The sequence below is a fragment of the Akebia trifoliata genome, chromosome 8 (assembly GCF_017979445.1).
Source record: "Akebia trifoliata isolate Shusen 1 chromosome 8, ASM1797944v1, whole genome shotgun sequence".
NCBI lineage: Eukaryota > Viridiplantae > Streptophyta > Magnoliopsida > Ranunculales > Lardizabalaceae > Akebia > Akebia trifoliata.
Genome location: NC_141382.1, coordinates 7,390,699 through 7,462,787, shown reverse-complemented (window position 1 = coordinate 7,462,787; position 72,089 = coordinate 7,390,699). Strand labels below are relative to the sequence as shown.

The following is a 72,089-nucleotide window of genomic DNA, read 5'->3' as shown; positions in this document are numbered from 1 at the left end:
CCTTTCTTCTAATTTCTTGTTTTGTTTTATGTTTGGTATTTAGGAGATATTTGAAGAACTGGTGTTGTGTAGAATTACAAATAATGGGCGAGCAAAGCGGTCTGAAGACGCAAACAACAAAACTTATTCGATTCCGGAACTAAATGAAGCTTTTAACTATATCGAGAATTGCAAATTGGATGATTGGATTGAATAGTATGAAATGGGAAGACATCCCTAATTTACAAAATTCCCCTCATTAGGTTTAGCGTGGCAAGTGACTTTTATGTGCTGTTAGGTGAAAAAAGTTAAAAAGTGGTTACATTTGAAAATATTAATATAACGAGGTGTTCTTAGCAAGTAAAGTCTTTTACAATGTTGAGTAATGTACTTTTTGAAATATTAATGGATTTTATTTTGAAGATAAATTTTTTCTTACTTTGCCAAATCATGAACCGGGTCGATGCGAACTGACTTGCACTTTGGTCTGCAATGGGTTCGTTATTTGCCCCAATTTTGTTCAATGGGTTTACTATATCCCACAAACCCAGCTGAATGAACCTTAATGCTCTAAACACTTTGTAGAAAAAGATAAGGACGAAAAATAATATAAAGGGGTAATTTAATTTTGGCTTCGATTTCTTAATCACCTAAGTGAATTATAAACCAATCAATTATTCATATCATATGTTCCTACTTGATGGGACAAAAACTATCTTTTGTTTTGAATATTTATGAGTCAAAAAGATCGTCATTAATTACATTTAATGTTGATGATTAGATAATTACTAGTCAACTAAATTCGAATAAAGATTTGATTTAATCGAAAAATCTAGAATTAAGATTCTCACTATTAGATTTTCTATAAAAATAATGAATTTATCAATTATTATTGTTAACCAAGTTCTACATCATAATTTACCATAGGAAATTCCAAGCATCTGATGTAATTGAAATACACATCAGATCAAGGAATTTTATAAGTAAATTACTTTGATCGAAAAATTTAATCAACAATAAAATAATAAATTCAAGAACATCAAAACACTAATTTATCAATAAAAAATCCATTTACAATTATGTGGGTGCCTTTCTCTCCTTAATAGTGATTTTAGTCGATCATTTTAAAATATAACTTCTTTCTATCGATTAAAACAAATAACAAAAATAAATGGAAAGTTGAAAGGATGTGAAAATAACTCAATTTCTTCTTTACTTTTAATTCCTCTTTAATTCTTTACTTACTCGTTCTTGATTGTTGAGTTCTTTGATAGATCCGAAAAAAATTGAAGAGATTTAGGAGAAATTGGTGAAAAACGAATTTTTGAATTATGGTCGTAGGAGATGGATATTAAGCAAGGGATTTTGAAGATGATAATCACGATTAGCCATTAAGATTTTTGAGGATAGGAGATTAAAGAGAAGATTAAAAAACATGGATGAGAGTGAAAGATTGAATGAGATTAGGAGATTAGAGGAACGATAGAAATTGACAATGATAAATTTGCCTTGGAAATTTAAAAGTTTTGTCTGGTTCAAAATTATTCGACCCAACCCGAATCAAATAATTCAGGTTGGTTGGATCCCGATTAAGTTAAAGCAAAATAATTTGGATATGGTTCTATCTAGTCGGCTAGGAAGGTGCATGCGGCTTGGCACATAGCTCAAGCTCTACCCAAGTCGGTGGGACTAGGGCTTGAGCAATTCAAGCCCAATAGATGTTTAGGGCTACAATAGATTTCAGTGTCTCTTTAGAGTGGGCTTCGGCCAAGCCCACGACAAGTTGGAGATCATGATTCTAATCTTAAGGAAAGCCAACAGTCTGACACGTCTTTAACTATGACAAGGAATATTCCACTCCCACAAAAATGCATTGTGGAACAAAGTTTTTATTATTTGGAAATACAATCAAGAACTTGAGTAACACTTGGTATATTTTGAATCATTGTTTTAAGATGGAGTTTGAGTTATATTTGTTGATGTCTTTCTATGAAAGTTCAAGATTTCCGAAAGTGAACTTTGAATGTATTCAGATCAATGTCTGCCAATCATGTGGGAAGCTGATGTTCTAAGTGCAACTTGGATTTGGGGATCCAATAAAGTAGTAATTTATTATCAATCAAACTTATCAGATATAAAAGATGGAGTTAGAGTTCTTAACTTTAATTTGAAGAGTGAAAAAAGAAAATAGTGATTTATGATCAATCAAACTTGTTCGGACATATAAATATATATATATATATATATATAAAAGATTGAGTTAGAGTTTGACATTTGGATTTGTGGGGAGGTGTTTTTCAAATGCAAAACTTTAATTTGGAGAGTGAAAAAAATAAAATAAAAAAGTAGAGGTTTATGATCAACCAAGCTTATTTGGACGTAAGATAGAGTTGGAGTTTGAAGTTTGGGTTTGTGGGGAGTTGCTTTTCAAGTGCAAAACTAGGATTTGGAGACTTAAAAATATCCTTCCCAAAAATGTAATGTAATAGTAAAATATTAAAGGGGGTATTTTAGTAATTTTGAAAAGTATTTTTTATTAGGTAAATTTTTTTGAAAATAACACTTTGCCTACTCTGTAGATATATTCATAATAGATTGACCTCCAAAGTAGCATATCAAAATTATTAGAAATCCAATAATTTTTATTTTTATTTTTATTATTGGAAATTTCTCTTTAAATTTGATATCTATGTATTTTTTTGATTTTGACTTTGGTATTTTAGAAGCAATTCCAAGAATGGGTGTTGTGTAGAATTAGAATGAGTGGGCATTCAAAATGTTCTGGAGATAATGAAGTGGTCAATCATTTTGAAAAACAAGATGGAAAACGACAAAGGCGATTCGATGAAGCAAATAAATTTGAGCAAACAACAACAACATCATACTGATGATCATGGATACATCGAATCAAGCCTGACCTCTAGATTATTTTGACGATGAAGAAGAACGTTTGAATCTGGAACTCATATCAATCTTGCAAAAAAATAATTAATATAACTTTTCATGGCAAAGCGAATCTATTACCCTAGACCACCTTATTGGGTCCATTCTAAATTTTTGATTCAATAAATATTTGTTTGCATGTTAGTTTGGTTTCGGTCAACATTTCTCACTTTGTAATTAATTAATTTTGGATTCAGTAATCATTAGATAGGGTTTAATTTGGGTAAATTTATTCTAAATAATTTCGTAAAAAATTTGGGAAAATTTTAAAAAATATACAAATGATGTTTTTTAAATTTCTTATCAAAATCCATCATCTTCAACCTCCTTAAAAAATTGTATCTTGTTCTTGAGATTTGAGTGTGAAAGAAAATAATTTTTTTGAGTGTGGGGGGATAAAAATGTAACCATATTTGATTATTCATAATTATTAATTGGGACAATAAATCTCTCTCCAGTCGTGTGTCGATGAATTGGAACAGAACCAAAATCTGATCCATTTGTGATCCAATAACTTGAGTCCATGACTCTAGTCAAGGATTTGGATTCCAATAAGGATCCAAACCGACTAGAATCCGTTAGGGACCCTATCCAATTTGGGTTCTGATTAGAACCTTGAAGTAAGCCAAGGGAACTGACTCTATTGAATTTGAAGTTGACTCTGTATGTATACCGGTAGGTGTGTAACTTGATCTGATTTAAACCGATAATCGAACCAAGGCAAACCGATAGCTTTGGGGTGCTTTGGTTTGGTTTGGAACAAGTTGCGGTTCGGTTCGGAGTTACAAACATGGAGAACTAATCAATTTGGTTTGGTTCTTGGATCAGGCTTGTATAGAACCGAACCAAACCGAGAATCGAATCCTTATGTAATAAATAAATATATAGCTATATAATAATTATTATGAATTATTTTAGGAGTTAGGACATAGATTAATGATCTTTTATGGATAAGCTAATGACTTTTTATGGATAGATTAGTGATTTATTGTAAGAAATTTTATGTTTGTTATTCGTTTGTTTGTTTCGTTCTTTAAAAATTGTTTCTTATAATTTATAGAATATTGCAACCCACATACCAAAAATCATAGTGTTTGATAATTTGTATCTACTAGATCTAAGCTCTTGAAAAAAAAAATTTAATCCAATAATTAAAAATCATTCTTAAGACAATACTATAATCAATGGATGCACATCACCAATCAAACTAATCTTTTGTGTGTAGATTCACCAAAGGAGGGACCACATATCCACAAGGTCAGTGGGTCACCAAAAATGCCACGTGACATAAAACGGGGTGCAAACTAATCTTGGTTAAGAATGGGACGCCATTCTGGATCCCTACTCTAAATCTAAATTGAAATCATTGTTCTTGATCCATAATTTAAGAACGGGACACTGTTCTTGTCTTGACCCATACTTTAAGATGGAGTTGGAAATTTGGATTCTAAGCTCGAGTTATGTTAGAAATTTGGGTTTGGTGGAGCATTGTAGTGGGTCCATTGGGTTACTACATGTGCCAGCCATTTCTAACTTGTTACATGTGGGTCCCATGCATTTGATATACACTCTCTAAAAGCAAAATGTGGAAAATAACTACGAATCATAAATGAGGTGGATTGATTGCTTGCGTCACAAGGAATCTTGAAGGGGGATGATGACAACTCTAGGGTTTTAAAATATCTTAAAAGAGATCTTGGGATAGAGTCAGAATTATAAAATATTTTAAAATGATTTCTCTCTGCTGTGGTGGTTGTTGTTCGGTGTTTGGAACTTTTTATCAATAAAAATACTATTGAAAATGAAGTAAGATTTTAGCCCTCTTGACTCCTAAAAGTTAATGCTTTATTGGCTACAGAATCAGCGGATGGCTTAGGGTCAAGCTGGCAATTGTACAAAACTAGTCCAACCCATTCCTACTCGATCCATGACTTATGGTGGCTATCAAATAATTCTGAGTTCATTTTGCCAGGTTTTTATTTAAAACTTCCCCTTTAATTAATTGGTGATCCCTAGATTTTGTTAATATAAATTTTACTAATCCTTAGAATTTCATCACTAATACTAATCCCTAGGATTTTGTTACTATTTCTTATGCTGTACTAATCCCTAGAAGTTTGGTACTGATTTTTAGAAATTCTGTTTTTTTTTTCCCTCTCATCTCAAGATCTCAACCTAGTAGAGTAATTCGTTGTCCCACTTTCTAGAAGAAACTTTGGGCCCAATATATACTTTTGACTTCCGAGTCCCGACTTTAATAACTTGTTAAGTCTACTTGGATTTTGAATCACTCAGTCCCTCAAACCAGATGAAACCATTTGACTAAGTCAACCCGGTAAAATGTATTGTAGATTATAACTTTAAGTTATCTAAAAAATTGAACATATGTAAATAATGTTAGATTTACATTAGTTGGTATATTTCAACACATTATCGGATTAGGTTATCTAATTGGTAGAAAATATAAATCTTTTGACACCTATTTTTATGATATTACACTTATACTGACTTTTAAAATCAACTCCTAATAATGACTCATGAAAAAAGCACATGATCCCAACCCTTTAAATGCAAAATCCGTCGTTGAAATTTTTCATCAAAATAAATATCTTCGAGATTTGTGTTATCAAGATACTCATAAATCTCAACTATAAAGTGTTTGAACGATTGGGATTATGCGTTTTTTTTTTTTTTCTTGAGTCATTCTTAGAAGTTAATGGATTCCCAACCCTTTATTAAATTGCCTAAAACGACTCTTAAAGCACCAGTGGTTCCTTTCCATAACTATGTCTTAAAACTGAGACCATGCCTTTGATCTCAGTCTTCTCTTATAGACAAATTAAAAATCATCATCACCATCACTATAATGATCATCATCTAACAGATTGAAGATGATTGATTTAGGGAAGAAAAATCAAGGTTTTCAGATCATTTTCCATATCTCTATAAGAGAAGGCCCAAGGTCAAGGGGCATGTCATCAATTTTAAAAAATAGGGGTATCTCAAATATTCATCAAAATATCTTTTAAGCTTTAAAAGGGTATATTAGGCATTTTACAAATTGTGTTTTAAAAGGTACAATGTTTTAATAAATGAGTCTCAAATAGTCTGAATTTTCTATAGGGACATATTTTGGTCATTATTTAAATAAATAAATAAATAATCTTTGAGAATTGAGACTACTTTTTTTTTTTTTTTTTTCTTTTCTACTTCCCCTTCTTTCAAGTTTTTATCAACCTTCAATGTATTTTAATGATTTTAGGATTTGAAAGCATGTAAGTAAAGATTACAGGACAATACTACTATGTTTCGAGAAAAATGGGTCCAGACCCAATCGATTAGTCAAAGAAAGAGGTTGGTGGAATACTAATGGTAATACTAAAGATATTCATGATGAAGAACAAAAGTTGATTGGACGCATGTTAGGGCTAGTGTTTTATCACTACAAAAATGACGATAAAACATCTAGAAATGGCATGAAAACCAAATGGATGATGCATGAGTACACTTTACCGCCAATTTTAGACCAATACAATAAGGTTGGTGCAATTTCCCTCTCTTTTTTTTTTTTTTAAAGATAACTTGGACATATTTTTTTTTATAAACATTTTGTATTTTGTATTTTAGGTGCAATTCTAAGAAAGGGCGGTGTGAAGAATTAGAAAAAGTGGGTGGGGATGACATTTCAATGAGAATAAAGACCCCTTAGTCACAATATGAAAAAGTCCAAATTTGAATTGGCATCAAATTTTTCATTGTCAATTTTTTTTTTTTGACGGGTCGAAACTGTCAAATTAATGAAGGATGGGAGAAATTCAACAGCTCTAAGCCATCAAATCTAGGAACATCAAGAATTTCGATTGTCCTAGACTATCAAAATTCAGTTTTTAAAATTCGTGGGCCTTGGCCCTGCAATTTTTTTTGTTTAATTTTCCAATTTTCACGTAGTGAGTCATCATCGATCTTAACGCATCAGTTGTGAGTTTAGAATTGGAGCAAAGAAAGAGAAAGCGACAAAAGCGATCGACAAAATCATCTTCTTCCAACCAACCATTTACCATGGAGAAATCCCAACAACAACAAAACCATTTGACTAATTATTAGAATATTACAATGTGATATATAGTAATAAGGTGTATTTTAATACATCGTATAACTATAAGTTATACATGAAATGAAATGGACTGTTTTTATGCATAGTTCCACCAAATCCCAATGGAGATATTGGTCCTATCACCTCCCGAAAATTTTTCTTGAGAGGACAATGACATGGGAACACTTTGCACAAGGGAACAAGGAAGAAAAATATTTATAAAAAAAAAAAAAAAAGAGGAAGGCAGGGTAAGGACACAAATAATTCATAATAAAAATCATGCTCTAGAGAATTGGCTGTAGCAATACCTCCCCCCATCCCAAAAATAAAAATCGATGTATTTCTTATATTTTGTTCTTTTGATGGTGTGAGATTAAATCATGATTATTTGAATAGGTCTAAAGGTCAAAATGATTGCTTAGATTTGTACTCTGATAATATAAATATATAAATAAATCCACCAAAACCCCTACAGAGTTAGTGGGTCCAATTGAGTGCTCCCACGAGGACTTATGAGTGAAGAGAGAACATCAAACATTTTACAATAAGAAAAGAGCAAAATTCAAATTTTATTGGATGTATAACCATGATGATTATCCTTTATTAGATTTTGGACTTTAGAGTCCAATCTTTGAACCATGGCTTTAAATGGAGTTAGATTAGAACTTTTTGATTGATGTCTCTTTCCAAAAGTGATGTTCGAATCAATCAATTGGTCCGTTTGACGAATATGAACTATGGTGCCACCAGTTTCATAAGACTTTGACCTTTGAAAATGATTCTATCAATTTGAGATTCAAGAAACCAAAGAGACTACAAGAGATAAGGAGATGTTATTTTTACCAGACTATCTATCCCAAATTATTGCCACCAACCTCTATTTGTTACATTCTTTGGTCTAGAGTCTCTGCTCAACGAAAAAAATTCTAGTAAGAAAGATGATGAGTGCACATAAATATCATAGATACTTCTTCATGAGTTACAAGTAAAAAGCATCTATGATTAATGAACCAGAAGCATATTAAATCAAGGATTTTATTTGATTTATTAACATGTGCCCTTAGGCCTTAGGACATGTGTTAAAATGCAATAAATGAACTTTTGAAATTGGACTTGTAACAAAAATGACCTTTAAAAAATTATTTTTTACAAAAATACCCTCAAATCCAATTTTTAAAGTGTATTTATTGCATTTTACTGTGTGCCCTTAGGGTACATGTTAATAATACCCTTAAATCAATTGAGATATAGAAGAAATTAAAAAAAAAAAAAAAAAAAAACAACAACAACATAACGAGGATTAAAGTTAACCATTTGTAGAGATGTTTTTTGGTTTTGAACTTTTGGTATTTATAGTGTTCCAAGACTCCCCAAGTTGTCAAAAGTAGGGGAGCAACTTGGTCCGATTCAACTCGAGAACTGAACCAAACCAATAGCATTGGGATGGTTTGGTTCGGTTGGGAAAAAAGTTGTGGTTCGGTTCTAGGGTTACAAAAATGGACAATTGATCAATTTGATTCAGTTCTCAGATCAAGTTTGTATAGAACCGAACCAAACCGAGAATCGAACCCTTATGCAATATATATATATATAATTGTTATGAATTATTTTAGTAGTTAGAACATAGTATAATGATCTTTTATGCATAAACTAATGATTTTCTATGAATAGATTAGTGATTTATTTTATATTTATTTTTTCATTAAAAAATATTACTTGAAATTTATAGAATATTGGCAACTCATAGAACCAAATAAAACCAAATCGACTTCAGTTCGATTTGGGTTGGTTTGGTTCCAATGGATCTGGTTCGGAACCCAGAACGGACAAAGTGGTGTTTTTAGAAACGCCATTTCAATTGGCATTTTCTTTATTATTTTTCAATTAAATACCGAGATTGCCCCTTCACCAAAACCGCTTATTTGAGTGGTGTTTTTTATGGTGTTTCTTTAAACAAAACAAAAAAAAAATCTATCATTTTTCTTATATTGTTAGTTTTGTGGTTCATTTAATATTTTTTTAGTTTTAAAAGTTGTTAAAAATATTATTTATTATAGATTTTGTTTAAAATTGTCCCCAAAGATAAATAATAAAATTTATAAAAATTAAAAAAAAAAAAAAAAAAAAAAAAAAAACAATAACAAACACAGTTTTGGGGAAGGGGGTAATCTTGGGATTTAATTTGAAAATAACCAAAACTGAATGGCGTTTTCCAAACAGCACTTGCCAGTTCTGAGTTCATTTTGACAGGTTTTTATTTAAAACTTCCCCTTTAATTAATTGGTGATCCCTAGATTTCTTTAATATAAATTTTGCTAATCCCTACAATTTCACTTACTAATACTAATCCCTAGGATTTTGTTACTATTTCTTATGCTGTACTAATCCCTAGAAGTTTGGTATTGATTTTTAGAAATTCTGTTTTTATTTTTTTTCGGTCCCTCTTCTCTCAAGATCTCAACCTAGTAGAGTAATTCGTTGTCCCACTTTCTTTGGGCCCAATATATAGTTTTGACTTCTGAGTTCAGACTTTATAAGTCGTTGAGTCTACTTGGATTTTAAGCACTCGGTCCCTCAAATTCGCTGAAATCATTTGACTAAGTCAACTTGATAAAATTTATTGTAGATTATAACTCTAAGTTATCTACCAAATTGAACATTTGTAAATAGGGAGCGGTTCTGCAGTCTTAAAATTTGTCAAGTTTTGTGCCAAACATTTTTTGTAAATCACTTTTGATGGGGTTAGAAGTTTTGGAATAGGCTGATTTTTTGTGAGGATGATCTCTACGGTGAAGAGATCATCCTCACAAAAAATCAGCTCATTTTGAAATTTCTAACCCTAGTTTACAAGTAGAAGAATCGTGGACCGTCCAATTTTTGTAAATCACTTTTAACGAGGTTAGCAATTTTGGAATAGGCTGATTTTTGATGAGGATGATCTCCTCATCATAGAGATCATCCTCACAAAAAATCAGCTCATTCCAAAGCTTCTAACTCATATTTTGAAAAATGTTTGGCACCAAACTAGGCAAACTTTAAGGCTGCTGAACCGTCTCCTTGTAAATAAGGTTAGATTTGCATTAGTTGGTATATTTCAACGGATTGGGTTATGGGATTGGAAGGATCCAAAATTGGTTCAATAAATTATTGAGAATGTTAGTCCCTTATAGAATCTAAGTCCGTGGTCCAGATCCATCAAACTCTAACTCTAACTCAATTTATGTATAATAAATATATATATAGGGTCAGGTTCAAACGACAACCATTTCAACACACATATAGACAACGTGTTTTGTCTTATATGGACAAAAATGCTTGGAATGGGCTGATTTTTTGTGAGGATGATCTCTGTGGTGAGGAGATCATCCTTACCAAAAATCAGCTCATTATGAAACTTCTAGACCATCCAATTTTTGTTGAAAAATTATAGACTGTCCAATTTTTGTAAATCAATTTTGATGGGGTTACAAGTTTTGGAATGGGATGATTTTTTTTTTTCAGGATGATCCCCTCATCACAGAGATCATCCTCACAAAAAATCAGCCCATTCCAAACATTTTGCCCATATAAGACAGACACGTTGTCTATATGTGTGTCGCAATGTATGTCGCAGGAACCCGACCTATATATATATATATATATATATGGGGACGGTTCAGCAGCCCTAAAGTTTGCCAAGTTTGGTGCCAAACATTTTTCAAAATATGGGTTAGAAGCTTTGGAATGAGCTGATTTTTTGTGAGGATGATCTCTATGATGAGGAGATCATCCTCACCAAAAGTCAGCCTATTCCAAAACTTCTAACCCCATCAAAAGTGATTAACAAAAATTGGACGGTCCACGATTTTTCAACTTGTAAACTAAGGTTAGAAGTTTCAAAATGAGCTGATTTTTTGTGAGGATGATCTCTTCACCGTAGAGATCATCCTCACAAAAAATTAGCTTATTCCAAAACTCCTAACTCCATCAAAAGTGATTTACAAAAAATGTTTGGCACAAAACTTGGCATACTTTAGGGCTGCCGAACTGCTCCCTATATATATATATATATGGGGGGCGTTCAATGGCCAACTTTTTGGCAAAACATTTTTCAAAACATGAGTTATAGGTTTTGGAATGGGCTGATTTTTGGTGAGGATGATCTCTACGGTGAGAAGATCATCCTCACCAAAAATCAGCCCATTCCAAAACTCTAACCCATCAAAAACAGTTTACAAAAAATGGACGGTCCACGATTTTTCAGCTTGTAAACATGGGTTAAAAGTTTTGGAATGGGCTGATTTTTGGTGAGGATGATCTCCTCACCGTAGAGATCATCCTCACAAAAAATCAGCCCATTCTAAAACCTCTAACCTATGTTTTGAAAAATGTTTTGCCAAAAAATTTGCTAAAAAGTTTGCCCTTGAACGCTACCCTATATATATATATATATATATATATATATATATATATATATATATATATATATATATATATATATATATAAAAGATTGAGTTAGAGTAGGGAGGTCCTTTTGAAGTGTAAGTTGGATTTGGAGTTTGAAAAAGTAAATCTTTGAAGTAGTATAAAAGGAGCTAAATTTGACTTGCTCTCAACTTATATCTCTTACCTTAATTGGCATTTGAGACAGAGAAGAAGAGTAGTAAGCTGTTAGTGTCCATCAATGTCAGACTACATATTTCCAAACAAAAATTACAAGTTCTCTCCTACGAATGCAGATTTATTGGCCAAACTTATAGCTAAGGTAAATCAAGATGAGGTTGGATCAAAACCTATTAAGGATTGCAACGTTTACAACTTTGAACCATGGAATCTGCCAAGTATGTGTGTGTTTATGTATGTATGTATGTAAGTAAGTATGGGGGGGGGGGGTAATTCAAGGGACATAAATTAAAAAATTAAAAACAATATAAGCATGGGGAGGGAGGGAGGGAGGGAGATTCAAAGGGGCATAAGTTAAAAACAATCATTTTTCAAAATATGGGTTAAAAGTTTCGGATTGAGCTGATTCTTTGCGAGGATGATCTCTATGGTGAGAAGATCATCCTCACAAAAAATCAGCCCAATCAGAAATTTCTAAATCCATCAAAAGTAGTTTACAAATTATTGATAAAAAATTGATGGTCCACATTCTTTAATAAACTAATTTTATGGTTTTTTTTTTTTTAGAGCTTGAGGTGACAGAAAAGATTAAAGAACGGTATTGCTACGTTCTAAGAAAACAGAAGACAGCAAACTCGGCCCATCGGACTGTGGCAGGAAGAGGTCGATGGATTACTCATGGTAATGTTAAGAAAATTTGTGATAAAGGTGAAGTGATTGGACACAGGCAAGCGCTAATATTCAAGCAGGACAACGGAGAGAACACTGAATGGATTATGCATGAGTATACTTTAGCCCCAATTTGTGACAAACAGAGCAAGGTTGGTGTTTTTTTATTCTTGTTATCTTGTAGTTTATAGAACTTGAAACATTTTTTTTTTGGGTTGTTGACATTTCTTTTTTTCTTCTATATTTTAGAAGCAATTTCAAGAAATGGTATTGTGTAGAATTATAAATAGTGGTCGTGCAAAGAATAAAGTGGTCGACCGTAATGGATCGGTTATGAGCTATGGTTCGGCAGAATCATCTTGTTCCAACCAAGTATTTCCTACGGAGCAGTTACAACTTCATACTGATCAAGAAACGATGGAATGGAGTTTTACAAACCAGACGAGGTATTTCAACAATGAATAAAGTAGTATCAGCTGGGGAACACCATGTCTCCTGAATTTTTACGAACGTCGACGGGGACAGGATGCGTTCACTATGATCTGTTGGAGGAAGATTTTTACCTGATTGTTAAGAATGAAGTATTTGTAGGGATCAAAAAGAATATAAATAAATAAAATCTTGCTTGCTTTATGATTTAGTTATGGTTTCTGTTGGTTATGTCTTCTATTCTTGTATGTGGAGGGTTGTCGTGGATTCAACCCGGATCTTTTGAGATCCGTTAACGACCCGCATGACCCGTTTAATTGGTAATGTGTGGGGTTTCCCATTTTAATTGGTAATGTGTGGTTTGGTTTTGGATCCGACCCGTTTTAACCTCTTTGTAACCCTAAGTATATAAAGGGTAAGAGATGAAACCCTAAAGGGTTTGTGAAAGATACGAGAGATAGAGAGAAACTGTAACCGCGTTCTTCTTTGATTGATATAGTTAAATCGCCGTTTTCGCCCGTGGACGTAGGTCGATTCTTTGACCGAACCACGTATATTTTGTGTCATGTGAGATTCTTGTGTTCTTGCTTGATTTATACTTCGGATCCTAGGGTTAAGTCTAACAAACTGGTATCAGAGCTATGGCTGCGAAGTATGATGTTGAGAAGTTCGATGGAAGGAACGATTTTAATTTATGGCGGGTTCGGATGAAAGCTTTACTCGTTTATCAAGGTTTATCGAAGGCGTTGTTGGGAAGCGATAATTTGCCTGAATCGTTGAAACCAGAATAGAAAGAGGAGATCATGGAGAAGGCACACAGTGCGATTCTGTTGTCTTTGGGGAATGAGGTCTTGCGAGAGGTTGGTGCAAATAAAAAAAGAAGAAAATTTTGAAAAAAAACTCAACTTTTGCAAAAATTTCGATTTCGATACAATGTTCATTTTAATTTCCAAAACATATTTTCCAGTGAGATCCCACGTAGTTATTCTAATTTAACGTGACGATCTCACTAACAAATTACCAGCGAGATTGCATGTAATTTTAAAGATAAATATCCTTAATTTGTTAACATCATGAGATTGAATAGAAGGTGTTTTAGTCATTTTATACTAGTCTTCCTACAAGACTAAAGTCAAGATTTGTTTTCTTCCCAACCGTAATGGACCGGTTGAATCTACAGCCAAGTCGAACCTAAAAATTGGTTCTTGAGATCATGTTTAAACTAAAGCTTCAAACCAAACACAAATTACAGATCAAGCAACAAATAAAACCCTAACCCTAATTCTTTGATTTTTTTTTTCTCATGGATTTCTTTAAATCGGTGTTCTCAGATAATCTAGAACCCTTAGATCAACACAAAAACCAGAGATACCCGAAATAAATGAAAAAGTAGAGCCAAATCCAAATCGAGAAGCTTCATTAGATAAACTGATCTAAACCCTAACCCTAATTATTCAGTCGGTAGTTCTTGGAGTTTCGAAGTTTTGTATGTTCCGATAGCATTGGCTTGCTTGGCCTTTACTACTGGCAAGGTGGGACAATCCTCAATGGAATGAGTGGAGCTCTCATAGAGCAAACATGACGAAGATGTTTCTGAAGCGACTTGCAAAACTGGGGTGGATTCTTGGAGATTGGTTTTTACACTGAAAGCGTCAAACTTTTTATTTAGACTTTGTATGCTAGTGACTAGGTTTGTCATGACATTCTTGAGATCGGGATCGAATTTGATCTCATACATGCCCGATTTCTTGGTTTCCAACTCTTTTATATCGAAATCTCTTAAGTTGGTGCTCCAATTTGGAGCATTCTCATTCAGTTCGACTTGGAACTCGTATGCCTGATTGGGAGTTTGATTCATGAACTTCCCTTGATGCATAGACTCTAGAAGGATACGTTGGACTGTCGGGAGAACACGATAAAAGAAGTTGATTAATTGGACTTTATCTATCCCATGATGCGGACATCTGACAAGAAGGTCGTTAAACCTTTCACAAATTTGGAAAAATTCTTCATCAGGTCTTCCCTTGAAGTTCCTAATGATATTTTTGAATTGTTCCATTTTTGTCATTGAAAAGAATTTTTCCATCAATTTTCTTGATAACTCATCTCACGTGATGATAGAGTTAGAGGCCAAAGAATTTAACCATGCTGTAGCATGATTTTCGAGAGAAATAAGGAACAACCTAAGTTTGACATTCTCTTCGTCAAGGTGTCCATTTTTGAATGTCTGATACAAGGTCAAGAATTGACTAAGATGATTGTAAGGTAGTTCACTCTCGAAACCTTGGAATTTGGGAAGCATGTTGATGGTAGCTGCTCTTATTTCAAATTGTGCCATATTCGTAACGGGTAAAGCTATACAAGAGGGAGGATTGGCTGTAATATGGGCGAACAACTCATTGAGAGTTTGTTGATCCTCATGAAGGTGATGAGGTGGATCCATTTCTAGGATTGGCAGGGTGGTTACGGTGTTGATTTCTCTTCTAATCCTAGGTAGTGGATGAGATATTGTGATTTTCGGATCAAATGATTCAATCGGATTTTTTTAAGATCTCCTACCTAACATACATTAAAAAATTACACATAAAAGAGGGAGGAATTCACACGTGATCATTGGGCTCCTACGACTAGACAGCTCCTAACTGGTTCAATGGAATAATTTAAGCCTTCCAACCCAAATCTCTGAAATCGAAAACAGTCAGTTTAATCCCCAGTTGAGAGGTGACGCATGATGCTGAGCAAAGACACTCTTAAATCACCTCTCGTCTAGAATAAACATTGTATATCCCCCAATACAGGTGGTACTACGGGGCAGGATTGTGCTTAGGTATTGTTTTCGATCAAGAAGTGCAGTTGGTGCAACTTGAATTAACTTTGCTTAATGAGCTCGATGAGACCTAAAGTCAAGTCTAACCAATTTTAAATAATTATGTGGTTATGAATTCAATTTTCTAAAAGAGTAAGATATCGATAATGAAATCCGATTCTTATCTTATGGTGCCATCCTCGTAAAGGTGCCCTTATTACTATGTGCAAATCGAGGTATACAAATTAATCATTCAAAGTCAACACAGAAACTCACTAAGAAGAGGTGCTTGAGTGGTACGAAAATTACCTCTCCGTCTAGACGGGGGATGATCAATCCGAGTCGACTCGGGCCACTGACACTAATTTTGGTATACGAACCCGAGGGGCTGAGATAGTTTCAACCCACTGTTGTCCTTCCCTAGAACTATTACAATCAAAGCCTTCTTGGATAATTAAAAAAAATTACAAGGAATCCTATATAAGAATTTCTAAAACAGAAAAATAAACCTAGCTAAAGATTAAAGGAAATTGAAATAAAAGAATATATATATCCTTACAAGGAGCATAAATGATAGTAAACAGATTCAAAAACTGATTCTGACTTATCAAAATCTTGCTGACTAAGCCACATTTGAAAGAAAATTTCGTTCTACCCTAAATCAATATACTATAATAGTTAATCAGAGATTGGAGTAGAAAGTTACAGGCAGTTTAAGTTATATTATCTTATTGGCAAAGAAGCTGATTCTGTTTCGAATTCCTCTCGGGTTCTTTTGAATTGAAAATGAATCGAACCGCTATCCCTAGCAATGGCGCCAATTTGATCGATGCTATGTAAATTATAGAAATGTAGGATTGATGAAATATTAAAATAAATTTTGGTAAGTAAGATTTGTTCCATAGGGACAAAAGTAATTCAACTTTTCCTTCGAATTGAAATCAAAATAGAATTTTGATAATAAATTCGAAAATTACAGCTAAATAGTAAATGAAATTGAAGTAAAAAATAGATATTGAAATAAGGTAAAAGTTAGATAAATCAATTCAACATTGGCAAGTCATCTTGGTAGTTTAACAATCCTAATTTAATCTCAATTCACACAACAAACCATTATTTATGGATTGGAAGATAATTTGATTAACACTCTTATAGATGAATTTAATAGTATAGGTGATTAGTGAATCAAAATGGTATTATCAGATTTATATCTCAAGTTGTCATTAAGCATGATCAAACTTGATCTTATCTAAGTATAGATCATCAAAATGAGGACAATTAATATAAATCAAATAATCCAATCTTAATAAACTTCTCACAAACATAATTAAAACAATTATGAAAGAATTGTTTAAATAAGAATAAGATAGACTCACTCCGGCATCATCGACCTCTTTATGGAGAATCTAATCGATCATTGTGAGGAACAAATTACAACAATAATAATAGAAAGAGAACATGATAGAGAAGAGGATAAGGTAAGTCTATGTTTCAATTTGATTCCCAACTTAATGATCTTTCAATGGAGTTACAAAAAGAAATTAAAGAACAAAGATGAAAGAAAAACACTCTTGAGATCTCACTTCTACAAGAACTCTTTCTCTTAAAGAAAAACTAGAAAATTATAGAGAATTAGCAAGAAGAAGAGAGACAAAAGGGGTCTTTCTCTATAGATTGAAGCTTTATTTATAGAGAAAAAAGTGTATAGAATAGTCCAAAAGTAGCATCTACTTTTCTTTGCATAAGAGGACAAAAGAGGAGAACATGAGTTAAAGATTAAAGCATTTCAAAGGATTAGGGCATTTCAAAGTAGGCCGAAATGCTTTTACCTTGAGATTTGGACTCCAAAATACTGATTTTTTGCATAAAAAACACACGTAATCAGATTTATGAAATTATTTATGTATAATTAATCCTAATTATCATCTAATAACATGCAACATGATGTTTCGAGGTTTATCATTATTATTACTTTAATACGGAGAAATAGGGACAAAAATTAAGATAAATATCCGGGAAGCGTGCGTATAATTCAGTGTTTTGAGACACTCATCACTAGTTTCCATCCAGTCTAACTCACACTCTAAGGGTACTATATGAAGGGGAAAAAAGACAATAGTTGATTATCTTACATACTAGTTAACTGGCAAAATAGCTCACAAAATAGCTACATATATATATTATTTTCATTTGAAAACAAAAGAGAAATTAACAATACAAGGTTGAGAATAGATATCCAGTTTCCTACCATGCAACTGTTGCCACCCGGCCTAAAATAAATAATAGAAAGGAAAAGTAAACAGCGCCTCGCGCTAACAGAATGTAAATAAACATGCAACCAATAACATTATCTCTGGATATTCGTTCACCAACCTACACACAACACAACAATATCAAATGCAGATATCACCCCTTAGTCGTATTTCCTACCCTCAATCGTATTTCCTACCCGCAACCACGTGTCAGCTAATGGAGCTTACCATGTGTAGCACTACTACCATACCGTTATCCTAGATGATCACGGGCCCAGTTTGGCACGTGCACGGGGTGTGACATCCCATCTTTTCGGATGTAAAATGCAGACATCACCCTTTGAGTGTGATTCTAACATTTTACCGTTTCATTCCATTTTTTTCTTTTTTCAATTTTCGTAATTTTCAATCTATTGAACAAAATATTCACTTTTTGATATTCATCAACTTAATATGAGTTCATTGAATATTAAATCATTTTTCCAACTATAAAATTCATTTTTATCAATAACATTGAAAAAGTATAAAATTAGATCAAAATAGGGTTCGAGCGATGCACGGGACCCAATTGACGGAAATAACCCAGTGAGATATCCTACCCACGTATATTTTGTTATAAAATATAGTAAAACATATCAAACATGCATGTTCTAACGTGAATTTGAAATAACAAAAATAATTCAATATTTTTGGAAACACATCACAAATTTTTAATAAAATCATAAATGCAATTTTCATAATTTACGATTACTAATAGAAATTGAGAGTTCCTTACAATCTCTATGCGAAAGAATTGAAACACCTACGCGGAAATCGAGGTGATCGGTGCAGAAATCAAGATGGTTCAAACTTCGAGACGGTTGATTTTTGAATCTAACCCAATGGTTTCGAAAATCTCGACGTCGTTGTCCTTTCTCCCTTCTACGACAGAGGATGGTTTAATATCGAAAAGGATAAAATCCGAGGTTGAAGTTATATATATATATATATATATATATATATATATATATATATATACAACTATTTTTTGACGATACAAGGTGAAAAAGAAAGTGATACAAAAAGAGGTTTGGGGGGGGGTTTGTAAAGAACGAGGCTGCGGACGTTTCTCCCTTCTGCGTTGGAAGTCGACGGCGAGTCATTCGCGATGAAATCGATGTTGAAAAAAAAATGATTTAAAAAAAAAAAAACGGTTGACTGGTTTTAGACAACTTTGGAAGATGAATAGCGAAAAAAAAAATTAAAAAATTTATTTATATAAAGTCTTGGGATGAAATCGATATTTTGCATATTGTTTCGATAGACGATAACTTAACCATCCAGACTCCAAAAATGACGAATGAATACTCTACTTCGTCTAATTTTTTATTCCGAATCTAATGGTGTGATCAATTTCTATAAATTTTATCTCTAACAAAAATTTACATTTTTTGCCTGATGTGACCCCTAAAATTGATGTCATTTTCGTTTTTTACGATAATTCGACTTGTTGGGCTCAAAAAATAATAAGTAAATAGTCTATGTTTAATAATTTTTCGTTACGAACCCAATGGTATAATCGAATCTTAACAGTTCTTATTCTAGCAAGAAGTCATTATTTTAGTTTGATCCGATTCGGTAATCGAGGATTTTACAACATTTCTATTCGGACTCCCATTTGAGCGTGTTTAAAGGTTAAAGTATGTTTTTCAATCATTTTGAATCTAATGGTGAGGTCAGATTCCATTAAAAATGATCAAAAACATCCTAAAATTTTACCCCTAAGTCCCACTTTCAAGATTTTCTCAAAATTTCATTATTTTTTCTCGAGATACGAATCGAAAACTCGAGTTTTTACAATAGTCAATTTTCTTCCACATGGTGTGTCCAAATGAATTTGTTTATCTGGGAGCCTGACTACCATAATTAAATTAGAGTTTAGCTTAAACAGAGTTGGTGGTTTACCCCTTAAGTAGAACACCTCAATGGGCACCCATAGTGGATGAAGTTTTTAAATTTATCATTGGACATATAATCAAGATGGATCAGATTTGGATCCAAATTGGTATTAATCCAATACGGTCTGTATTGTTCTGGATCCAATCTAAAGCATCATTATAATTCGATTTGATTTAAGAAATGCAAAATGTAAATTTACATTATTTATATATTTCAACACATTATTGGTTAAGATCACTATCGGATTGGAAGGATTCGAAATTGGTCCTGCAAGTTATCAGACTGGGTACTTCTTGGAACCTAACTCCTTGAAATGGGTCTAAGTCCATCATGGGCCTATAGTTAACTCTTATTATGGTTGGGACTTTGAACCATCATATTAAGATGGAGTTGGGGAAATAAATTTTCATGGAAGTGGAGTTTAGATGCATTCCTAGCAATTTCAGTAAATAAATTAAAGCTTAGATTTGGAGATGGAAAAGTACTATAAAAAGGAACCCAAGGTTCCTTCAAATAATCTCTCTTCCCATAAGTTTCTAATTGAGAGAGAGTGACTGATAGTAAGCTTTGTATTGGGTTATTGTTTGTGTTCCTTCAATGTCACACTACATATTCTCACCTATGGATACAACCTTATTGAGCTACCTCAAAGGAAAGATAAACAAAGAAATACTTGAATCAAACCCCATTAACGATTGCGAGGTCTACAACTTTGAACCATGGAATCTCTCAGGTATACATATATTCTTTTAATTATTTTCTTGAGAAACTAATGTTAAAGGCATATCTTGGAAAATATGAATCAAAAGTTCTCTTGATGTCACGTGCAGCCCGTCAAAGCATATATATATATATATATATGGGTCAGGTTCAAGGGCCGTCTGAGAAACCGTCTAAGAAAACTTTCGACGGTAAATAAAATTTTAAAATATGGGTTAGAAATTTTGGATTGAGCTGATTTTTTGTGAGGATGATCTCTATGATGGGAAGATCATCCAAAAAAAAAATCAGCTCAATCTGAAACTTCTAACCCTGTTAAAAGTGATTTAGAATGTGGACCGTCGATTTTTTACCACTTTTTATCACTAATTTGTAAATCACTTTTGATGGATTTACAAGTTTCTGATTGAGCTGATTTTTTGTGAGGATGATCTTCTCATCATAGTGACCATCCTTGCAAAAAATCAGCTCAATCCAAACCTCTAACCAATTATTTTGAAAAACGAAAGTTTTCTTAGACGGTTTCTCAGATGGCCCTTGAACCGCCCCCTATATATATATATATATAATATATATATATATATATATATATATATATATATATATGGGGTAAGGATCCGTAGACACATAAAGCGAGTCATAAAGCTACAAACATTTTTGTCTTATATGGGAAAAAAGGTTCGAAATGAGCTGATTTTTTGTGAGGATGATCTCTATGTTGAGGGGATCATCCTTCAAAAAAAAAAAAATCAGCCCATTCCAAAACTTCACAACAAAAATAGTGTCTTTTAGCGACCCAGTTTCAGCGGCGGCCAAAATAGGCGCCACTATAGAGCACAACCTCCGCGCCATAAACTGAAATTTCAAAAAAAAAAAACCTCTTTCTCCTGTATCAACAGATTTTGTGGAAATCACTCAATCTCTCTCTCTCTCTCTCTCTGTAACAAGTTCATCACAGCTCCTTTCGATTTCCATTCTAATAGGTCTCTCTCTCTCTCTCTCTCTCTCTCTCTCTCTCTCTCTCTATGAGGTTCTTCACATTTTCTGCAATTTTGAGAATCGAAATCACAGATTCCGTGGTTCTTTAAGGTTTTGAGAATCCAAATCACTGTCTCTTTCTCTGTATCAAGTTCCTCTTCATATTTTTTGGAGTTTTGAGAATTGAAATCTGCTCTTCACATCTCCTTTTCACATTCTCAGAAGTTTTGAGAATCGAAATCGCAGATTTCGTAGCTCTTTGAGGTTTAGAGAATCCAAATCGCAGAATGTGGTATGATTCTTATAATAAGATCTCTTCTATTTCTTTCTCCCGTCGAATTCGATAGATTTATGATCCAAATCGCAGAATGAGCAACATTTGCTGTAAGACATTTGGGGGAGATTTTCAATAGAGGTTGCTTGAATTTGAGCTAAGTTCCCTGGTTTTAGAGATCGAGATAAACAATATTACTCAATTAGTAGGTACAATCTTGAAACTTCTGATTCTATGTAATTGATTTGAGATGTGGTAGATTTGAGAGTTTTTTGTTTGTTTGATTAGTAGTTACTATGTCTTTGTTGTTGGCATCAATGCAATCATTTCCCATCAGTGCAGCTATTTAAAATCATGTTGCACGTATTATAGTTCCTTTTCTTATTCTTTATAGATTGCTCTAGTTTTTACCTCACCAAAATTGCGAGAAGTCTCTGTAGGATTAAGTTTTAGTTTATAATTAATCAAAATATGATGAATTCTTGATCCATTCATATTTCATTTTTGATGAAACATTTGAATGGCTGAAGCCAAGGATATGGTGAAGAACTTCACAAAATATAGATCTCTGCACCAATTGTGATTAATAGTACCATTTATGTATCCTCTTTTATGCTGTCATCCTTTTTCCATCTAATATCACTGCTTTCTTGAATGATGATTTACAAGAAACTTGGATTTTTCCACTTGAGGAGATGTTGGCATGCATGAATTATGTCTTAAAAGTGTTAATTACTAGATGAAATAGGACACATAATGGACCAAGCATGTACAGTTAAAATAGTGTGGTGTTTGACATGAGTTTGGCATCCCTTTTGAAGTTCTTTTTTCTTTTTCTTTTTTGATAGATATAAAATCTGTTAATCAGATTAAAGGAAATAAAGGAGGTTGTATGGATATGCCTCAAGAAAAGCAAAAGCACAGAACAATACAAAAGTGTTGAAAGAAGAGTTGCTTTATTAAGTGACTTGATCTTGGACTTCATTTATTTGGGATGTGTGAAGCTCTTCAAGTACCCATTCATAACCAGAACTGTGGTTATGGGGTTATTCTATCTAAAAGAAATTATGTTGTATATGTGTTTGCATTCTTAAAAGTTTTTTTTAAATGGGATTGCAATTAATCTTCATTGCTACCTACCCTGTCTTGCTTTATGGAATTTTGTAGACCCCATCTGTTCTAAGATGGGGAAAAACAAAAGAATCCGATTCAAATCTTCCTACATAGCATGTTAGACTAGTAAGGCTTCATATGCGGAGAATCGGGGCTTGAGAATCGTGGTATGATTGATCTAACGTAGGCATTGCTCCAAATAGTGTAAGAGAATCCTGCAAATCATCCTGCACAACTTGGTTCACTTACAGATTTGCAGTACTTGTAAGTATTGCTATATCCTACAAATGTTTGTGTGTTTTTACCTTCATTTTTAGAATTCATTGCATTTTTGTAGCAATTATTTGGACTCTATGTTTATGTTGATCTTTAAAAGTTCATATCCATTCCTTGTGCTGAAAGATATGGGAATCCTCCAAATTTAGGGTGAATAAATGTCGTATAAAAGTTCCTTTTACAAGATAGTTCTTCAATTATTTCGAAGGTGGGATGGTAAATAATATGAGAATTTGCGGGTAAGTGTATTTACTTATCTCTGCTTGCTTTTCCATGTTAATACATGCTTTTCCACAAGTACCGACTCCCCACTAAATTTTTGAAAGATTTGCACGCTTAAGTTTGTATCGATTACTTCTTAGATGAAGTGCTCCTTGTCAACAAAATTGACTTAATTTCTTTTCTATGGCTTTTGATGGGATTGAGCTAATAGCTTAATGGGGGACTGTTCATGGTGTCATAATAACTTGCATGTTATTTGGGTAATCAGAGACTTGGTCAAGGTGTCATCAAAATGGTATTTACAGATAAAACTGTAAAACAGATCCTTTAGAAAGGTCTGACCAAAATCATTCCAATTGTATATAGCTTGTAAAAAGGCATAAGAGTAAAACTCTTTCACTGTTAGTGCTGTTGTTAGAAAAATTATTTCAGTGGCAAATGGTTTTATTATTACAATATAAGTTGTCCCTTTATTACTTTTTATTAATTAGAAACAGCTTTTGTTCTCCAGATGCGTGAAAAAATTATCAATCTCCAGTTTGGTGTGGAAACAACAGAAACACATGATCTTATGGCAACGCTGATCATCTTCAGTCTGGAGAAGCATAACAAAACATAGACAGCAACAGTTCATCAGCAGCCTCTATCCCTCCCAAAACAACAATCCATTAAATTTCCATCGGTATCACTCAAGAACCAGGACTGCTACCGAAATCTCGTACATTTGTGAGCAACGTAATTTTAGGGTACAAGTCATACCGAAAAACTAGATAATATCGAGTTTGAAATAAGGTAATCTACCATGTAATTTTCATGCTTACCAATTTAAAAAACCAATTTATATTAGTTTAATATTCTGTTTTGAAGTATTATACCTATAACTGGTTTAACATTTTGTTAAACATGAACCTATCAAATATGTATTCTTCTAAACATGAGGGGCTACCACTTTCATTTTTTTTTTTTAGAAAAAAGAATTTCTCTTGTATGGGCTTGTAGAAATCATTATTGGTTGAATTGATTTTGTTTTTTAGAATTGGTTATATGCCAAAAGCAATTGTAATAGAAGCATTTTTTGAAGAATGTTTACCAACCAATCAAATATTAGGGAAAGAAGGGAAAGGTACCAAAGGTTCATGTATGTATGAGGCCAAAATTACTGGTCCCATTGTGTTGCTGCTATTGCATGTGTGTCATGTGTGAGTGTATGTTGTGTATGGTATGGGGCAGACTAAGACAATAAGACTTTTCCTTGTCAATTGTAAAACTTCTGTTTTTTTTTAAATAAATAAATAATCCCAAAGCACTGAAACAGAGATATAAGAAACTTAAGGAATCTAAAGAGGTGGTGTCGAAGATCCTAGATCGCATTGCTGCCAATAGTGATTGTGCCTTTTAGTGTTTTTGGTTTTTTCTTTTGTATGATTGTTCTGTTTTGTGTGTTATGATTTTTCTTTTTATGTTTTTAATTGCTCTCAATACTCTATAGAGCCCTTCCTATTACTAGTAGTATATAACTATAAATGGTTGTGAGTGTTTTTTAATTAATCTCTTTAAACTATAGGACTTGTTAATTTGTTTTCTTTCTTTATTATGATGTGTGCCGATACAGAGTTCAAGGGATGACCCATCTATCTTACTGATTAGATGTAGGCCCATGCTCATGTCATCTTCATGTTCATTTTGTTTATACACCCAACACCATCACATGTACTGATTTTTTGTTGTTATAAGGTAAGCTATCTGTTATGAAGCTCTAATGTTTATTTGTATCTTAACTATTTCTTTATTTTTACATTTTAATTCTCTTGTTTGCTTAGCGAAAATACCAGCAAACATTTTTTTTCCCGAAGATCCTTTTGTAGTGAATGACATTTTCTTGACAATCATAAACATTCTTATTTAGAAGAAAATTTTAAAAAGGAATATAGCAGTCCATTATTATTTCAAAAGATAGACAACAAATCAAAGGGAATTACATAATCATACAAATAGACCACAAACAAAGAAAAACTATCCAATCAAACTCACATAGATAAATTTAACTAAACTGAAAATCAAAACCAAAGAAACCAGATAACATAGGTAAAAGGCCTTCCAATATGGACTACTGGCATCATCAATGTATTCTAACCATATATAACTTGAACATTTGATGGGCTAGTGGTTGAAGGGGGAGGGGAGAGGAAAGGGATTGAAGGAATTGTGGTTGGGATGGTTGGAATTGTGGGGAATGTCGTTGGTATGGTGGGCAAAGGATTTGCGGGCAGTGGAGGCAATGTGACCTTTGGAATTGTGAGCATTGTAGGCAATGTAGGGAGTGGAGGTAATGCAGAGTTAGACAAAGAAGGCAATTGGGTGCTTGGCAATGGCAATGACAAAGTAACGAACAAGGTTAGTTCACCATCCCAATTAACAATGACAAGGTTGGTGAATTAGTCTTCATATGCAGTTGGTGCTAGCAAGAAAGGTCTTAAAAAGTTATGGGGTTTAGTTAGTTCACCATCCCAACAATATTCTTTCCCTAAATCGTCAAATAGTTGTATTTAGGTAACTAGTTGAGTAGCGTAAGTGGGTGAGCCGTATCTAAACACTAAGTTAGATAAGCTATTTTACCAAGCTATTCTTTCCCTAAATCGTCAAATAGTTGTATTTAGGTAACTAGTTGGATTGATTAAAATCCCATATATATCTCCCAAACCCTTTTTTTATATATAGATACAATCTCAATCTATAGAATTATTTTGTGGTAGTTGAGTCTCTCTTTCTCTTCTCTTGTGTCAAGTGTCCAATAGAGACTCCTTTATGACTGCATTTATGGTGGATTCTTATGAAAGCTCTTACTTTCTAATCGCCAACTTGTGTGTAGTTTGTTCTGATATCTGGTGCAATGGAAAAAATGTTAGCTAATTATTGTTAGACTCAGCATCATACTTGAAGCCTTATTTCAAAATTTTGGGTTGGCTGCAGAAATCTTTATACCCCATTTAATTATATCCAAAGCCAAATCTTCCATCAATTTTAGTGTGTTCTATCTGCTCTCACTACCATAAACCCATGTTCTCTCTCTCTCTCTCTCTCCCTTTTAGAATTTTCTATTTTTTTCCCTTTTTTTCACCAATTAGGATTATTCCTACATATTCCAAATGCGTTAATTTTCAATTTCGCAATTCCTAGGTTTTTTCCCCCCCACTCCTATATCTTGGTATCTTCATTTTTTGCTCCGCCAGTTATTGTTGTCTTCTACAAATTGCTAAATCTAATGTTGGGTTAGTAGTATTAGATTTAGAGCAATTTGTTTGGGTGAATTTAGGTGACAATGGAGACGATTCAATATCCCCACTAATAAGATATTTGATGTTCATTTTGTTATCAAATGTGGCTGAGGTGGACGCTTCTCCTGCGTCTAGTTTCAAGCACAACCTTCCTTCCACGTAATTTACTTGGAAGAACTTAGGTGCCACAACATCAGTTGTTTGGGGACTCATGGGCACAAATGCCAGAGATCAGTATCTGTCACTGATTTGCTCTACCTAAGACAAAGAGCTTAAAAGCCTACTACATCTGAATGTTTTAAACTGTCTGAACCATTGAATTCTTTGGGAGAAGAAAAACAATAGATTGCGTTGGTGTTCATTCAATAGCCCAAATCACTTAGTAATGTGCAAGTTTTGAATTAAAATGCAGTTTCCATTAGTCCCACTGAAGGGAAATTTTTTGATATTAAGCATATGGGATTATTCCAATGTTAAATGGATACCAATGGACTAATATAATAAGCAAACCCGCAACAGTCGGATCTGTCTTGTTGGCTTGCTTGTGCTGTGTGTGGATAGTTGATACAACTTTTGTCTATCTTTCCAATTGCAATTTCCAATATTTCCTATCTGAAATACTAACGATTGGCAACTTTGATCTAAATCTTCTTTTAGAGCAACAACAGATTGTGAGAGATGCTGAGGTGGAGAGACTCAAGGAATTGATCATTACTCTAATGAGAAAGGTAAATTCTCACCGATAATAGAATATGTTGTGTTTTAAAATATTTTATTAATAAATATTTATTTATTGATATGACTAATTTGATTAATGTATATGAATTGTAGGTTGATGAGCAGCACAATCAACCCGATAATGATTAGTGTCCACAACAACAACCATGATAGATAGTTTTTGTTTTTTGAGTGATAAACATGGATTTATAAGCGTTGACTCTTAATTCAATCGACTTATTATTTTGTTATACTTGTCTCTTAACTAATTTAATTTATTAAGTAATTGTGTTTAATTGACAGGTTGTATAAAAATAGGTATTTAATTACAAATAATTTTAAAATAAAAGAAATAAAAAAATAAAAATCTTATTAGCGGTGGTCATTACTACCACTATAAGCATTCAATATTGTATTTATAGCTATAGTAAAAAACTAATTAGCGACGGTTTTTAACCACTACCATAGATTTCACTTATAGTTATAGCGACGGTAATACACTATTAGAGGCGGTTTTTGACCGTCACTATAGGGCTCACTCATATTTATAACGACGGTAATACAATGAATAGCGGCGGTTTATGACCGTCACTATAGGGCTCATTCATATCTATAGCGACGGTAATACAATAGATTAGCGGCGGTTTTTGACCGCCACTATAGGGCTTCATATGGCCCACACCACCTATAGTGGCGCTACACGTGACCATCACTATTAATAATAGCAGCAGTTTTTTGGTATTTGCGGCGGTTTTTGACCCCTACTAAAAATCTAAAATTTTGTAGTGCTTCTAACCCCATCAAAAGTGGTTTACAAAAAATGGACCGTCCAAAATTCTTTAACTTGTAAATATAGGGTTAGAAGTTTGAGAATGGGCTGATTTTTGACAAGGTTGATATATATATATATATATGGGTCCCGTTCAGCAACAAACATTTTTCAAAACATGGGTTAGAGGTTTTGGAATGGGCTGATTTTTGGTGAGGATGATCTCTACGGTGAGGAGATCATCCTCACCAAAAATCAGCCCATTCCAAAACTTCTAGCCCCAGTTTACAAGTTGAAATATCGTGGACCGTCTATTTTTTGTAAATCATTTTTGATGGGGTTAGAAGTTTTGGAATGGGCTGATTTTTGGTGATAATAATCTCCTCACCGTAGAGATCATCCTCACCAAAAATCAGCCCATTCCAAAACCTCTAACCCATGTTTTGCCAAAATGTTTGTTGCTGAACATTTCCATATATATATATATATATATATATATATATATATATATATATATATATATATATATATATATATATATATATATATATATATATGTATATTGAATCATGAATCGGTATGAATTGAATTGTTTTGTTATTTAGTTTTCACTAGGTTTGGAGAAAATAGGAAACTCAGATGCCTCTTTTTGCTCAATATTTGTAAATACGTTTGTACAAGATTCGGTATATTCCACAAATTAACCTAACATGAATAGCACCAAGAGACATTTCTACATGTGCGAGGGTGAGATATTTCTAACGTGTGGGTCCTGTGCTTTTAATATAAAAGTTTGATACAATCCCTCGACGAACATGATGTTGCATATAACTATGAGTTATAAATGAAGTTGATTGTGGGCCATTCACCAGGAATGTTGAATGGAGGACAATTACACATGGAACCATTTGCACTAAATAAAATATGGAAAAGAAAAGAAATAAAGAAAAAGGCAAATGTCAAATTGTGAGGATTATGGGTTTGACCCATTGTTGTATATAACTATAAGTTATATTTGTACATTATATTATTGTTTAATCTATAATCTATTGATCAAAGGTGGAAGATCATACACGAACTAAAGTTAGAAAATAGAGAGATGTGACTCGACCTTGACATGAAAAAGATACGAGGGAAGTCAATTATCATTGAGATAATCAAATAAACATGATTCGATGGAGTACACTGATACAATTAGACAACAAAGTGCAACTACGGAGATTAAAAATAAATAAATATGAGCATGTTTTCAATTGTTTGGGGAGGAGGGGAATTGCCTCTGACAATTGGGACGTAGTCGATGATATTAACAATGAACCATGTCAAATATTTGATGTATACTCTCTATTTTATTTTTGATTGTGTGACATTAAATCATGACTATAGGATATTTGATTAAATCTCAAGGCATGAATGCTTTGATTTTAAACCTGATAATATAAATATATAAATAGATCAACCAAAATGCCTAAAAAAAAATTAGAGAGATTTTATTGCCACATCAACTTTAGCTAACACCATCCCAATTTGTATGTAAGAGGGAGTTAGATTGAGAATTTTTATTTGTTGATGTCTCGTTCATAATCTAATGATCTGGCTCTAAAAGCTTAGGGATACATTCAATGATTTTAATAACGAACCTTGTGAAAAATTCAATGTATTCCCGTTATTTTTTTCTCTTGATTTTCTTACGATGGTGTGAGATTAAATCATCATTCTCTAGATAAATGCTTAGTTTTTATTTATAATATTATAAATATATAATATAGATCTACCAAAATCCCTATAAGATTAGTGAGTCCAATTGAGTGCCCCACATCAAACTAATGTTTTAAAAATTGGACCAGTTCATTGACACATATGATTGATCCGGTCTATCCAAAGTGGTCTAGCCGTTGGGCCAAATCAATCTGACAAAAAAAAAAAAAAGAAATATTAAGTATTTATTTTTAATTTCTTCTCAAAATCAAAATCAAGTAACTTCAACTCTAAAATCAAGTAATTTCAGTAATTTATAATTATGATTAGATTCATATAAAATCCTAAACCCAAAACAGAAATCTAGCAATAAGTAAAAGTTGGAGTGCCAAAAGTAGACCATCCTTATAAAAATCAGTCATTATAGAACTTCTAAAAATGGTTTGCAAGTTATGATAAAATATACACTCCATGATTCTTTAATTTGTTAATAATTTTTTATGTGAATAGAAATTTCAGAATAGACTATTTTAAGGAGGACCATCTATTTACTATCCTTACAAAAAGGAAAAAAAAAAAAATCAACCCATTTTGGAACTTCTAACTCACATGGGACAGCAGTTGCAAAATTTTGGTTTGTTTCGTGCCCTTGACCCACACATACATCAAGGATTATTCATATATATATATATGGGGGCGGTTCAAGGGCCATCTGAGAAACCGTCTAAGAAAACTTTCGTTTTTCAAAATAAGGGTTAGAGGTTTTGGATTGAGCTGATTTTTTGCAAGGATGGTCACTATGATGAGAAGATCATCTTCACAAAAAATCAGCTCAATCAGAAACTTGTAAATCCATCAAAAGTGATTTACAAATTAGTGATAAAAAGTGGTAAAAAATCGACGGTCCACATTCTAAATCACTTTTAACGGGGTTAGAAGTTTCAGATTGAGCTGATTTTTTTTTTTTGGATGATCTTCCCATCATAGAGATCATCCTCACAAAAAATCAGCTCAATCCAAAATTTCTAACCCATATTTTAAAATTTTATTTACCGTCGAAAGTTTTCTTAGACGGTTTCTCAGACGGCCCTTGAACCTGACCCTATATATATATATATATATATATATATATATATATATATATATATATATATATATATATATATATATATATATATATATATTTGGTATTTGGGAAAAAAAATTATACCAGGTGGCAATATATGGCATGACCAATATGTAGTTTAATGCTTACCAATCCGAGTCGACTCAACTCGACAGGCTTGGCTAAGAGCCGTGCAACAGGGTGACACCGTGAGATCCCTGTTACTGATCTGGGAAAGCGCCACTTGAGAGGGGTACGTGGCGCCATGTGAATCCAGAAAGCGAGGAAAAAACCCCTCTGGATTTTAATTAATCTCATTGAATCAATCAGATTGATTGATCTCCCAGAACAGAGACACGTAAGAATTCTTGTAGAAGTGAAATCTCAAAAGTATTTTTCTTTCATCTTTGTTATTTAATTTCTCTTCGCAACTCTATTGTAAAATCATAAAGCTTGGAATCAAAGTGCAATATTACTTATCTCATCCTCTTCTCTATCATGTTCTCTTTATTTTGTTATTGTTGCAACTTGCTCCTCGAGATAATCAGCTAGACTCTCCTTAGAAAGGTCAATGACGCTGGAGCGAGTTCATCTTAATATTGTTGTTTTAATTCTATTTGATCTTGTTTTAATTGTATTCTTCTGAACCATCTTAAGATGAGATCATCTAATTTGTACCTCTAATTCTAACTTTGATGATTATTGTTTAGATGAGTTCAAGCTTAATCATGTTTTATGATGAATTTGAGATACAAATTGGATAATCTCCCCTAAGTTCAAGATTCACATTTATATTTTCTAGTTACTTTCAATTTCTAATCAATTTATCTTCCAATCCACGAACAATGATTTGTTACGTAGATTGAGTTACAATTAGAATTATTCAGTAATAGGATGACTTGCAAATGTTGATTTGATCTCTCTAAGCTCTTTACATTATTTTCAATCTCTATTCTTACTCTTATTTCAATTCTATTTCACTTCTTAGTTGCAATTTTCTAATCTGTTTTAAAAATCTATTTTTGGTTTCAATTCGAAAGAAAGTTGAATCACGATTGTCCCTGTAGAACGAATTTTGCTCACTAAAATTTTATTTTAATATTTGTTCAATCTTACATTTCTACAATCAACAAAAACTACCGATCACTGAGTATAGAGTTTTATTTCCAATTTTCACCAAAACTCAAGGGTTGTTAAAAATTACTTCAAGATTCGTTTTCTTCCCAATCGAAATGTGAAATTTAAGAAAGAGTTCCCTCTAATTCCTATGAAAAGTCTCAAATCTGCAAGGATTTCTCAATTAAATACCTTCTGATGATTAAGTTAGCAAGAATTCAAAAAGACTGAGTTTGAAAACAAGTCAAAATTTTTTTACCAATGTGTTGAATCTTATTATATATAGACCAAGTGTCTATCTTCTTTTGACAACATTTCTGGCAAAAATCTTGTTAATTCTCTTACATTCTTTATTTACTTCTCGAATCAAGAGCTTTCTAATCTCAATTCTTCCTTCTCTTGGTCTCTTTCCAATTTGGTCTAAGATTTTAACTTGAATTAGATGGATTTTATTTATTTATGTGATTTTCTCTTAATAATAGTCAATCGGTTGTACTCAATCGAGTGTTTTGACATTGCCAGGTGTCACTCGAGTTAAGTTTTTTAAAGGACTTAAACTAAATTGACATGTGGATATTTCAGTTAAAAATCACTTGTCCGTCGAGTTTCCTCTCAACTTAGATAGTACAACATGTATCTTATTGAACTCAGCATTTTCATATGTTAATGACCATTGGAAACTTTTCAACAGTCCATGTCATCAACCATAATTATAAACCCACAATTTATATACAATATTGAGTAGCATGGAGTTAATGGTTGCATGTGTGCTTCAAATAACCGCATCATATTGATTATAGAAAACACTTCCTCCACTGTTAAATCTTCTCAAGTAGATCATTTAGATTGGTAAATATGTTTATGAGAGTTTAAAGATGTATTTTATATATAACTCTGAAATGCTAATTAATCATCTCGAAAATCGTGAGTAATAATGAATAAATATTTCTTACAAATATTTATTTAAGTAGATTCTAACACTTTGACCATGAATTTCTCACTAAAGCAGTAAAACTTTCAAGAAATTGAAAATTTTCAATAATAGTAAAAATTTCAAATTTTACTAAAACTCTTCTACCACCCTTAAAATCCTTTGAAAAATAAAATTATTAAAAATAATAAGCTTTAAGTGAAACAAAAACAATCCTTTCTTAAGATGCGCATCAAAACCAATATTGTAGATTTCATTGTTAGCTTTATGATTTGCTATTGCAATAGTTGTTTTGATTTACGACGGCAGAGTTTTGAAAATTTTAAGATAAAATGCATGTGTCGACAACAAAATTCCTTGATCCGCCTCGAGATACATAAAATAAGTTTGCAAGTAGATTTTAGTCATTTTTTATTATTTGATTGTTAATCAAAGAAGAACACCCCATAGACGAATGTACTAAGACTTGTATCTCCATTTCATCGTATACAATGAATAAAATTTATTTACGATCTTATTTCACGCATCTCAAGATATATCTTGAAATTTTGTTGTAGGCACCATGTTTAGCCATCAATTCGATCCCATCTACTTTTGACCTTTTTCTTGAAATCTTGTTTTACATTAGTTCTCTCAACTTGAATAACTTGTTCTTGAATCTTTCATTCATTTCTTGCTCTAATTAACATCTAATGATTTTTGTTTGTCTGATCTAATTTGAAAAACATTATAAAACCTTCCCACACGATTCATATAAATTTTGTTCCTATATTTATATATGAGATTGGGTAGCATGGACTGAATGAAGGAAATAATTTGGTTGGTGCAAATAAAAAAAGAAGAAGAAAATTTTGAAAAAGAACTCAACTTTTGCAAAAATTTCGATTTCGATACAATGTTCATTTTAATTTCCAAAACATATTTTCCAATGAGATCCCGCGTAGTTATTCTAATTTAAAGTGTCGATCTCACTAATAAATTACCAACGAGATTGCATGTAATTTTAAAGACAAATATCCTTAATTTGTTAACATCATGAGATTGAATATAAGGGTGTTTTAGTCATTTTATACTAGTCTTCCTACAAGACTAAAGTCAAGATTTATTTTCTTCCCAACCGTAATGGACTGGTTGAATCTACAACCAAGTCGAACCTAAAAATCGGTTCTTCAGATCATGTTTAAACAGAAGCTTCAAACCAAACGCAAATTACAGATCAACCAACAAACAAATAACCCTAACCCTAATTCTTTGATTTTTTTTCTCATGGATTTCTTCAAATTGGTGTTCTCGGATGATCCAAAACCCTTAGATCAACACAAAAACCAAAGATCACCCGAAATAGATGAAGAAGAAGATCCAGATCCAGATCCAGATCGAGAAGCTCCATTAGATGAAACTGATCCAAACCCTAATCCTAATTCTTCAGTCGGTAGTTCTTGGAGTTTCGAAGTTTTATATGTTTTGATAGCATTGGCTTGCTCGGCCTTTACTACTAGCAAAGTGGGACAATCCTCAATGGAATGAGTGGAGCTCTCATAGAACAGACATAATGAAGATGTTTTTGAAGCGACTTGTAAAATTGGGGTGGATTCTTGGAGATTGGTTTTGACACTAAAAGCGTCAAACTTTTTATTCAGACTTTGCATGCTAGTGACTAGGCTTGTCATGACATTCTTGAGATCAGGATTGGATTTGATCTCATACATGCCCGATTTCTTGGTTTTCAACTCTTCTCTATCGAAATCTCCTAAGTTGGTGCTCCAATTTCGAGCATTCTCAACCAGTTTTACTAGGAACTCGTATGCCTGATTGGGAGTCTGATTCATGAACTTCTCTTGATGCATAGATTCTAGAAGGATACGTTGGACTGTCGGGAGACCACGATAAAAGAAGTTGACTAATTGGGTTTTATCTATCCCATGATGCGAACATTTGACAAGAAGGTCGTTAAACCTTTCCCAAGTTTGGAAAAATTCTTCATCAGGTATTTCCTTGAATTTCCTAATGATATTTTTGAATTGTTTCATTTTTGTCATCGAAAAGAATTTGACCATAAATTTTCTTGATAACTCATCCCACGTGATGATAGAGTTAGAGGCCAAGAAATTTAACTATGTCGCAATATGATTTTCTAGATAAAGAGGGAATAACCTAAGCTTGATAATCTCTTCGTTGAGGTGTCCATTTTTTAATGTCTGACACAAGGTCAAGAATTTATTGAGATGATTGTAAGGTTGTTCACTTTTGAAACCTTGGGGGAAACATGTTGATGGTAGCTACCCTTATTTCAAATTGTGCCACATTCGTGGCAGGTAAAACTATACAAGAAGGATGATTGACTGTAATAGGGGCGAACAACTCATTGAGAGTCCGTTGATCCTCATGAAGGTGATGAGGTGGAATTGGATGTGGATCCATTTCTAGGACTGGCAGGGTGGTTACGGTGTTGATTTTTCTTCTAATCCTAGGTAGTGGATGAGATCTTATGATTTTCGGATCAAACGATTTAATCGGATTTTTCTGAGATCTCCTACTTAACATACATTAAAGAATTACACACAAAAGAAGAAGGAATTCACACGTGATCACTAGGTTCCTACGACTAGATAGCTCTTAACTAGTTCAAATGAATAATCTAAGCCTTCCAACCCACATCTCTGAAATAAAAAACAGTCAGTTTAATCCCCAGTTGAGAGGTAACGCACGATGTTGAGCAAAGGCACTCTTAAATCACCTCACGTCTAGAATAGACGTTGTTTATCCCTTGAATACATGTGGTATTACGGGGCAGGATTGTGTTTAGGTATTATTTTTTATCAAAAAATGTTGTTGGTGTAATTTGGATTAACTTTGCTTAATGAGCCCGATGGGACCTAAAGTCAAGTTTAACTAATTTTAAACAATTATGTGACTGTGAATTTAATTTTCTAAAAGGACAAGATATCGGTGATGAAATCTGATTCTTATCTTATGGTGTCATCATCATAAGGGTGCTTTTATTATTATGTGCAAATCGAGGTGTACAGATTAATCATTCAAAGTCAACACAGAAACTCACTAACAAGGGGTGCCTTTCTCTAGAGATTGAAGCTTTATTTATAGAGAAAAAAATGTGTAGAAGAGTCCAAAAGTAACCTCAATTTTTCTTTGCACAAGAGGACAAAAAAAGAGAACATGAGTTAAAAATTAGGGCATTCCAAATGATTAGGACATTTCAAAGTGGGCTCAAATGCTTTTACCTTGATATTTGAACTCCAAAATACTGATTTTCTACACAAGGAACACATGTAATCAGATTTATAAAATTATTTATATATAATTAAGTCTAATTATCATCTAATAACATGCAACATGATGTTTCGAGGCTTATCATGATTATTATCTTAATACGGAGAAATATGGACAAAAATTAATATAAATGTCCAGGAAACGTGCGTATAATTCAGTGTTTCAAGACACTCATCACCAGTCGCCGCCTAGTCTAACTCATACTCTAAGGGTGCTATATGGAGGGAAAAACAGACAATAGTTGATTATCTCACATACTATTTAATTGGCAATAACTAGTTTCTTTCTACATGGTGTGTCCAAATGAATTTGCCTAACTAGAAGCTTGACTAACATAATTAAATTAGAGTTTAGCTTAAACAAAACTTGAAGCCCAATCAATTAGATTCTAGTGTCCAATTGAGTGCCCACAAGAAATTTACAGGTAAAGAGTTGGTGGTTTCCCCCTTAAGTAAAACACCTCAATGGGCACCCATAGTGGATCAAGTTTTTAAATTTGTTATTGGACATATAATCAAGATGGATCAGATTTGGATCCAAATTGGTATTAATCCGATAAGGTCTATATTGTTCTAGATCCAATCCAAAGCATCATTATAATTCGATTTGATTTAAGAAATGCAAAATGTAAATTTACATTATTTATATATTTCAACACATCACTACGTGAAAATCCCAAATTTGCATTAAAAAATTTGTTGGGCCTGGCCCGTCGAATTTGAAAATCCAAAATCCGCGGCCCGTGGACCACGTTTTAAAATCCAAACTATAATATGCGTCACTGTTTCTCTTCCTCTCTCACTGTTCCTCTGCCTCTCTCACAGTCTCTCATCGATCGATTGTCTCTCACGGTCTCTCTCTCTCTCTCAGTCTCTCATGGATCGACTCTCATCGATCGATCGCCTCTCATGGTCTCTCTCTCTCTCTCTCTCTCACAGTCTCTTATCGATCGATCGATCGTCTCTCTCTCTCACAGTCATCGATCGATCGATCGCCTCTTACGGTCTCTCTCTCTCACAGTCATCGATCGATCGATCGATCGTCTCTCACGGTCTCTCTATCACAGTCATCGATCGATCGATCGCCTCTCACGGTCTCTCGCTTTCTCACAGTGGCTCTCTCGATCGATTGACCTCGTTTTTTCATTCGCTCGATCGATCGACCACTCCATCGATCGATTGACCTCTCTATCTCTCTTTCACAGTCTCTTTCTCGATCGATCTCTCTTTCGATCTGTCTCCCTCGATAGATCTCATCTCCCATTCTATTTGATCGATCGATCTCTTAGATCAGAAACAGGTTTTGGTCCATTTGCAAGAAGTGAATAGGAAATTGGATCAACTGAATTTGATAGAAACAAGTGTTGGGAGTGGAAATGAGGATCAGAACGAATATCGGTGTGCAATTCCTGAGGAAAATAAGAGGACGCGATAGAGCGGAGAGAGCCAGGAGAGATCAAGGACATCACGACCATTTGCTTCTAACTGTGTTTTATTTCTAAACAATTATGTGACGTAATTTCATTTGTAACTGTCTAATTGCTTCAATTAGAGCTTGTTTAGTAATGAAATTTCAATATATAATATGAATTTTGAGTTGTTTAGTTTAATTTTGAGCTTGTTTTATAATTTTTGTCTTGTTTGTTATTTTTCTGATTTTTTATATTATTATTTCATTTATTGGGATTGGTGAATTAGAGACCGCCTTATTGTTTGTTAAATCTCCATATTCGACGGTCATATTGTATGGATTTTATTTTTTTTTGAAGCACATTCTACAAGAAAATATTTGATAGTCCAGGGCCGTCAAAAAAAAAAATTCTACAAGAGAATATTTGACGGGCATGTTTGACAGGAAGGTCCGTCAAATTTCTCAAAATTTGACGGGCTAAGACCGTTAAATATGGGCTTTTTTCACATAGTGCATTATTGGTTAAGATCACCATCTGAAATTGGTCCTGTAAGTTATCAGATTGGGTACTTCTTGGAACCCAACTCCTTGAAATGGGTCTAAGTCCTTCATGGGCCTATAGTTAACTCTTATTATGGTTGGGACTTTGAACCATCATATTAAGATGGAGTTGGGGAAATAAATTTTCATGGAAGTGGAGTTTGGATGCATTCCTAGCAATTTGCTTAGATTTGGAAATTGAAAAGTATTATAAAAAGGAAACCAAGGTTCCTTCAAATAATATCTCTTCTCATAAGTTTCCAATTGAGAGAGAGGGACTGGTTGTAAGCTTTGTATTGGGTTATTGTTTGTGTTCCTCCAATGTCACACTACATATTCTCACCTATGGATGCAACGTTATTGAGCTACCTCAAAGGAAAGATAAACAATGAAATACTTGAATCAAACCTCAGTACCGACTGCGATGTCTACAACTTTGAACTATGGAATCTCCCAGGTATACATATATTCTTTTAATTATTTTCTTGGGAAACTAATCTCAGAGACATATCTTTGAAAATATGAATCAAAAGTTCTCTTGATGTCATGTGCCGCTCACCAAATCAATATACATATATATATATATATATATATATATATATATATATATATATATAGGGTCAGGTTCAAGGGCCGTCTGAGAAACCGTCTAAGAAAACTTTCGACGGTAAATAAAATTTTAAAATATGGGTTAGAAATTTTGGATTGAGCTGATTTTTTGTGAGGATGATCTCTATGATGGGAAGATCATCCAAAAAAAAAATCAGCTCAATCTGAAACTTCTAACCCCGTTAAAAGTGATTTAGAATGTGGACCGTCGATTTTTTACCACTTTTTATCACTAATTTGTAAATCACTTTTGATGGATTTACAAGTTTCTGATTGAGCTGATTTTTTGTGAGGATGATCTTCTCATCATAGTGACCATCCTTGCAAAAAATCAGCTCAATCCAAAACCTCTAACCCTTATTTTGAAAAACGAAAGGTTTCTTAGACGGTTTCTCAGATGGCCCTTGAACCGCCCCCATATATATATATATATATATATATATATATATATATATATTGAATCATGAATCGGTATGAAATGAATTGTTTTGTTATTTAGTTTTCACTAGGTTTGGAGAAAATAGGAAACTCAGATGCCTCTTTTTGCTCAATATTTGTAAATATGTTTGTACAAGATTCGGTATATTCCACAAATTAACCTAACATGAATAGCACCAAGAGACATTTCTACATGCGCGAGAGTGAGACATTTCTGACGTGTGTGCTTTTAATATAAAAGTTGGATACAATCCCTTGACGAAGGTGATGTTGCATATAACTATGAGTTATAAATGAAGTTGATTGTGGGCCTCTCACCAGGAATGTTGAATGGAGGACAATTACACATGGAACCATTTGCACTAAATAAAATATGGAAAAGAAAAGAAACAAAGAAAAAGGCAAATCTCAAATTGTGAGGATTATGGGTTTGACCCATTGTTGTATATAACTATAAGTTATATTTGTACATTATATTATTGTTTAATCTATAATCGATTGATCAAAAGTGGAAGATCGTACACGAACTAAAGTTAGAAAACAGAGAGATGTGACCCGACCTTGACATGAAAAGGATACGAGGGAAGTCAATTATCATTGAGATTCGAGTATATGGGATAATCAAATAAACATGATTTGATGGAGTACAGTGATACAATTAGACAACAAAGTGCAACTACGGAGGTTAAAAATAAATAAATATGAGCATGTTTTCAATGTTTGGGGAGGAGGGGAATTGCCTCTGACAACCGGGACGTAGTCGATGAATCATGTCAAATATTTGATGTATACTCTCTATTTTATTTTTGATGGTGTGACATTAAATCATGACTATTGGATATTTGATTAAATCTCAAGGCATGAATGCTTTGATTTTAAACCTAATAATATGTATATATAAATAGATCTACCAAAATGCCTAAAAAAAATTAAAGAGATTTTATTGCCACATCAACGTTAGCTAACGCCATCCCAATTCGTATATAAGATGGAGTTAGATTGAGAATTTTTATTTGTTGATGTCTCGTTCATAATCTAATGATCTGGCTCTAAAAGCTTAGGGATACATTCAATGATTTTAATAACGAAATTTGTGAAAAATTCAATGTATTCCCGTTATTTTTTTCTCTTGATTTTCTTACGATGGTGTGAGATTAAATCATCATTCTCTAGATAAATGCTTAGTTTTTATTTATAATATTATAAATATATAATATAGATCTACCAAAATCCCTATAGGATTAGTGAGTCCAATTGAGTGCCCCACATCAAACTAATGTTTTAAAAATTGGACCAGTTCATTGACACATATGATTGATCCGGTCTATCCAAAGTGGTCTAGCCCTTGGGCCAAATCAATCTGACAAAAAAAAAAAAATGAAATATTAAGTATTTATTTTTAATTTCTTCTCAAAATCAAAATCAAGTAACTTCAACTCTAAAATCAAGTAATTTCAGTAATTTATAATTATGATTAGATTCATATAAAATCCTAAACCCAAAACAGAAATCTAGCAATAAGTAAAAGTTGGAGTGCCAAAAGTAGACCATCCTTACAAAAATCAGTCATTATAGAACTTCTAAAAATGGTTTGCAAGTTATGATAAAAATATACACTCCATGATTCTTTAATTTGTTAATAATTTTTTATGTGAATAGAAATTTCAGAATAGACTATTTTTAAGGAGGACCATCTATTTACTATCCTTACAAAAAGAAAAAAAAAAAAATCAACCCATTTTGGAACTTCTAACTCACATGGGACAGCAGTTGCAAAATTTTGGTTTGTTTCGTGCCCTTGACCCACACATACATCAAGGATTATTCATATATATATATATATATATATATATATATATATATATATATTTTTGGTATTTGGGAAAAAAAATTATACCAGGTAATATGTAGTTTACTGCTTACCAATCCGAGCCGACTCAACTCGACAGGCTTGGCTAAGAGCCGTGCAACAGGGTGACACCGTGAGATCCCTGTTACTGATCTGGGAAAGCGCCACTTGAGAGGGGTACGTGGCGCCATGTGAATCCAGAAAGCGAGGAAAAAACCCCTCTGGATTTTAATTAATCTCATTGAATCAATCAGATTGATTGATCTCCCAGAACAGAGACACGTTGCTTCTCATAAACAAAGGACGGCGCCAAATCCCATTGACTTCGTTTTCTTTCTTACCCTTGTTAGTGTAGACTAAATATGACTCCAAGTTAGTGTTAGATTGGAAATTGCCGTTGCTGACGTGACATGATGAGAACATTTTTCTTGAGCTATTTAAAGGAGCCTTGATTCTGAAGATTCATTCATTCTTATTCCCTTAGTCTCCATTTGAGAGAGAGAGAGAGAAAGAGAATGATGCCCTACAGATTCTCACCAACCAATATCGAGTTATTGGAGCTTCTCAGCCGTAAGGTAAATGGGGAAAGACTTGAATCATACCCCATTAAAGACTGCCACGTCTACGAGTTGAACCATGGATGCTCCCAGGTACGTATGTATTTTATGTGCCTACGTATGTATATGTGAATACATATATTTCTGTTTTATTAATATTTTTCTTCTTTTTCTGTCTTACAAACTTTCAATGCCCTTTTGAATGGGCTGATTTGTACGATGGAAGACCGAACCAAACCGAAAACCGAACCAAATCGAAAACCGAAATAATATTTATTTAAAATAAAATTTATATTTATATTTATATTTCCTTTTAACAAAACCTATCTCGCCTGTCGCCTCTCTCTTCTCTCTGTCGTCTTTTCTTTCTCTCTCGCGTCTGTCGCCTCTCTCTCTAGCCTGTCGCCTCTCTCGTGTCTGCACCTGCTGCCATCGGCTACCAGCGGCTACCACCGATGATCTCTCTCTCTCTCTCTCTCTCTCTCTCTCTCTGCGACTTGCTGCCATGGACAGCCACCGAAGATCTCTCTCTCTCTCTCTCTCTCTGCGAGCTGAGAACGATCCTCTACAAATATGGTCCAAGATTTGAATCAGTGGACCATTTAGCCGTTAATCACACTCTGATCGCACGATCATGATTCATCCACCAGACTTAGATTCTTGTCTCCTTAGAACTCCAGGATACAGAGGTACGAGCCTATAGAACAGATCCTGTTCAAGTAAGGTCTTTGAAGCCTAGAAGCTATCGAATGATTGTCTGAAGCAGTGATATCTCCTCGATATTTCCAACTTCAAAAATCCAAATAATCCCAGAATGGATTCAGAAGAAATCTGGGTTCTTCTTGTTGTCTCTAGTTTATTCTTTTGAGGACCCAAGAAATCTCTCTCTCTCTCTCTCTCTCTGCGGCTGTGACCTGTGTTTGCGGCTGCAAGTTACTACCAAACCCTAAATCTCTGGGCAGAAATGAGGGAACTCTTCGCAACCCATGGAACCGAACCGAACCGAGTCAAACCGTAATAAGGTGGGTTTGGATTGGTTCGGTTCTAGAACAATTTGATTCGGTTCTGATTCTCATATGCTGGAATCGATCTTGATCGGTTCGATTATAATTTTGTTTTAACCCGAACCAACCCGAATCAAGTTGCACCCCTACTTTAACCCCGATCCTATCACCTTTCAATTAAATAATTAAATCTATACGGTTCGATTATAATTTTATTCTAATCCGAACCAAGTTGCACCCCTACTTTAACCCCGATCCTATCACCTTTCAATTAAATAATGAAATTTATAATGACTTACTTTTATGATTTTTTCAGGACTTGAGTATGTGGGAGACGAAAAAAGCGAAGTATATTACTTTGCTCATAGAGAAAGGCGTACACCAGGTTCTCCTTATCCCAGACGAAGTATAACAGGAAAATTTGGTTTTTGGAGAACTAATGGTAGAAATAAGGAAATTTTGTATGGAGAAAAAGGTGTATTGGAAACAAGCAAGGACTAGTATTCATGAGAGACAAGGATAATAAAACCCCATGGATCATGCACGAGTACACTTTACACCACGACAATAAGGTTGTTTTAATTTTTTTTATAATTTAAATTAAAATAGGGGTCATTAATTTACTCCGGTTAAATCAAAGAGGTTTAAAAGTAAATTTAACATTTTTTCTATACAAATTAGAGTCATTTTTATCAACAACTTATACCTGATTTACAATATTGTCCATTGACATTTGTGAAATTCCTGTTCTAGCACACTATTCATTTTAATTCAAAATAAATATTTTTACGTAGTATGTAGACCTATTCATAGTAATTTCAAACAACATTCCCTATTTGATAAAAGAGATTCTGAAACTATGTAGACCTATTCATAATAAATTGATCCCAAAAAGGGTATCCATTCAAATTATTAGATAGACGAAGAATTACACCCTTTTTTCTAATTTTTTTGTTTTGTTTTGTTTTATGTTTGGTATTTAGGAGATATTTGAAGAACTGGTGTTGTGTAGAATTACAAAAACTGGATGGGCAAAGAGGTCTGAAGACGCAAACAACAAATCTGATTCGATTTTGGAACTAGATGAAGCTTTTGACTATATCGGGAATTGCAAATTTGATGTCTTGGATTGAATCGAGTATGACATGGGAAGACATCCCTAATTTACAAAATTCCCCTCATTAGGTTTAACGTGGCAAGTGACTTTCATGTGCTGTTTGGTGAAAAAAGTTAAAAAGTGGTTACATTTGAAAATATTAATATAATGAGGTGTTCTTAGCAAGTAAAGTCTTTTACAATGTTGAGGAGTAATGTACTTTTTGAAATATTAATGGATTTTATTTTGAAGATAAATTTTTTCTTACTTTGCCAAATCATGAACCGGGTGGAAGCGAACTGACTTGCACTTTGGTCTGCAATGGATTTGTTATTTGCCCCAATTTTGTTCAATGGTTTTACTATATCCCACAAACCCAGCTAAATGAACCTTAATGCTCTAAACACTATGTAGAAAAAGATAAGGACGAAAAATAACATAAAGGGGTAATTTAATTTTGGCTTCGGTTTCTTAATCACCTAAGTGAATTATAAGCCAATCAATTATTCATATCATATGTTCCTACTTGATGGGACAAAAACTATCTTTTGTTTTGAATATTTATGAGTCAAAAAGATCGTCATTAATTACATTTAATGTTGATGATTAGATAATTACTAGTCAACTAAATTTGAATAAAGATTTGATTTAATCGAAAAATCTAGAATTGAGATTCTCACTATTAGATTGTCTATAAAAATAATGAATTTATCAATTATTGTTGTTAATCAAGTTCTACATCTTAATTTACTATAGGAAATTCCAAGCATCTGATGTAATCGGATTACACATCAAATCAAAGAATTTTATAAGTAAATTACTTTGATCGAAAAATTTAATCAACAATAAAATAATAAATTCAAGAACGTCAAAACACTAATTTATCAATAAAAAATCCATTTACAATTATGTGGCTGCCTTTCTCTCCTTAATAGTGATTTTAGTCGATCATTTTAAAATTTAACTTCTTTCTATCGATTAAAACAAACAACAAAAATAAATAGAAAGTTGAAAGAATGCGAAAATAACTCAATTTCTCCTTTACTTTTAATTCCTCTTTAATTCTTTACTTTTTCGTTCTTGATTGTTGAGTTATTTGATAGATCCAAAAAAAATTGAAGAGATTTAGGAGAAATTGGTGAAAAACGAATTTTTGAATTATGGTCGTAGGAGATGGATATTAAGCAAGGGATTTGAAGATGATAATCACGATTAGCCATTAAGATTTTTGAGGATAGGAGATTAAATAGAAGATTAAAAAATATGGATGAGAGTGAAAGATTGAATGAGATTAGGAGATTAGAGGAAAGATAGAGATTGGCAATGATAAATTTGCTTTGGAAATTATATTTTTAGGTTTTTCAAAATATCTTTTTCAACTACTTTAATACAATATGAATTCTCATAAAATAAAAAGATTATAATGGTAAAATACAATAGTACTATAGCAATTAGCAAAGAAGAATATCAAACAAACTATTGCTTGGTTTGAAATTATTCAACCCAACCTGAATTAAATAATTCAGGATTGTTAGACCCCGATTAAGTGAAAGCAAAATGATTCAGCTATGGTTCTATCTAGTAGGATCCAAGGCGAATTTGGACATAGATAAAAAATTTGGATCTGAATATGGAAATACTCAGATCTAAGTGCAACTTGGATTTGGAGATCCAATAAAGTAGTAATTTATTATCAATCAAACTTATCAAATATAAAAGATGGAGCTAGAGTTCTTCACTTTAATTTGAAGAGTGAGAAAAGAAAGTAGTGGTTTACGATTAATCAAACTTATTTGGACATATATCTAAGATTGAATTAGAGTTTGACATTTGGGTTTGTGGGGAGATGCTTTTCAAGTGCAAAACTTTAATTTGGAGAGTGAAAAAAGAAAGTAGTGTTTTATGATCAACCGAACTTATTGGACATGCATATAAGATGGAGTTGGAGTTTGAAATTTGGGTTTGTTGGGAGATGTTTTTCAAGTGCAAAACTCTAATTTGGAGGGTGAATAAAAAAAAAAAAAGTAGTGATTTATGATCAACCAAGCTTATTGGACATAAGATAGAGTTGGAGTTTGAAGTTTGGGTTTGTGGGGAGTTGCTTTTCAAGTGCAAAACTTGGATTTGGAGACTTAAAAAGTAATAGTTTAGACCAAACAAACTTATTTGGAGGCTTTTAGCACTCTATTCATTATAATTGAAATTAATTTTTTTTACCAACTAGGAAAAAAACTAAGTTAAATTTAAAAATATCCTTCCCCAAAATGTAATGTAATAGTAAAATATTAAAAGGGGGTATTTTAGTAATTCTGAAAAGTATTTTCTTTTTGGTAAAAAAATTTGAAAATGACACTTTGCCTGCTCTGTAGATATATTCACAATAGATTGACCCCCAAAGTTGCATATCAAAATTATTAGAAATCTAATGATTTTTATTTTTATTTTTATTTTTTATTATTGGTAATTTCTCTTTAAATTTGATATCTATGTATCTTTTTGTTTTGACTTTCCTTTATGTTTGGTATTTTAGAAGCAATTCCAAGAATGAGTGTTGTGTAGAATTAGAACGAGTGGGCATTCAAAATGTTCTAAAGAGAATGAAGTTGTCAATCATTTGGAAGAAAGAGATGGAAAACGATAGAGGCGATTCGATGAAGCAAACAAATTTAAGCAACCTAAAGGACAACAACAACATCATACTAATTATCAAGGATACATCGAATCAAGCCTGACCTCTGGATTATTTTGACGATGAAGAAGAACCTTTGAATCCGGAACTCATATCAATCTTGCAAGACAGTAATTATTATAACTTTTCGGAGTAGGCAAATCTATTACCCTAGACCAAATTTTTGGGTCCATTCTAAATTTTTGATCCAACAAATATTTGTTTGCATGTTATTTTGGTTTTGGTCAACATTTCTCACTTTGTAATTAATCAATTTTGGATTCAGTAATCATTAGGTAGGGTTTAATTTGGGTAAATATATTCCAGATAATTTCGTAAAAAATTTGGGAAAATTTTAAAAAAATATACAAATGATGTTTTTAAAATTTTTATCAAAATCCATCATCTTCAACCTCCTTAAAAAATCGTAAAGAAAATGAATTTTTAAAGTGTGGGGGATAAAAATGTAACCATATTTGATTATTCATAATTATTAATTGGGACTATAAATCTCTCTCCAGTTGTGTTGATGAATGGATCATAACCAAAATCTGATCCATTTGCAATCCAATAACTTGAGTCCATGACTCTAGTCAAGGATTTGGATTCCAATAAGGATCCAAACCGACTAGAATCTGCTAGGGACCCCATCCAATATGGGTTCTGATTAGAGCCTTGAAGTAAGCCAAGGGGATTGACTCTATTGAATTTTAAGTTGACTCTGTATGTATACCAGTAGGTGTGTAATTTGGTTTGGTTTAAACCGATAGCTTTGGGGTGCTTTGGTTTGATTTGGAACAAGTTGCGGTTCAGTTCGGGGTTATAAAAATGGAGAACTGATCAATTTGGTTTGATTATCGTATCAAGCTTGTATAGAACCGAACCAAACCGAGAACCGAATCCTTATATATATATATATATGGAAAATGTTCAGCACCCTAAGTTTTACCACACACTTTAACAAACGTTTTTTGTCCTACATGGGTTAGAAGTTTTGGAATGGGCTGATTTTTGGTGAGGATGATCTCTATGATTAGAAGATCATCCTTCCCAAAAATCAGCCCATTCCGAAATGTTTAGCCCCATGTTTACACGTTGAAAAATCGTGGACCATCCATTTTTTGTAAATCATTTTTTATGGGATTAGAAGTTTTGGAATGAGCTGATTTTTGGTGAGGTTGATCTCCTCACCATAGAGATCATCCTCACCAAAAATCATCCCATTCCAAAACTTCTAACCCATGTAAGACAAAACACGTTTGTTAAAGTGTGTGGTAAAGCTTAGGGTGCTGAACGAGATCCTATATATATAATAATTATTATTATGAATTATTTTAGGAGTTGGGACATAGATTAATGATCTTTTATAGATAAACTAATGACTTTTTATAGATAGAATAGTGATTTATTGTATGAAATTTTATGTTTATTATATGTTTGTTTTGTTCATGAAAAAATGTTTCTTACAATTTATAGAATATTGCAACCCACGTATCAAAAATCATAGTGTTTGATAACTTGTATCCATTAGATCTAAGCTCTTGAAAAGAAAAATTAAATCCGACGATTAGAAATCATTCTTAAGACAATACTATAACCAATGGATGCAGATCCCCAATCGAACTAATCTTTTGTGTGTAGATTCACCAAGGGATGGACCACAAATCTAGAAGGTCAGTGGGTCACCAAAAATGCCATGTGGCATAGGGGTGCAAACTAACCTTGGCTAGGAATGGGACGCGGTTGTGGATCCCTACTCTAAATCTAAATCTAAGTCATTGCTCTTGACCCATAATTTTAGAACGGGACACTGTTCTTGACCCGTAATTTAAGATGGAGTTATAAATTTGGGTTCTAAGATGGAGTTATCAGTTATGTTGGAAATATGGGTTTGGTGGAGCATTGTACTGGGTCCATTGGGTTACTACATGTGCCAGCCATTTCTAACTTGTTACATGTGGGTCCCATGCATTTGATATACACCCCTCTAAAAGCAACATGTGGAAAATAACTACGAGTCATAAATGAAGTTGATTGATTGCTTGCGTCACAAAGAATCTTGAAGAGGGGATGATGACAACTCTAAAATTTTAAAGTATCTTAAAAGAGACCTTTGGGTAGAGTCATAATTATAAAATATTTTAAAATGGTTTATCTCTATTTTTGGAGAGAAAGAAAACTCACATTTTCTCTTCCTCTACCCTATCTAATTCTTTTCTCTTCTCTGACCACTTAACAATTCAAACAAGAGAAATGGAGAGAAACTCATTATTTTCTCTCCTCTTCTTTCTTTTTCTCTCAATTCAAATGCAGTGTAAAAGTCTTGCTTACCAAAAAACATTAAAGCATGAAGTTTGTGGATATGGATTCTTGATTTTAATGATTATTATGAATATTCAAAAATCCAATATGGGCATGTTCTTAAATAATAAAAAAAAAGAGACTTACCAAGTTCTGTTTCATCAAATCCTTAAAGTAGTTTAAATTGGCGCCGTTGAATAAAAAGATCATCCAATAATCATATAATAATATCATAATCAGATAAAACGAAAAGAAAAGCCTTATTTATTATAGTCTCGGCAAGAAGGAATCTAAGAGGAGATTATCCTGTACCCAATTGTTTGAGTTGTTATGTTAGTGCAGTCATTAAGGCGATAAGGAAAGTTGTTCCATTTGGGGCTTGAGCTCAATTACATCGACCTTTCGCTACACTAGATTGAAAGTGCTGAAAAGGAGTCCACAAGCATTCTTCCTTGAATCCATAATAAGGAGTTGCCTCTACTTCATATCCTCAGGGTGCTAAAGCCGTTCTGGTTGGTCCCCTCTACAAAGAATGTCCCTTCCTTACATTTGACTTAAACAACCTTTGGCACACGAAATTAACCCACACCGGGTCTTGGCCCGGAAAACTAAGGCTTTCATCTAAGATAATTAGTTTCTTGGAGAGTGGTGTACCACCAAAAATGTTAATAACATCCTCTAGAATTATACTTTGATGACATGAAAGGTAAATAAAGCAAAACATAACTGAACTAAATAATCTGAATGCATATAAGTATAAGAAAAAGAAAACTTTTATCTTTGTAAATCTAATCAAAGGAAAAAGGTCCTTGTCGTGAGTTGATCCGGTAATAGCAACTAAATGAACAGATCTAGTTTCTTTTGAAACAAGGGATCCCGAAGGAGCTCAATTAAATAGACTCTCAACCCCTAAGGTGTTGATCACTCGACCCTGACCGGTCAATCTCCTGTCATTGCTATCTCGTGCGCGAAGGGTTGCCCATGCTCCTAATTAAGTCCATCCGGGTCTTCCATTTTTCAATTCAGGTTCCAACTCAATTGGTTGTCCTCTCCGATTGGCGAACATCGAAGGAGAAGAAGGTGGAAGGGACAGGCCGTGAGGGCCTTAGGGGAGGTCCCGATTGTTCATAATAGAGTGCGATTCACGTTACCTGGCTTTCATTTTTGTACCAGATAAGGGGGGGGGGGGGAGGGGGGTAATATAATTTGTAACGAAAATCATAATCTAATGAACTGGCTCTAAAAGCTTAAGGATACAATCGATGATTTGAACGACGAAACTTGTGAAAAATTCAATGTATTCCCGTTATTTTTTTCTCCCCAAAATCAATTAACTTCAATAGTTTACAATTATGATTAGGTTCATATAAAATCCTAAACCTAAAACATAAATCTAGCAAATATATATATATATATGGGTTAGGATCAAGGGACATGTGAAAAAACATATGTAAAAACAATGTAACATTAAATTTTTTTAAAACATAGGTTAGAAGTTTCGGATTGAGCTGATTTTTTGTGAGGATGATCTTTATGATGGGAAGATCATCCGAAACAAAAATCAGTCTAATCTGAAACTTCTAACCCCATTAAAAGTGATTTAGAATGTGAGCCGTTGATTTTTTGTCAATTTTTTTCAATAATTTGTAAATCACTTTTGATGGATTTAGAAATTTCAGATTGAGCTGATTGTTTGTGAGGATGATCTTTTCATCATAGTGACCATCCTCGCAAAAAATCAGTTCAATCCAAAACCTCAGGGGGGGGGGTAATATAATTTGTAACGAAAATCATAATCTAATGAAACTGGTTCTAAAAGCTTAAGCATACAGTCGATGATTTGAACGATGAAACTTGTAAAAAATTCAATGTATTCCCGTTATTTTTTTATCCCCAAAATCAAGTAACTTCAGTAGTTTACAATTATGATTAGGTTCATATAAAATCCTAAACCTAAAACATAAATCTAGCAAATATATATATATATATATATATATATATATATATATATATATATATATATATATATATATATATATATATAGGGTCAGGTTCAAGGGCCATGTGAGAAAACTTTCGTTTTTCAAAATAAGGGTTAGAGGTTTTGGATTGAGCTGGTTTTTTTTTGCAAGGATGGTCACTATGACGAGAAGATCATCCTCACAAAAAATCAGCTCAATCAGAAACTTCTAAATCCATCAAAAGTGATTTACAAATTAGTGATAAAAATTGATAAAAAATCGACGGTCCACATTCTAAATCACTTTTAATGGGGTTAGAAGTTTCAGATTGGGCTGATTTTTTTTTTTTGGATGATCTTCACATCATAGAGATCATCCTCACAAAAAATCAGCTCAATCCAAAATTTCTAACCCATATTCCCATATTTTAAAATTTTATTTACCGTCGAAAGTTTTCTCACATGTTTTCTCACATGGCCCTTGAACCTGACCCATATATATATATGTATGTGTGTGTGTGTGTGTGTGTGTGTGTGGGGGTCAGGATCAAGGGACGTGAAAAACCATATGTAAAAACAATGTAACAGTAATAAAATTTTAAAATATAGGTTAGAAGTTTCAGATTAAGCCGATTTTTTGTGAGGATGATCTCTATGATGGGAAGATCATCCGAAAAAAAAAATTAGCCCAATCTGAAACTTCTAACCCCATTAAAAGTGATTTAGAATGTGGACCGTCGATCTTTTGTCAATTTTTTCAATAATTTGTAAATCACTTTTGATGGATTTAGAAATTTCAGATTGAGCTGATTTTTTGTGAGGATAATCTTCTCATCATAGTGACCATCCTCGCAAAAAAATTAGTTCAATCCAAAACCTCTAACCCATATTTTGAAAAACCATTGTTTTTTCATGTGTTTTTACATATGTCCCTTGAACTGCCCCATATATATATATAGGGAAGGGTTCAACACCCTAAGCTTTACCCTACACTTTAACAAACGTGTTTTGTCCTACATGGGTTAGAAGTTTTGGAATGGGCTGATTTTTTGTGAGGATGATCTCTATGATTAGAAGATCATCCTCACCAAAAATCAGCCCATTCCGAAATTTTTAGCCCCATGTTTACAAGTTGAAAAATCGTGGACCGTCCATTTTTTGCAAATCATTTTTGATGGGGTTAGAAGTTTTGGAATGAGCTGATTTTTGGTGAGGATGATCTCCTCACCATAGAGATCATCCTCACCAAAAATCAGCCTATTCCAAAACTTCTAACCCATGTAGGACAAAACACGTTTGTTAAAGTGTAGGATAAAGCTTAAGGTGGGGAGCGGGACGCATATATATATAGGGTAGCGTTCAATGACAAACATTTTGGCAAACACATTTTTCAAAACATGGGTTAGAGGTTTTGGAATGGGCTAATTTTTGGTGAGGATGATCTCTACGGTGAGGAGATCATCACCACCAAAAATCATCCCATTCCAAAACTTCTAACCCCATCAAAAATGGTTTACAAAAAATGGACGGTCCACGATTTTTCAACTTGTAAACTGGGGCTATAAGTTTTGGAATGGGCTGATTTTTGCTGAGGATGATCTCCTCACCGCAGAGATCATCCTCACCAAAAATCAGCCCATTCCAAAACCTCTAACCCATGTTTTGAAAAATGTTTTACCAAAATGTTTGCCATTGAACGGGACCCATATATATAGTTTTGACTTCCGAGACCTGACTTTAATAACTCGTTGGGTCTACTTGGATTTTGAATGACTCAGTCCCTCAAACCGAATGAAACCATTTGACTAAGTCAACCCGATAAAATGTATTGTAGATTACAACTTTAAGTTATCTAAAAAATTGAACATTTGTAAATAATGTTAGATTTACATTAGTTGGTATATTTCAACACATTACTGGATTGGGTTATTTGATTGGTAGAAAATATAAATCTTTTGAGATCCAACCCTTTAAATGCAAAATTCGTCGTTGAGATTTATCCTCAGGATAAATATCTTCAAGATTTGTGTTATCAAGATACTCATAAATCTCAACCATAAAGTGTTTGAAGGATTGGGATTGTGTTTTTTTTTTCATGAGTCATTCTTAGGAGTTAACGGATCCCAACCTTTTATTAAATTGCCTAAAACGACTCTTAAAGCACCAGTGATTCCTTTTCATAACTTGTGGCCCCACCATGTTTTGGTGGATAATATAACTATGTCTTAAAACTGAGACCATGCCCTTGATCTCAGTCTTCTCTTATAGACAAATTAAAAATCATCATCATCACTATCACTATCATGATCATCATCTAACAGATTGAAGATGATTAGTTTAGGAAAGGAAAATCAAGGTTTTTAGATCATTTTCCATATCTCTATAAGAGAAGGCCAAGGTCAAGGGGCATGTCATCAATTTTAAAATATTAGGGGTATCTCAAATATTCATCAAAATGTCTTTAAAGCTTTAAAAGGGTATATTAGGCATTTTACAAATTGTGTTTTAAAAGGTACAATGTTTTAAAAAATGAGTCTCAAATGGTCTGAACTTTCTATAGGGACAAATTTTGGTCATTATTTAAATAAATAAATAAATAATCTTTGAGAATTGAGACCACTTTTCCTTTTTTTTTTTTTTTTTCTTCTTCCCCTTCTTTCAAGTTTTTATCAACTTTCAATGTATTTTAATGATTTTAGAATTTGAAAGCATGGAAGTATAATACTACTACGTTTCGAGAAGAATGGGTCCAGACTCAAAGAAAGAGGTTGGTGGAATACTAATGGTAATACTATAGTCACAATATGAAAAAATCTAAATTTGATAGACCAAGGGGTCGAATTGGCATCAAATTTTTCATTGTCAATTTTTCTTTTGACGGGTCGAAACTGTCAAATTAATGAAGGATGGGAGAAATTCAACAGCTCTAAGCCATTAAATCTGGGAACATCAAGAATTTTGACTGTCCTAGACCATCAAAATTCAGTTTCTAAAATTCGTGGGTCTTGGCTCGTCAATTTTTTCTGTCGAATTTTTCAATTTTCACATAGTGAGTCGTCATCGATCTTAACATATCAGTTGTGAGTTTAGAATTGGAGCAAAGAAAGAGAAAACAACAAAAGCGATCAACAAAATCATCTTCTTCCAACCAACCATTTACCATAGAGAAATCCCAACAACAACAAAATCATTTGACTAATTATTAGAGTATTACAATGTGATTTATAATAAAAAGGTGTACTTTAATACATCGTATAACTATAAGTTATACATGAAATGAAATGGACTATTTTTATGCATAGTTCCACCAAATCCCAATAGAGATATTGGTCCCATCACCTCCCGAAATTTTTTCTTGAGAGGACAATGACATGGGAACACTTTACACAAGGGAACAAGGAATAAATATAATTAGAAAAAAAAAAAAAAGAGAAAGACAGGGTAAGGACACAAATAATTCATAATAAAAATCATGCTCTAGAGAATTGGCTATAGCAATACCTCCCCCCATCCCCAAAAAAAAAATTGATGTATTTCTTATATTTTGTTCTTTTGATGGTGTGAGATTAAATCATGATTATTTGAATAGGTCTAAAGGTCAGAATGATTGCTTAGATTTATACTCTGATAATATAAATATATAAATAAATCCACCAAAACCCCTACAGAGTTAGTGGGTCCAATTGAGTGCTCCCACGAGGACTTATGAGTGAAGAGAGAACATCAAACATTTTACAATAAGAAAAGAGCAAAATTCAAATTTTATTGGATGTATAACCATGATGATTATCCTTTATTAGATTTTGGACTTTAGAGTCCAATCTTTGAACCATGGCTTTAAATGGAGTTAGATGAGAACTTTTTGATTGATGTCTCTTTCCAAAAGTGATGTTTGAATCGATCAATTGGTCCGTTTGACGAATTTGAACCATGGTACCACCAGTTTCACAAGACTTTGACCTTGATGATTCTATCAATTTGAAATTCAAGAAACCAAAGAGACCGGAAGAGATAAGGAGATGTTATTTTGACCAGACTTTCTATCCCAAAATATTGCCACCAACCTCTATTTGTTACATTCTTCAGTCTAGAGTCTTTGCCCAAAGGAAAAAAATTCTAGTGAGAAAGAGGATGAGTACAAACAATTTCATATTGACGAAGATGGTGATAAAAATCTTTGGTACATTTAGACAATGTTTTCCTCAAATCAATTGTCAAGACTTCGGAAAATAGGACGAGGGTCCGATTATAATGGAGGTTGCTTATATCTTATGTTTGGTGATACAATGATGTGGTGGCGCGCACATAACCGTAGATACTTTTTCATGAGTTACAAAGTAAAAAAGCATCTATGGTTATGTGTGCACTATCACTCTTTTGCTTCACCCATGCGCCCTTGTTTGTGTCTCTCTAGCATTTGAGGGGAAAAAAAGACAAGATAAAGAAAAGAAGGCAAATCTCACATTGTGAGTTTATCTTATATTTGAAATTTGGGATTGTTGTACATAAATATAAGTCATATGTTTGTGCATTATATTATTGTTTATGTTATCTAGACCAGTTCGTTGACACATATGATTGATCCGATCTACCCATAGTGGTCTAGCCGTTGGGTGACCAGAAGAAATGAAATATTTTAAATTATTTTTAAATATCTATCCAAAGTGGAAAATTTTCTAGAGAGGACAATGACATGGGAACACTTTGCTCAAGGGAACAAAGAAGAAAAGTATTTAAAATAAAAAATAAAAAATAAAAAATAAATGAAAGAGGAAGGCGGAGTGAGGACACAAATAATCCATAAACAATAATATGGATAATTTGAGACTTTTTACCAAAAAAAAAAAAAAAAAAAAATGCTACAATAACTTGTTGTATGTTGCAAAGTGTAAATTTATAAGTTATGGCATGTAACAAGAGTCGACTTTGACTTGGTTGTATTTCAAAATTTTGGAGAAATCTATCTTTTTACATGACAAGTGTCCCTTTTATATTTAAAAAAATATTGACATGACCCTCTAAATTTATTTGAGATTACACCTTAATTTTTCAAAGAGTCATGATAATATGATGCTCTTCTCTGACAGACACCCCCCTATCACAGAACCGTTGGCGTTACTTTGGCAAATTTTAATTGACACAAAATTGCTATGCCCAAGTTCAAAGCCTAAAATACAGTCATCTTCAATCTTCTTATTCTTCCTTACCTGAGTGAGAGAGCATCAACAAAATAGCTAAGCGCAATCGAACACCTCCTTGGTTTCCAATTACTTCCTTTCGCATCCCAATAATGTGAATTCGTTAAGATCAGATTCCAAGATGTAGTTTCAAAATCTGGCAAAATAAACAAAATAAAGATTAATGAACTAGAAGCATATTAAATCAAGGATTTTATTTGATTTATTTACGTGTGCCCTTAGGCCTTAGGGCATGTGTTAAAATGCAAGAAATAAACTTTGGAAATTGGACTTGTAACAAAAATGACCTTAAAAAAATTATTTTTTACAAAAATACCTTCAGATTCCAATTTTCAAAGTGTATTTATTGCATTTTACTGTATGCCCTTGGGGTACATGTTAACAAGACCCTTAAATCAATTGAGATATAGAAGAAATTAAAAAAATAAAAACAACATAATGAGGATTAAAGTTAACCAATTCTAGAGATGTTTCTTGGCTTTGAACTTTTTGTATTTATAGTGGTCCAAGACTCCCAAGTTGTCAAAAGTAGGGGAGCAACTTTGTCTGATTCAAATCGAGAACCAAACCAATAGCTTTGGGATGGTTTGGTTGGGAAAAAGTTGCAGTTCGATTCTAGAGATACAAAAATGGAGAACTGATCAATTTGGTTCAGTTCTCGGATCAAGCTTGTATAGAACCGAACCCTTATGCAATATATAGGAGCGGTTCAGCAGCCCTAAAGTTTGCCAAGTTTTGTGCCAAACATTTTTTGTAAATCACTTTTGATGGGGTTAGAAGTTTTGGAATAGGCTGATTTTTGGTGAGGATGATCTCCTCATCATAGAGATCATCCTCACAAAAAATCAGCTCATTCCAAAGCTTCTAACCCTTATTTTGAAAAATGTTTGGCACCAAACTTGGCAAACTTTAGGGCTGCTGAACTGTCCCCATATATATATATATATATATATAGGGTCCCGTTCCGCACCCTAAGCTTTACCCTACACTTTAACAAACATGTTTTGTCCTACATGGGTTAGAGGTTTTGAAATGGGCTGATTTTTGGTGAGGATGATCTCTATGGTGAGGAGATCATCCTCACCAAAAATCAGCTCATTCCAAAACTTCTAACCCCATAAAAAATGGTTTACTAAAAACAGACGGTCCACGATTTTTCAACTTGTAAAAATGGGGCTAAATATTTCGGAATGGGCTGATTTTTGGTGAGGATGATCTTCTAATCATAAAGATCATCCTCACCAAAAATCAGCCCATTCCAAAGAGATCATCCTCACCAAAAATCAGCCCATTCCGAAACTTCTAACCCATGTAGGACAAAACACATTTGTTAAAGTGTAGGGTAAAGCTTAGGGTGTTGAACATTTCCCATATATATTTAGGGTCAGGTTCAAGGGACATATGAGAAAACATACGTAAAAACAATGTAACATTAATAAATTTTCAAAATATAGGTTAGAAGTTTTGGATTGAGCTGATTTTTTGTGAGGATGATCTTTATGATGGGAAGATCATCTGGAAAAAAAAAATCAGTCAAATCTGAAACTTCTAACCCCATTAAAAGTGATTTAGAATGTGGACCATCGATGTTTTGCCAATTTTTGTCAATAACTTGTAGATCACTTTTGATGGATTTAGAAGTTTCTATTTGAGCTGATTTTTTGTGAGGATGATCTTCTCATCATAGTGACCATCCTCACAAAAAATCAACTCAATCCAAAGCCTCTAACCCATATTTTGAAAAGCCATTGTTTTTTCATATGTTTTTACATATGGCCCTTGAACCGCCCCTATATATGTATATGGGGACGGTTCAACAGCCCTAAAGTTTGCCAAGTTTGGTGCCAAAGATTTTTCAAAATATGAGTTAGAAGCTTTGGAATAAGCTGATTTTTTGTGAGGATGATCTCTATGATGAGGAGATCATCCTCACCAAAAATCAGCCTATTCCAAAACTTATAACCCCATCAAAAGTGATTTACAAAAATTGGACGGTCCACGATTCTTCAACTTGTAAACTAGGGTTAGAAGTTTCAAAATGAGCTGATTTTTTGTGAGGATGATCTATTCACCGTAGAGATTATCCTCACAAAAAATCAGCCTATTCCAAAACTTGTAACCCCATCAAAAGTGATTTACAAAAAATGTTTGGCAACAAACTTGGCAAACTTTAGGGTTGCCGAACCGCTCCCTATATATATATAAATGTTATGAATTATTTTAGTAGTTAAAACATAGTTTAATGATCTTTTATGGATAAACTAATGATTTTCTATGAATAGATTAGTGATTTATTTTATGTTTAATTTTTCATTAAAAAATGTCACTTAAACTTTATAGAATATTGGCAACTCGTAGAACCGAATAGAACAAAATCGACTTCAGTTTGATTTGGGTTGGTATGGTTCCAATGGATCTGGTTCGGAACCCAGAACAGACAAAGTGCCGTTTTCAGAAATGCCATTTCAATTGGCATTTTCTTTATTATTTTTCAATTAAATACCGAGATTGCCCCTTCACCAAAACCGCTTATTTGAGTGGTGTTTTTTATGGCGTTTCTTTAAATTAAAAAAAAAAAAAAAATCTATCATTTTTCTTATATTGTTAGTTTTATGGTTCATTTAATATTTTTTTAGTTTTAAAAGTTGTTAAAAATATTACTTATTGTAGATTTTTATTTAAAATTGTCCCCTAAGATAAATAATAAAATTAAAAAAAAAAAAAAAACAATAACAAACGCGGTTTTGGTGAAGGGGGTAATCTTGGGATTTAATTTGAAAAAAACCGAATGGCGTTTTCCAAACAGCACTTACCAGTTCTGAGTTCATTTTGACAGGTTTTTATTTAAAACGTCCCCTTTAATTAATTCGTGATCCCTAGATTTCTTTAATATAAATTTTGCTAATCCCAAGAATTTCATTACTAATACTAATCCCTAGGTTTCGTTACTATTTCTTATGCTGTACTAATCCCTAGAAGTTTGTACTGATTTTTAGAAATTTTTTATTTTTTTTCGTTCCCTCTTATTAAGATCTCAACCTAGTAGAGTAATTCGTTGTCCCACTTTCTATGGGCCCAATATATAGTTTTGACTTCTGAGTTCAGATTTTAATAACTCGTTGAGTCTACTTGGATTTTGAACACTCAGTCCCTCAAATTCGATGAAACCATTTGACTAAGTCAACTTCGTAAAATGTATTGTAGATTATAACTTATCTACCAAATTGAACATTTGTAAATAAGAATAGATTTGCATTAGTTTGTATATTTCAACACATTATCAGATTGGGTTATGGGATTGGAAGGATCCAAAATTGGTTCAATAAGTTATTGAGAATATTGGGCCCTTATTAGAATCTTAGTCCGTGATCCAGATCATCAAACTCTAACACTAACTCTAACTCAATCTTCTATATATATATATATATATATATATATATATATATATATATATATATATATATATATATATATATATGGGAAATGTTCAGCACCCATCTATATATAAAAGATTGAGTTAGAGTAGAGAGTTCCTTTTGAAGTGTAAGTTGGATTTGGAGTTTGAAAAACACTAAATCTATGAAGTAGTATAAAAGGAGCTAAATTAACTCATCTCTCAACTTATATCTCTTACCTTAATAGGCATTTGAGACAGAGAAATAGAGTGGTAAGCTGTTAGTGTCCATTAATGTCAGACTGCATATTTCCAAACAAAGACTACAAGTTCTCACCTACAGATGCAGATTTATTGGGCAAACTTAAAGCTAAGGTAAATCAAGATGAGGTTGGATCAAAACCCATTAAGGATTGCAACGTTTACGACTTTGAACCATGTAATCTCCCAGGTATGTGTGTGTTTATGTATGTATGAATGAATATAAGTATGGGGGGATTCAGGGGACATAAATAAAAAACAATCATTTTTCCAAATATGGGTTAGAAGTTTCAGATTGAGCTGATTTTTTGTGAGGATGATCTCTATGATGAGAAGATCATCCTCACAAAAAATCAGCCCAATCTGAAATTTCTAAATCCATCAAAAGTAGTTTACAAATTATTGATAAAAAATTGACGGTCCACATTCTTTAATAAACTAATTTTATGGTTTTTTTTTTATTTTTTTAGAGCTTGAAGTGACAGAAAAGATTAAAGAACGGTATTGCTACGTTCTAAGAAAACAGAAGACAGCAATCTCAGCCCATCGAACTGTGGCAGGAAGAGGTCGATGGATTACTCATGGTAATGTTAAGAAAATTTGTGATAAAGGTGAGGTGATTGGACACAGGCAAGCACTAATATTCAAGCAGGACAATGGAGAGAACACTGAATGGATTATGCACGAGAATACTTTACCCCCAATTTGTGATAAACAGAACAAGGTTGGTGTTTTTTTTACTTTTTTTATTCTTGTTATCTTGTAGTTTATAGAACTTGAAACATTCTTTTTTGGGTTGTTGACATCTCTTTTTTTCTTCTATATTTTAGAAGCAATTTCAAGAAACGGTATTGTGTAGAATTATAAATAGTGGTCGTGCAAAGAATAAAGTGTTCGACCGTAATGGATCGGATATGAGTTATGGTTCGACAGAATCATCTTGTTCCAACCAAGAATTTCCTACGGAGCAGTTACAACTTCATACTGATCAAGAAACGATGGAATGGAGTTCTACAAACCAGACGAGGTATTTCAACAATGAATAAAGTATTATCAGCTGATGAACACCATGTCTCCTGAATTCTTGCGAACCTCAACGGGGACTGGATGCATTCACTATGATCTGTTGGAGGAAGATTTTTATCTGATTGTTAAGAATGAAGTATTTGTAGGGATCAAAAAGAATATAAATAAATAAAATCTTGCTTGCTTTATGATTTAGTTATGGTTTCAGAGTTTCATGATCCTTTGTTGCTTCATGCCAATCAACCAATGTCCCTCATGTAGAGAAAATTGGCTATAGCCACTTAGGATCCCATCTTGACTAGCACTTTGGGAGAAACTAGATGTTGCCAATGTTTAGGGTAATTGGCTATTCGGGTCCCCTTTGGTTAAATAATGTCTTGAATTTTTTACCAGGCAAGGGTAAAGGGAGAAGTGCCACTTCTTAGGGGCTTGGGGGTGAAGCCCCTAGCTCAAAATTTTAAAGATTACGAAAAAAAGGCAATTGTGTAATATTTTTTTAAAGGTTTTTCTTTTCTATTTGGGAGATGAAGCAACTCCTGATTTTATAAATAGTGATCTCTAGGGTTATAAAAAAACTCTAGAGAAAAAAGTGATTGTTCTTGATTAGTTCTGTGAACGTAGGCACACTATTGAACCATGTAAATCCTAGTGTTTATACGATTTTTATCCTCTTTGTTGTTTCATATTTTTTTCACACCCTCTTCCCATGTGACACGCTCATAGGTGTCAAACCATGAAGATTTTTATCCTTTTCAGTGTTTCATTTTTTTTTTTTTTTTTCACACCCTATTCCCACATGAAATGCCCATAAGTGTTGGCCATGGTGGGGGCCTACCTAACATAGTCGGCTAGGTACACTTCTTCCAATGTGGTACGCCCATAAGTGTTAGTCATGGTGGAAGCTGACTAGTCAGCCAGGTACACTTCTTCCCATGTGGCACGTCCATAAGTGTTAGTCATGGTGGAATCCTTACTAACATAGTCTACTTGGAGTTTTTCTAATTACATGTATACCATGCACACATTTGAGAGGTAAGGGAGGAAGGAATGAAGAAGTAGAATATAGAATACGAAAAATCTAAAAGAAAATGAAAAGGGGTCGGGAACATGTTATATATACATTAAAAAAGTAAGAATTGTATTAAAAATAAATTAATACAAGATTGCATTACTTCAAGCAGATTTAAAATAGGTGAAAATCAATTGCTTTGCTTAGAGATATAAAAAACATGTAGGTGACTTTGTTCAAGATTTGAAAAACATGAGTTTTCAAAAGCCATTGATATTTACTCACACCTCAGTGAACCTCAAAGTCAAAAAGACAAAAAACTAGAGAACAGCTTCATTGATGTTTTTAGTGGTCAGAACTCATTTTGACTATGATAGTTATGGCTATTTGGATGAGAGACCACAACAGCTAAGGATATGTTCCATGGACTCTCACTAGGTATTTGGAATCCCCTTATTTTGGACCAGAATTTTTGTCCCCAAATATTGCCACCTACCTCTATTTGATAGATTCTTTATTCTATAGAATATTTGTCCTAAGGACAAAATTCTAGTAAAATAAAGGATGGGCTAAATAATTATGACAAACAATTTCGTATTGATGAAGATGGTGATACAAAAACTTAGGTACACTTAAATAACGTTTTCCTCTAATCAATTATCAAAACTACTGAAAACATGATGAGGGCCTCAATTATGCGACTTTTATTTTCTCAGAATTTGAGATTGGTTGACAAAGAAAAGGGCTTCATTTTTTTGAAGAAAGGCTTTGAGGTTGATATTTTTTAGAGATGATACGTGATTTTCGTCTCTTTGTACGCTTAATTTTCTCCAGAGTTGGAGTCAAAATAGTGCTACTGTTGGATAACTTAATTACTTATTTGGATAAATGCTTGCTTTTTTTCTTCTTTGAAGAGGAAACTTAGGGCCCATGTGGATACAAGAACTAGAAGTATTTAGAATATAAGTACTTTTTAAAGTACTATCTGGAGTAGGTGGATAATTGTTGTGTGTTTGAATGTAGGTTCTGAGAAGTACTTTTGATATAGTTTTGTGTTTGGGAACTATTCTGGATTTTGTTAAAATGATCAGAATGTCTTTATAAATATCAGTTACTATTTTTAACATTATAACTCAACAAATTATGCTTGAAAAGAAATAAAAGTTATTGTTTTTATCTATAAAACCTTATATAAACACCCAACAATTATACAAAAAATGGAAGATATTATGAGCAAATATATACAATCACTAAAAATATGAAGAAGCTTTTACCACATCAATGGATAGTAAATTTGTGTGTAATTGTTCACATCAATCTTGCAGAAAAAACTTTCAACCATAGTTGGAATCCTTATGGATAAATCATTGAGTGAATAATTGGGGGAGTTAGAAATCCAAATTCAAATACTATACTAAAAGGCTACCACCACATCAATGGATAGTAATAAAATATTATTTAATTGCATTTTTAAGGGTATGCTTGTAGTTTTCAAAATTTATAGGGGTATACTTGTCCCAAATGCTATACCAAAAGATTACCACCACATCAATGGATAGTAATATAATGTTATTGCAATTGAATTTTTGAGGGTATGCTTGTAATTTTCAAAATTTAGGAGGGGCATACTTGTCCCAAATGCTACACCAAAAGGCTACCACCACATCAATGGATAGTAATATAATATTATTCCAATTGTCTTTTTTATGGTAAACTTGTCATTTTCAAAATTTATGAAGGGCATACTTGTCCCAATCCCGTCATTTTGACGGTATTTTGTGGCTCCGCACAAGAGTAGTTTAAAGAAGTAGCATCATCGGTACTCCGTAAAAAAGCACCAAAATGACTCTAAAGTAAAGTAGTTCTTTCTAGGAGTTATTTATCCAAATACCTTTAAAGTGCTTCTGACTCCCCACAAAAGTCAAAAGCATTTAGAAAAGTGTATTTTAGTAATTTTTTTATTTTTTAAGATTAAATTTAAAGTAGTGATGATGAATTACTTTTGGTCTTAGTAGTACAGATAAAGGGTATTTTAGTAATTTTTTTATTTTTTAAGATTAAATTTGGTTGAAAATTTGATTAAAGATGAAGGGTATTTTGATAATTTACTTATATTTTTTAAGGTTAAGTTTAGTTGAAATTTTGATTAAAGATGAAAGGTATTTTGATAATTCCTTTATGTTTTTTCAGGTTAAGTTTTGTTGAAAATTTGATAAAAGATGAAGGGTATTTTGATAAAAATAAAGGGTATTTTGATAATTTTATTTATTTTTTAAAGTTAAGTTTGGTTGAAAATTTGATTAAAGATGAAGGGTATTTTGGTAATTGAAAAAAATAAAGAGTAGTTTGATGAAGATAAAGGGTATATTGATAATTCTCTTTTGTTTTTTAAGGTTAAGTTTGGTTGAAAATTTGATTAAAGATAAATATTACTTTGGTAAAGATGAAGGGTATTTTGGTAAAGATGAAAAATATTTTGGTGGTTCATTTTTATTTTTTAAGATTAAGTTTTGGTTGAAATTTTGATTAAAGATGAAAGGTATTTTGATAAAAATGAAGGATATTTTAGAAGATTAAGGGTATTTTGGTAAAGATGAAGGGTATTTTAGTAATCTCATTTCATTTTTTAATGTTAAGTTTGATTGGAAATTTGATTAAAAATGAAGGGTATTTTGGTAACAACACTTGAACTATTTTATGTTTTTGGCTACCCACAAAAGCCATTTGAAAAACCCATTCTTAAGCAACTTCTTTTAGGAACTACTTTTGGGCTTCAATTGAAATTTGCAGGAGTCAAAAAAGTCCAAACGAACATCATTTATCTGACTTTTTTTGGCTTAAAAGCAAAAAAAAGTTGACTCTTGAAACTCAAAAGAACAGGGCCTAAATGACTTTTACTCTGTTGTTGATTCAACTCGATGGTTATTTAGTTTCTCGAGTTGAGTGAATCGTGTTGTGCTCCTGAGGTTGCTTCTGCCAATATCATATTTCTTCCCTCTAATATTACTCAGGTAACTTTAGATTGTAAGTAATAATTTTTGTTAAAGAGATTGACTTTCTAAAGGAATTGATCCTTATGAATATATTGTACTAAAAGGTTGACTCATCGAGGAGATCGAACTGCCTTATGGAGAATTAATATGAGGTTGGCTCCTTAGGGAGGTCAAATCATCTTATATTAATTAATGAAAGGGTTGACTCTTAAGAGAAGCCGAACCTCCTTGGGTATGAAATAGTTGAAGGGGTCGACTCCAAGAGAGGTTGAACCTCCTTGAGGTTGAACGAGTCGACTCTATGGGAGGCTGAACCTCCTTGAGGTTGGAAAGGAAGGTTGAAGGGTTGGGCTCCTAAGAGAGGTTGAACCTCCTTAAGGTTGGAAGGTTGAAAGCGGCTCCATGGGAGGAAAAATCTCATTGGGTTTGAAATCTTGAAGGGGTCAGTTCCAATAAGGGCCGAACCACCTTGCGGTTTATATCGATTGACGGTTTCAGCTCCAATAGGGGCCGAATCACCTTGTGGTTTGAAGATTGAAGGGGTCAACTCTAAAAGAGGCCAAACCACCTTTGGGATTTGGGTTGGACCCATGGTTCTTGGTTAATCGGGTTTGGATCGGGTTAAAACATTATATTTTCTAATCCCTAAGATCAAATATTTTTTATTCCTATACACTTTGTCGTAATTGATGGTCTCAACCAGTGTTGCTAAATTTTTTCTTACTCTGCCAAATCATGAACCGGGTCGAAGCGAACTGACTTGCACTTTGGTCCGCAATGGTCTGGTATTTGCCCCAATTTTGTTCAATGGGTTTGCTATATCCCACAAACCGAGCTAAATGAACCATAATGCACTAAACACTTTGTAGAAAAAGTTAAAGGACGAAAAATAACATAAAGAGGTAATTTAATTTTGGCTTCGATTTCTTAATCACCTAAGTGAATTATTAACTGATCAATTATTCATATCATATGTTCCTTCTTGATGGGACAAAAACTATCTATTGTTTTGAATATTTACAAGTCAAAAAGATTGTCATGGATTACATTTAATGTTGATGATTAGATAATTACTAGGCAATTAAATTCGAATAAAGATTTGATTTAATCAAAAAATCTACAACTGAGATTCTCACTATTAGATTTTCTATAAAAATAATGAATTTATCAATTATTGTTGTTAACTAAGTTTTAAATCTTAATTTACTATAGGAAATTCCAAGCATCTGATGTAATCGGAATACACATTAGATCAAAGAATTTTATTAGTAAATTACTTTGATCGAAAAATTTAATCAACAATAAAATAATAAATTCAAGAACATCAAAACACTAATTTATTGATAAAAAAATCCATTTACAATTATGTGGATGCCTTTCTCTCCATGAAGTGTGGGTTAGGCGCACGTCACGGGTTAGATTCCCCTCTTGGGTTTTCTCATGATTTAACTGGGGGACCATGGCGATGGATTACTGTGATAGTCTTCCTCGAGATTAGTCGTGGTGCGCGCAAGCTGGCTCGGACACTCGGTTAGCAAAAAAACAAAAAAACTAATAACAAAAAAAAAAAAATGGAAAGTTGAAAGGATGCGAAAATAACTAAATTGCTTTTTTACTTTTAATTCCTCTTTAATTATTTACTTTTCCATTCTTGATTGTTAAGTTATTTGATAGATCTGAAAAAAAATTGAAGAGATTTAGGAGAAATTGGTGAAAAACGAATTTTTGAATTATAGTCGTAAGAGATGGATATTAAGCAAGGGATTTTGAAGATGATAATCACGATTAGCCATTAAGATTTTTGAGGATAGGAGATTAAATAGAAGATTAAAAAATATGGATGAGAGTGAAAGTTTGAATGAGATTAGGAGATTAGAGGAAAGATAGAAATGGGCAATGATAAATTTGCTTTGGAAATTATATTTTTAGGTTTTTCAAAATATCTTTTTCTACTACTTTAATACAACATGAATTCTCATAAAATAAAAGGATTATAATGGTAAAATACGATAGTACTATAGCAATTAGCAAAGAAGAATATCAAACAAACTATTGTTTGGTTTGAAATTATTCGACCCAACCCAAATCAAATAATTCAGGTTGGTTGGATCTCGATTAAGTTAAAGCAAAATGATTTGGATATGGTTCTATCTAGTAGGATCCAAGTCAAATTTGGATAGAGATAATAAAAAAAATTTGGATCTGAATATGGAAATACTCCGATCTGGCCCGGGTCCGACCAATTCAAGCCCTAGTCGTACGGCTAGGAAGGTGCATGTAGCTTGGTACATAGATCAAGCTCTACCCCAAGTCGGTGGGACTAGGGCTTGAGCAATTCAAGCCCAATAAATGTTTTAGGGCTACAATAGATTTCAGTGTCTCTTTAGAGCGGGCTTGGGCCAAGCCCACAACAATGGATAGTGTTGGAGATCATGATTCCAATCTTAAGGAAAGCCAACAGTCTGACACGTCTATAACTACGACAAGGAACATTCCACTCCCACAAAAATGCATTGTGGAACAATGTTTTTATAATTGGAAATACAATCAAGAACATGAGTAACACTTGGTATATTTTGAATCATTGTTTTAAGATGGAGTTTGAGTTGTATTTGTTGATGTCTTTCTATGAAAGTTCAAGCTTTCCAAAAGTGAACTTTGAATGTATTCGATCCAATCATGTGGGAAGCTGATGTTCTAAGTGCGACTTGGATTTAGAGATCCAATAAAGTAGTGATTTATTATCAATCAAACTTATCAGATATAAAAGATGGAGTTAGAGTTCTTAACTTTAATTTGAAGAGTGAAAAAAGAAAGTAGTGGTTTATGATCAATCAAACTTATTTGGACATATATATATATATATAAAAGATTGAGTTGACATTTGAATTTGTGGGGAGATGCTTTTCAAGTGCAAAATTTTAATTTGGAAAGAAAAAGAAAAAAAAAAAAGTAGTGGTTTATGATCAACTTAACTTATTGGACATGCATATAAGATGGAGTTGGAGTTTGAAATTTGGGTTTGTAGGGAGGGGAGATGCTTTTCAAATGCAAAACTTGGATTTGGAAACTAAAAAAAGTAGTAGTTTATGATCAATCATTACTGGACATACATATATTAAATGGAGTTGGAGTTAGAAATTTGGGTTTGTTGAGAAGGGAGATGCTTTTCAAGTGCAAAACTTGGATTTGGAGACTGAAAAAAGTAGTAGTTTATGATTAATCAAATCCAACTTACACTTCAAAAGCACCTCCCTTGTAGGTGTGTGTCGACATACGAAACCCAAATTTCAAACTCTAACTCAATGTTATATGTAATAAATTTCAAACTTCTATGAAAGTTCAAGCTTTCCAAAATCTGGGTTTGTAGGGAGGCGCTTACCAAGTGCTAAACTTTAATTTGGAGAATGAAAAAAAAAAAAAAAAAAAGTAGTGGTTTATGATCAACCAAACTTATTGGACGTGCATATATGATGGAGTTGGAGTTTGACATTTGAGTTTCTTGGGAGTTGCTTTTCAAGTGCAAAATTTGGATTTGGAGACTTAAAAGGTAAGTTTATGATCAGGCAAACTTATTTGGAGATTCCCGTTTTAGGCTTTTAGCACACTATTCATTATAATTGAAATTAATTTTTTTTACCAACTAGAAAAAAAACTAAGTTAAATTTAAAAATATCCTTCCCAAAAATGTAATGTAATAGTAAAATAGTAAAGGGGGTATTTTAGTAATTTCAAAAAGTATTTTCTATTTGGTAAAAAAATTTGAAAATGACATTTTGCCTACTCTGTAGATATATAATAGATTGACCCCCAAAGTAGCATATCAAAATTATTAGAAATCCAATGATTTTTATTTTTATTTTTTTATTATTGGTAATTTCTCTTTAAATTTGATATCCATGTATTTTTTGGTTTTGACTTTCCTTTATGTTTGGTATTTTAGAAGCAATTCCAAGAATGGGTGTCGTGTAGAATTAGAATGCGTGGACATTCAAAATGTTCTGAAGAGAATGAAGTGGTCAATCATTTGGAAAAAAGAGATGGAAAATGACACAGGCGATTCAATGAAGCAAACAAATTTGAGCAACCAAAAGAACAACAACAACATCATATTGATGATCAAGGATAACATCGAATCAAGCCTAACCTCTGGATTATTTTGACAATGAAGAAGAACGTTTGAATCTGGAACTCATATCAATCTTGCAAAACAATAATTATTATAACTTTTCGGGACAAGGCAGATCTATTACCCTGGACCACCTTATGGGGTCCATTCTAAATTTCTGATCCAACAAATATTTGTTTGCATGTTATTTTGGTTTCAGTCAACATTTCTCACTTTGTAATTAATCAATTTTGGATTCAGTAATCATTTGGTAGGGTTTAATTTGGGTAAATATATTCTAGATAATTTCACAAAAATTTGGAAAAATTTTAAAAAATATACAAATGATGTTTTTAAATTTCTTATCAAAATCCATCATCTTCAACCTCCTTAAAAAATCATATCTTGTTCTTGAGATTTGAGTGTGAAAGAAAATAAATTTTTTGAGTGTGGGAGATAAAAATGTAACCATATTTGATTATTCATAATTATTAATTGTGACTATAAATCTCTCTCCAGTCGTGTCGATGAATTGGATCAGAACCAAAATCTAATCCAATAACTTGAGTCCATGACTCTAGTCAAGGATTTGGATTCCAATAAGGATCCAAACCAACTAGAATCCGCTAGGGACCCTATCTAATTTGATTAGAGCCTCGAAGTAAGCCAAGGGGAGTGCTCTATTGAATTTTAAGTTGACTCTGTATGTAAACCGGTAGGTGTGCAACTTGGTCTGGTTTAAACTGATAGCTTTGGGGTGCTTTGGTTTGGTTTGGAACAAGTTGCGGTTCGGTTCGAGGTTACAAAAATGAAGAACTGATCAATTTGGTTTGGTTCTCGGATCAAACTTGTATGGAACCGAACTAAATTGAGAACCGAATCCTTATGCTATAAATAAATATATATCTATATAATAAATATTTTGAATTATTTTAGGGGTTAGGACATGGATTAATGATCTTTTATGGATAAACTAATAACTTTTTTATGGATATATTAGTGATTTATTATATGAAATTTTATGTTTAATATATTTTGATGACAATCCAAATGGTCCAGGATTAATTTATTTTATTAATTTGTGACTAGCATTGAATGGGATTTTTTTTCTCTAAATAAAAAAATAAATAAATAAAAAAACTTCTATTGCCAAATTATGTTTTGCTAAAAGCACCCCAAGATACTTAGGCCCTATTCTATTGAGCTTCAATAGCTAACTTTTTTGCTTTTAAACCAAAAAAGTAAGATAAATGATGTTCGTTTGGGCTTTTTTGGCTCTCGTTGATTTTAATTGAAGATCAAAAGTAGCTCCTAAAAGAAGTCACCAAGAGGAGTTTCTTCAAAAGGCTTTTGTGGAAAGCCAACAACGTAAAACAGTTCAAATATAATTACCAAAATACCTTTCATCTTTAATCAAATTTCCAACTAAACTTAACCTTACAAAATGAAATAAGATTATTAAAATACCCTTCATCTTCCAAAATATCCTTTATTTTTATCAAAATACCATTCATCTTTAATCAAATTTTTAACCAAACTTAACTTTAAAAAATAAAAAGAAAATTATCAAAATACCCTTCGTCTTTACCAATTACTAAAATACTCTTCATATTTATCAAAATACCTTTTATTTTTAATCAAATTTTTAACAAAACTTAACCTTAAAAATAAAAAGGAATTATCAAAATACCCTTAATCTTTAATCAAATTTCAATCAAACTTAACCTTAAAAAATGAAAAGAAATTATCAAAATACCCTTCATCTTTATCAAAATACCCTTCATTTTTAATCAAATTTTCAATCAAACTTAATCTTAACAAATAAAAAAATTACCAAAATCCCCTTCATCGTTACTACTAAGACCAAAAGCAATTCATCATCACTGCTTTATTACAAAAATGCCCTTTATCTTTATGTGGATGTTGGATTGTGTATCATGCAAGTATTTTCTTTATCATATGTTCATTTTTAGGAGGAGATATTATTGAAATTTCGATATAATTATAAAATTTATAAATTAATTTAAATTAAAAATAATTATTTTTTAATTTTTTAATATATATATATAGGGTCCCGTTCAGCACCCTAAGCTTTACCACACACTTTAACAAACGTGTTTTGTCTTACAAGGGTTAGAAGTTTTGGAATGGGCTGATTTTTGGTGAGGATGATCTCTATGGTGAGGAGATCATCCTCACCAAAATTAGCTCATTCCAAAACTTTTAACCCCATCAAAAATGGTTTACAAAAAATGGACGGTCCACGATTTTTCAACATGTAAACATGGGGCTAAACATTTCGGAATGGGCTGATTTTTGGGGAGGATGATCTTCTAATCATAGAGATCATCCTCACCAAAAATTAGCCCATTCCAAAACTTCTAACCCATGTAGGACAAAAAACGTTTGTTAAAGTGTGTGGTAAAACTTAGGGTGCTGAACATTTCCCATATATATATATATATATATTGTAATTATTTATTTATTAAGGTATTCTACTTTATTTTTATGCACTCTGAGTGCATTATCAACATTTAGGGTATTTTTGTCATTTTACCAGAATTCAGCAATAAAAAGTTGTTAAACGAACAACAATTTATGGCTTATGTGCTTCTATAATGAACAAGTTTCTATTGGATGTGACTTTTTAGGCTCTAGGCTTATGCTTCTTCCAGAAGCCAACTTCTAGAGTTGGAGCTGACTTCTGTAAAGAACAGACCCTTATTGTCAACCACTTACTTATTTTCTTTAAAGAATTGGGGTGAATAAGTAAAAGTTGGGTGCTAAAAACAGCTCTCACAAAAAATTGTTATGCAAGAATCACTCATAATAAAAAAAATTGCAAAATTTATGTAATTCAACAATATTTTTTAATTCAAAATTTTAGAAAAAATTAAAAACTCCTCATAAAAAATCCTTAAAAAAGTCTGCATGAATATGTCATATAAACGAAAGGGATTACGATCTAAGTAATTATTGTCAAAGTCATCTTTGTCAAAATAAATAAAATTACGATCCCACTACCCTATAACCACATTTGTTATTTTTTACCTTTTAAAAATAATAGAAATATTATTTTATTATGTTATCTTTAAAATTACTTTAATTAATACTTTAAATTACAACAAAAACCTTTACAATATATTAAATGATAATATTATCTTTAAAATTTTCTTTGAAGAAATTTTCATCATTCATAGATCCTGAAGTTTGCACTTTATTTCAATTTACACGTGTCCCCTACTAGTTTTTTTTTAATCTTTAACAATTAAAGATTAGTTAAATATTTGAGACTCCATTTCTCTTTAAAATTGTTTAAATAGCCTTTAAAGCATAATTTATACAAAATTATTTCATACAACTTTCATTTTAACCCGGTTTTTGAAACCCCACTTTAAGCGAGTAAGGCCTAGGCACTTGGATGATCTAGGTGGGCAGCACAGGGACTACATGGGCATAATTGCAATTTTT

General features: G+C 32.8%; 3 protein-coding genes, 2 long non-coding RNA genes and 1 other non-coding gene across 7 annotated transcripts in view; 5 read left to right on the top strand and 1 right to left on the bottom strand.

Moving 5' to 3' along the window:
* The window catches only part of LOC147395847 (NAC transcription factor 47-like), a 2,270-nt gene extending 1,619 nt beyond the window's left edge, over positions 1–651 (top strand). Inside the window, exon 3 of the mRNA XM_086451167.1 lies at positions 44–651. Within this exon, the coding sequence (XP_086307293.1) occupies positions 44–196 (153 nt within the window). The 3' untranslated portion in view covers positions 197–651. The remainder of the gene's footprint in view (positions 1–43) is intronic.
* An 11,028-nt stretch (positions 652–11,679) lies between these two features.
* Positions 11,680–13,507, top strand: LOC147395846 (NAC domain-containing protein JA2L-like). Its single transcript, XM_086449514.1, has 4 exons — positions 11,680–11,836; positions 12,186–12,439; positions 12,537–12,733; positions 13,354–13,507. The coding sequence occupies exons 1-4, from the start codon at positions 11,680–11,682 to the stop codon at positions 13,505–13,507; spliced, it is 762 nt and encodes a 253-aa protein (XP_086305640.1).
* A 7,962-nt stretch (positions 13,508–21,469) lies between these two features.
* Positions 21,470–27,577, top strand: LOC147395845 (uncharacterized). Of its 2 annotated transcripts, none has more exons than XR_015180811.1 (5): positions 21,470–21,893; positions 22,912–23,223; positions 23,807–24,087; positions 27,228–27,298; positions 27,402–27,577. It is a non-coding gene; the product is annotated as an uncharacterized LOC147395845 (long non-coding RNA). The 2 variants fall into 2 exon arrangements; XR_015180812.1 differs by having other exon boundaries at positions 22,912–23,061; positions 27,402–27,555.
* Positions 27,578–41,941: 14,364 nt separating this feature from the next.
* On the top strand, positions 41,942–44,143 carry LOC147395843 (uncharacterized). Its single transcript, XR_015180689.1, has 3 exons — positions 41,942–42,289; positions 42,921–43,176; positions 43,588–44,143. It is a non-coding gene; the product is annotated as an uncharacterized LOC147395843 (long non-coding RNA).
* On the bottom strand, positions 42,108–42,329 carry LOC147395844 (small nucleolar RNA U3). Its single transcript, XR_015181242.1, has one exon. It is a non-coding gene; the product is annotated as a small nucleolar RNA U3 (small nucleolar RNA).
* Positions 44,144–59,441: 15,298 nt separating the features above from the next.
* Positions 59,442–60,711, top strand: LOC147395842 (NAC domain-containing protein JA2L-like). The gene is made up of 3 exons (XM_086451305.1): positions 59,442–59,672; positions 59,953–60,206; positions 60,313–60,711. The coding sequence occupies exons 1-3, from the start codon at positions 59,516–59,518 to the stop codon at positions 60,526–60,528; spliced, it is 627 nt and encodes a 208-aa protein (XP_086307431.1). The 5' UTR covers positions 59,442–59,515; the 3' UTR covers positions 60,529–60,711.
* Positions 60,712–72,089: the final 11,378 nt, after the last annotated feature.

What these genes read in the sequence shown, in the direction of transcription:
- LOC147395846 (XM_086449514.1), top strand. Translation starts at nt 11,680, where the DNA reads ATGTCAGACTACATATTTCCAAACAAAAATTACAAGTTCTCTCCTACG. An exon ending in TGAACCATGGAATCTGCCAA is followed by an intron (nt 11,837 to 12,185) that starts GTATGTGTGTGT and finishes TTTTTTTTTTAG; the next exon opens with AGCTTGAGGTGACAGAAAAG. An exon ending in TTTGTGACAAACAGAGCAAG is followed by an intron (nt 12,440 to 12,536) that starts GTTGGTGTTTTT and finishes TCTATATTTTAG; the next exon opens with AAGCAATTTCAAGAAATGGT.
- LOC147395842 (XM_086451305.1), top strand. Translation starts at nt 59,516, where the DNA reads ATGTCAGACTGCATATTTCCAAACAAAGACTACAAGTTCTCACCTACA. An exon ending in TGAACCATGTAATCTCCCAG is followed by an intron (nt 59,673 to 59,952) that starts GTATGTGTGTGT and finishes TTATTTTTTTAG; the next exon opens with AGCTTGAAGTGACAGAAAAG. An exon ending in TTTGTGATAAACAGAACAAG is followed by an intron (nt 60,207 to 60,312) that starts GTTGGTGTTTTT and finishes TCTATATTTTAG; the next exon opens with AAGCAATTTCAAGAAACGGT.